The following is a 72,089-nucleotide window of genomic DNA, read 5'->3' on the forward strand; positions in this document are numbered from 1 at the left end:
ACATGTATATGTATATGTATATGTATTTATGTTGTGTGTGTATATATATGCATATGCATATATGTTGTGTTTGTGATATATATATGTATATGTATATGTATATATGTTGTGTGTGGGTATATATATGTATATGCAAAATGAATCCTAGAAACAACCCGAACCAAACGAACCACCCATTCCCTCCTTTCTGTCAACACCATGGTTCGCAAAACCAACCGAACGTGAACTTACAATGGAACCCGATGAACCTAAACCAACCGAGCGATCCGTCTCAATTTCCCGACCCGAACCTAAACATGTACGCCAACCGAGCTATATGTTTTTTTTATATTTTTAGTTATGTATTTTTTTTGTATTTCTTTTTAATTTTAATGCATTTTTATTTAATTATTCGAAGAAATTGGTTTTTATTTGATTAGTTTAATTATAACAAGAAAATAATAAAAAAAGATACTGTGGGACCTAATTTGTAGCCCCTACACCATTACACCTCAAAAACAAATTCTCACTCCTTACTGACTGTGCGCCACGTGTCACATTTCGCCCCCATTTGTAGCCCCTCCACTACATATAGCCTTACTAACAAATTTTATTATTCATAACAAAACAAAAAAATAAACCTTTCCATCAACACCCTTAATGAGGCTAAATGAACGTGTAATGGAGTGATAAAAGAAGAGATTGGTGTTTCATGTGACGCATGTTTGATTTCTACCTCATCGTTTAGTTTCAACGGATGACGGGAGACTATACGAGTATGTGACGTTCATTAGTTGGATTTTTGAATTGAACGAATTTTACCTTATTGAACTGTCGTGCATTCAGGCAAGTGTTCACGACGTTGGCCTCATGTAAGAATTTGCCCAGATCGAAAAACGAGCGTATCCCGATATCCTGATAAAATAAATTTAACCGGTAACTAATTTGAAAAGTTTGCTAGCAACTTAAAAAAACATTCGGTCAATAAGAAAAATAAGAAAGGGAAAGTAAAAAACGCAAAGTAACTCCAAGAAGAGAAATGTTAATGTTAAATGTGGTGTGTCATCTGTATTGTACTACGTGCTCCCTCACACCACACCACACCACACCACACCACACTCCCATCTTCTTCTTCTTCTTCTTCTTCTTCTTCTTCTTCTTCTTCTTCATCAGTTTCTTCTTGAAATCAATTCAATCCAATTGAATGGGTTCTTTAATTGACCTCAACCTCTGTCCTGATCCTCCCACCACCACCTTAATCACCCCCAAAATCGAACCCAAATTAGAACCCCTTGACGTCATACCACCACTCAACCCACCTCTTTCTAATTCACCAAACCCTAACCCTAATCAATTCATCTCACACCCGAACAACGACGACACCAATGTCTACTCTGAATTCAACCGGATATCCGAGATGTTCCGTACAGCATTCGCCCAACAAATGGATACGGATAATAAATTCCAAGACTTTCCAACCCTCACGGATCCTGACGCTCAGGCAATCGTACCCGTACCCGACCCGTATGAAACCCATCTTTCCAATTCCACCGCCGTTGCTTCCTTTCGCCGGAAAGACCCACCTCGCTCGTCTGAACTGGTTAGGGTTACGAATCTCGGTATCGAAGACGAGAGGTATTTTCGAGAGGTTATGCGGAAAACCCGGATGATTTACGATTCGCTTAGGGTGTTAGTTGTTGCCGAGGACGAAAAGCGAAGGACTTTCGAGTTTGTGAGGAGTCCGCGGTCTCGGGGCGATTTGAAAGCTGCTTCGGTTATGAAAGAACGCGGGCTTTGGTTGAATCGGGATAAACGGATTGTTGGGGCGATTCCTGGGGTTAATGTGGGTGATGTGTTCTTTTTTCGGATGGAGTTATGTGTTGTGGGAATGCATGGGCAGGCACAAGCGGGAATTGATTACTTGACATCGACGCAGAGTTCGAATGGGGAGCCGATTGCCACTAGTGTGATTGTTTCTGGTGGGTATGAAGATGATGAAGATGCGGGTGATGTGATTGTGTACACTGGGCATGGTGGGCAAGATAAGCATTCGAGGCAAGTGGTTCATCAGAAGCTCGAAGGCGGAAACCTTGCTATGGAAAGAAGTATGCATTATGGGATTGAGGTACGCGTGATAAGAGGTTTTAGGTATGAAGGGAGTGCGAGTGGGAAAGTGTATGTTTATGATGGGTTGTATAAAATAGTTGAAGCTTGGTTCGATGTTGGGAAATCTGGGTTTGGAGTGTTTAAGTTTAAGCTTGTTAGAATCGAGAATCAAGTTGAAATGGGCAGTTCGGTTCTTAAGTTTGCAGAGAATTTAAGAACCAAACCGTTAGAGGTGAGGCCCACGGGATACGCCTCGTTTGATATTTCGATGAAGAAGGAGAACGTGCCCGTGTTTCTGTTCAATGACATTGATAGTAATCACGAGCCGATGTATTATGATTATTTAGTGACAACTGTTTTCCCACCTTTTGTGTATCACGTAAAGGGTGGCGGGTGTAACTGTGTAGGTGGATGTTCACAAGATTGTTTTTGTGCTAAGAAAAACGGGGGCGGGTTTGCTTATGATTCGAATGGTCTTTTGGTGAGAGGAAAGCCGGTGATATTTGAATGTGGACCCCACTGTCGTTGTCCTCCCAGTTGTCAAAACCGTGTTAGCCAAAAGGGCGTGAGGAATAGGTTTGAGGTGTTTAGATCGAGGGAAACGGGTTGGGGAGTTAGATCATTGGACTTGATACAAGCGGGTTCTTTTATTTGTGAATATACTGGAGTTGTGCTCACGAGGGAGCAAGCACAACTGTTTGCAATGAATGGGGATACTTTAGTTTATCCGAATCGGTTTGGTGAGAGATGGGCCGAATGGGGTGATTTGTCTCAAATATTCTCTGACTATGTACGTCCGTCATACCCGAGTGTTCCGCCTTTGGATTTTGGGATGGATGTTTCCAGAATGAGGAATCTTGCGTGTTATATGAGCCATAGTTCTTGTCCAAATGTTTTAGTTCAGTTGGTGCTTTATGATCACTCAAATGTTGCGTTTCCTCACCTTATGCTTTTTGCTATGGAGAATATTCCTCCGTTGCGGGAACTTAGTCTTGATTATGGAGCTGCAGATGAGTGGATGGGGAAGCTATCCATTTGTAACTGAATCAATTCCTGAATGTTGGTTTGTTTGTTTTTTTTGTCTGTCAAATTGTCAATGCAGATTCCGGGATGCATGATGCACTGAGGTAACTACAGTTTCGTATATTCACAAATCATTTTAAAATTATATTGGCATATGTGTTTTATTTTCTTGTCTTACTATGTCTAACTAATTGCTTGAATACCATACAGTTTAATCATACTTGTTAGGCTATTTCCTGCTTCTCAAATTGAGACACTGCTCATCTTTTTATAATAAGAAATCTTGCTTCTAAACAGAACCTGTTAATTAGGAAAAAGTTGAATCTAATTGCTTGAATACCATACGGTATAATCATACTGGTTAGGCTATTTTCTGCTTTTCAAATTGAGATATTGCTCGTCTTTTAGGAATAAGAAATCTTGCATCTAAACTGAAACTATTAATTAGGAAAAAATTGATACAGTATTTGGATGCCTAAGTCCCATTAAGTGGCAGATATAAAGTTGTTACTTATTATATTTGTTAATCATTGTTAGACATTTCAACTATAAATCTTGTTATAGATGTTAAGTGTATATAGTCTATTAGTTATATGGTTTATTAGTTTATTGCTCGCGGGCGAACATAGGTTTTCTTAGGAGAAAATGTACTAGCTTGTCGCTCAATATGGTACAGACCCTAGCCGCCACTCAAACTTGAATCGACATCGCTGCCAGTTTCCTTGTTTAAGAAGTGGTTCTACATTCAAGCAAGGTGATTCCACATTCACCGATTACTTTACTCGATTCTTGAGACATGAGGAAGAATCACACGCCTTATTCCCACCGACCACTGATTTGAAGATCCAGGAGGAGCAACGCCAAAATGGACGTCATGATGATCTTTGTTGGTCAATAACTAGGTATTCTAGTGCTTAACCTGTTTTGTTGAGAAACTCTACCACTATCTTCTCTGGTGGCATCCACGCACATTTTAGACAAGACCACACAATCCTTATAGATATGACTGCTATGCATACATCTACTTCTAAGGGCATAGGCGGAGGGCCGGAGGCTCTCATTAGGGTTGTTCACAAGCCATGCCCAAGCCAGGGTCAACTCGAATTTCCTGACAACGACCTCTCCTGGCCCGCAATTCGACGTGGTTCACTCATGTACATCATATGACTGGGATCATGGATTTTTGTCTAGCCTACATAGCGTTTCTCACTCTCCCGCTCGACTTGTAATGGTTCCTCATGCCTTGTTTGCGACTTTGGATCACCAATACGGCAAACCAAAACCTGTCTTTTGTTCTACCAGCTCCTATATTTTCTTATTGCCTTTGTTAAGTCGGTCAATTATGTCGTTCTATATACTGTCTAAGCATTCTTTTGTTGATTTATTGGGTTATGGACTTATGGGAGAGTTTGAGATGGCTCGTAATGCTTATGCCCACTTTGTATTCTTCAGACACAGCTCAAGGGTTGTTGTGGTTGTTTATGTTGATGTTCACAATCACATTGGGATGAAGAGGTCAAGATTACTGAGCCCAAACAACTCCTTTAGTCTCAGTTCCATATTAGCGGCTTACGTCACCCTCGATACTTTCTTGGCGTACATTAATATGTTGCAAGCCAGTTGATAGCCCATGTTTCTTACATGGAAGCCCCTTCTAGTCCTAGGGGGGGGGGGGGGCAGGGCTCAAAGAAGGATCCAGAAAAATAGCAACGAGTTATTCGCAAACTTAGCTACTTGACAGCTACTCGACCATATACTTTTATTATAAGTGTTCCAAGTCAGTTTTTGGCCGCACGGTACACCGGACAGGCGGAGACTAGGATGCTGCTCTTTGTGTATTGCGGTATATCATGTCACAGCAGGTTGAGGGGTTTGTATGAGTGCATTTATTAAGGAGGGAGATGGAAGGACATCGGGATTCTTAGATGTAGAGAAGATATGATTTCTTGTTTTCTTGATAGTCTACGACTGGGTATTGTGTTTGTAGGAGGAAATTTTGTGTTCTGGAAGAGTAAGAAGAGTGTTGAGTGTTCAGTCAAGAGTATAGAGCCAGGCTGGTGTGACACTGTCACATTAGATATGATATGGGCTTGTCGCCTTCTTAGAGAACTCAGGGTTGCAGTTCCTAAGTACTTGCTGCGGTTGTATTTTGATAGCTGATATTCTATACGTAAGCCAAGAATGAAGTATATCTAGAGGACGAAACATATAGTGTTGATCGTCATCGAATTAGAGATCAGGCAGTAGGCACTGAAACAGACCCTCTACCTAATCCGCCGATTCATGCCAAGACAAGATTTCAACTTGTAAATAATCTCACCAAATCTCTCCGAAACACATAAATTTACAGATTTTATTTATGACAAATTGGACATGATTAACATATGTGCTATATATTGGAGGTTCCCCTTAGCTGGAATGTGTTTGGATAGCTCCATCAACTTTACGATATACCATGTTGAAATTTTTATCTTTTGGTTGGTCTGAGACTTTCTATGTTGTAGCATACAAACATGGCCCTCCTATTTGTTTTGTCCATGTTTCTTGCATAGATAGTTAATTAGCATCCATCATTTCTCTTTCATTTGCCATTATTTTCTTTGATACTATAATTTTTCTGTTTTCTTCTTATTTCATTTTAGAGTAAACTTGTAAATTTGAATCTGACAAGAATCATCTTTATTTAATATAAGCAATTTCAAACTGCTTACTAAAAACTTTTTTTCCTTAAAATAAGCAGGTAACGGTAAGCAATTGATTTTGGCTTCGTCTTCTAACTTTTGGTTGAATTTTGTTGGTTTTTGCAGACAGGTACTCAGTGATTGGTTGGCAACTCTTTGACAAGGTTTTCTGTTTTCTGGTTGTCAATTCGTGACTTTTTTCCCAGCGTCTGATGGGGAATGATAAATTAAGGGATTTTAGAGCGAAAGTAGGTTGTTATTTAGCTACAGCGGGTCATCGTTTTAGGATTAAAATGCAGGTGAATTTTGTTGTAGACTTTTATGTGCTAGGATCAGAAATGATACTTATTAACATGTATGTATATATAAAGTTCAAACTTCCTACAATGCTTGTTAGCAAACCAAATGTTTAAATAAGTTGATTCTGGTCTTAAGTCTTATGTACTTTCATTTTTAGGGATTTGCCCATTTGACATTATCAGTCCATTTCAAGTGCTAGGTCCTCTTTTCATTTATCAAAATATGACTAAAATGTTTGAAGTCTGTGTGGACTATCTAAGAAGAAGCTGGACTTATGAAATATCAAACCACCAAGTCCTAAAATGTGTCTATTTTCTACGCTGTAATTGTACATATTTCATCAATCAATCACACTTAATAATAGTTTACTTCCATGCACGTTTTTTCTTCTCGAGTTCATAAGACCTGGTGCACTTGACATGCCTATTTTGACACAAATTATGATCCTTCAAACCTGCCTCGTGTATCTTTGTATTCTTTTTGGTTTGGGTTCTGGTTCCAAGCATTGTATCATTCTCTGTTTACACAACACCCAAAACTTCATTGATTCATTCCCATTTAAGAGACGCAACATGTGATTATATGAAGTCTACTTTCATACCTGGACTTGATAAAACAGCTCTTGGTGGCAACACAGTACTTGACTTGCTATTTGTGTCGGCAACTTTCCTGTTGACCTTGCCTGATTTAACATACATATACATAAATAAACTTATTATCTTATCAAAGGCTAAGATTGGATTATGAAATTCAAATCTTAATATCATATCATATCATACCCATGACGGAGCACTTGATATAGGAACCCTCACGTATGGGGGTGTGTAACCATCTTTATGTTCTGTAACATTAATAGACACGCTTAAATGGTTAATCAAGAAAAAACGAGAAACACGGTTGAGGGGAAATTAAAAAAACCTGGAGAAGTAGAAAGATGGTCATATAAAGATGGAGGCTGGAAATCCTTCAAATAAACCCCTGGTGGATTATCATATTCTTCATCTTGTATTACCTTAACCTTTGGATACACTTTCATGTCACAAAATCAGTTCATTAATATTGCATAGCCTAAGATGAACAGAAGCAAGAAAATAAATATAGTCATACTTGATTTTCTTCAAGAAAGATAGTTGATATTCTAGAATTCTAGGTGACTTGAGATTAGGCCAAACTTGGTGGTCTATAACACTATAAAAAGAAGTTTCAAGAACGAGAAGATAAAAAAAAAAAAAGGAATGATATGATATCAATCAAACTGGGATTTCAATAATAAGAATCGTGTTAAAAATGTCAACATAGGTGGCAGTCAACGCAAAGATTTGTATATGTAAAATGTGCCTCTTAGCAAAAGTGGTCGGCCGATTAGATCCCCACTCAAAATTGAAAGTCAAAAGCTTTCGTGAAGCTGAATTAATTAAAAAGAAATAAAAGAGACTTATAAGGAGCACCGAAATACATCTCCACGGCTCCACCACATAATAATCGATTATTTAGTTAGCGTGTATAAATACATAAACACATCTTGAAACAACCTTTAAAAGGTCAGCATACAGATTTTATTTTTATAATTAATATGCTTTTGACCCTAAATCATTCTTAATAATTAAATCCCTATTTCAATTCCAGGCCTTGCCTCGCAAAGCAGGCTTTAGCCGTTTTTTAGGTCCCGTTATTACAGAGCCCTGAACCCGTCTTTTTACTAAACCGAATAAAAACAAACTAAAAGAGTAAAGAAAAAAGGCCCAATAGTAATAGTCTAAAACTCATTTTATTTAGCTCACGGTATCTTTTGTTTAACCGATATGTGTTAACTGTTAAGTACCTGGTTCAATACCAATATCCATTTTTTATAATCCGTATCAGTTTGAGAACGAACTGTGACATTCGAATGTCATGCTGGCAATCTTGAACCTTTGTGTTGTTTATTATTATCACATTTATCGTCAATCTAATAAAAAAAGCTATACAGTATACACAAAGGACAATTTTTTTTTACTAGCCGATTGGGGCATCGAAATCTCATGGATGGACCTGTTTAAATTAGTGCATAGTAATTTGATAAATAATTATAATTTTCTCGTTATTGGTCTCAAGAGCTAGACCCAAACCCCAGCTCAATAATGATCATAATAGCTTATATTTCTTTTTTTCTTTTTCCTTTGAACGGCAAATAGCTTTTATTTCCAATCTAAAGTATGTTAAAGCGCATAATACTAAAATTAAACAGCTAAGGTCATAAAATCATGGTTTCTAACTTTCCATTATGTAACATTTTTAAGTACAATATTAATGTTTTGTTGGAAGTGTTGTAAATTTAGGCATTTAGCAACGATTTCTCATATTTGCAAAGTTTAATCAATATTGATTCCCACTTGAGTATATATAAAAATACAAATGCACCATCACTAGGTATCTTATGTAATCATAACAAAAAAGACGATACATTTCCTAAATAAAGCGTCACCCACATATCTAAATTTTTGACATGAAAAAATAAAAATAAAGAAATAAAAGTATGTTTGAAAATCTTTTCCAGCTTTGAAATCGTACATAGACAAATTGATTGAAGAAATCAAAAGGGAGATATTCGAGGCCACTAAGAGACAATTCACCACATGCCCTGTGACTTAGAATCAAATTAATATAAAAAATAAAAAATAAAAAAAGAAAAAAAATGACACCACTACTCCTACCAATTATCTTTTTCACCATAGACAAACATTCATTCATTCATTCTTACAATTACAGGATCATATTCCTAGATATTCATATTCATATCTTCATTAACATCTAAATCTACCAAAAACAAATACCTTCACTTTCACTTCTTTTTATGCCCATGGATTTGAAAAAGGCAACCCATTTCCACCTCCAAAATAGAAAGATTTTAGATCCCCTTTTAATAATCTGTTCATGTTCACAAAATCAATTAAAGTCAAAACAACATAAAAATCTACACAATCTTATTATAGATTCAACTTTGCCTCAATAATAATCTAACTAACTTACCATCATCTTTCTTCATTGCCTTCCTAGCAATCAACAATATCACAATTATAAACCCAACCCCTGCTGCCCCTCCTAGCAATAGCAACCGTCCTACCCGGATTCGACCCTATTAGAAACAATGTAATTAGTAAACGTTATAAATTAATATTATGCATATATCATATTAATGTTACCTATACACACCTGATGTAGAGGATGAATATGATGGCGACGAAGACGAAGACGACGAGGGGTTATTCGTTTTCGGTGTCCCATTCGGATAATAGTTATAGCTAATGAAGCACCTATGAAGATAAATTTGACCCAAAACCGAACCCCCACATTCGACTTGCGCTCTTTGGACAGCGGTTTTAACACAATTTCCACAATCAGTAGTCCCTAAATCCCCTTGACACTGTCCCAACACAAACACAGACTCATAACTAGTAGCATAAAACCCCCCATTCCCATTCCCACTCCCTAAACCATTTACCAAAGCCGAAAAAGCCGAATCCCTCCTCGCCTCAAACCCGCTCCCACCCGCATTCGATTTCCCACAAGTCTTGTACAACATTTCCATTCCGGATATTTGAGCAAACCCTGACACCTCATAAAGCATATAACAACCTAGAAGCTGGATTCTGGCAGCAACTGTTTTACCACATAGTTTGTCCATTAATATTGGGAGTCTGCTAACACATGTGTAACAGTCAACATTGGTCAAATCTCCTCTACATTGAAACAACCCAGAAACTGTGCCACTAGTTGTCTTGTAGAATTTGGACTTTGAAGATTGTTGAATGAGTGTGCCAAAGATAGTGGAAAGAGCTGATGCATAGACACCATTGGGATCTTGAAGAGGTTGGTTTGCACATCCTTTGTAAACTAAGTTAGTGTTATCTACTGCAGATTTAGTAATTATAAGGAGTGTGAAGAGGAAGAAGAAAGAAAAAGTGGACAAGGGTTTCATGGATAAAGGTCTGATTTTTAAATGTTTCTATTTATGTGGGGTTTGATTTTTAGATAGATTTGATGAGGGTTGAGGTTGGTAAAGTGGTGAAAAAGATTAGGGTTTTGGGTCTGTGAAAGAGTGTGGCCTACCTGAAGGTTACTGTGGAGGGTGGGTGTCTTATCCCATAAAAGATTAAGAAAAAGAAAAGAGAAAGAGGTGTGTACAGTCTCATATTTATGAATACTGGAACAAGTCTAGTTGTACAAATAATCTATTATTATTTGTGTGTCACATTTTGTTTTCAGGGTAGGTTTAGTAATAATTGTTTAGTGGCATAAATAATTTTAGGCTAAGAATATCTTTATTAACAAAGTTCAATTTGATTAGTCCAAAATTGTCATACTTTAGTGAGTTGTGATTCATAAAAACGACATTGTTACCCGTTAACTCATACACATTTAGGTAGAAGGGAGGGGGAGAGACAACGAACATAACATATATGATGAGGTGAGATCAGGAAAATTCAGGACAAGAGACCGAAAAAATTACTGAATATTTGTGGGGAGGAGAGAGAACGTTAGGAAGATATACAATTTTAGAACTAGGAACATATGAGATAACGACTCATATAATTGTAAACCTTAGATTTTTTTAATCCTGGTTTAAAAGTACTTTTCAAACATAATTTTTAATTAGTTTCAAGAATTATTAAAACGTTGAAAGATTTCACCTGCGAACTACGGGCCATAATGCCACACCACCTTCTTTCTATAAAAATAAATCACTGAATGGAAATGGGCCCAAAGAGCTCCAACTCAAACAAGAAACACAGATGCTAAGAATTGGGCCAGACTTTCAACTTGGGCTTTTCTTTTCGATCTCGTTGATTGTGAAGTTGTATTTAAGTTCTTTTATTACATGGTATAAAATGAAAATTTATTTAACTATTTAACTATCTATGTTTTGAAAATTTATTTAACTATTTAACTATCTATGTTTTAAAGATATCTCCCATATCTAAAATAGGAATGGCACGATATCGGTATAGATACTGAAAATCTGATCTCAAATTCTTCTTTGATATTGGTATTGAAAATGACCGGTTCTCAAATACTTGATATTGGTACCGTTGGAAAAAATTCGGTAAATGCCAGAGTACTGACTGGTCACTTTTTTTTAATAACTTGGTACTGATACCAAAATATTCGTTTAGATACCAGTTTGGTACCAGTACCTAGAGGTGCATAAATCGGGTTTTTCAAATACCCGGGGTTCGGGTATGGAACCGGGCTCGGGTATGACCGGGTATTGGAAAATCGGGTATTGGTAAAAACCGGGTCGGGTTCGGGTCCGGGTATTGCCTCTAAAAACCATACCTTATGCATCGGGTTCAGGTCGGGTATAGAACCGGGTATTTGCATACCCTATTTTCAGGTATTGAAAAAACCCTATTTGCGGGTTTTTTCGGGTATAAAATGGATTTTTAAAAGGTTGAACTTTTTAAGGGTATTTTTCGGGTATACATCGGGTATTTAAAATAACCGGTTTCGGGTAGTAGAAAAACCCGGTTCCGGGTATGGAACCGGTTCGGGTTTTCGAGTATTACCGGGTACAAATCGGGTCCGGTTCGGGTTTTAGTACCGAAATGCATACCCTATCCGTACCCTAAGGGTTCGGGTATTAAAAACCCGGGTTTCATAAAAACCGGTTCCTGATTTTTATTTCGGGTCCGTTTCCGAATTCGGGTTTTTTGTGCACCTCTACCAGTACCTGATACCATTTGCCCATCCCTAATTAAAAACCTTTTCAATTACTACTACTTTAATGTCGGTTGAGTATCGGGCCTAGGCCCATACAATTGTAGAGCTCCATCGTTTTATATTTACGCTTCACAAGTTGTTTCTCTCTTCCTATTCCCACATACTCCCTGTGTGACAATATTAGGGCAACTAATCCACCATTTACTCAATGGATGGAGGTAGAGCCCTCCAACTCAACCCGGACTTGCTGCATGTAGTAGTCCCAAAGCTTCTTTCTGTTTAGGGTGCTGGGTGGAGTCTTAAGGTAAGTTCCACTCTCTAATTGTAAATTTGTGTTCCAACTTTGTACCAGGTTAGGTTATATGTTGTGGTAATATGAAATATGAACAAAAGGTGATGGCACGTAGGTACCACACGTATAGCAATTGGTTTCACAATTTACACCGAAGAACATATTTTGTAGTAGGGTGAGATACGAAATGTGGTGGTGGGTGAGATAGATATAAATGATTGGTTTACATTATTAATTAGGGAATATATTTTAAAGAAAAATTTAAACAAAAAGTGTCCCTCCTAGCCCGGTGTATTCTCTACACCCCCTCCCCTTTTCTCCATGGCGGTGTTCCACCCTCACATCGTCGACGTGGCGTGGTGCACGCCCACACACCCCTTCCATAAGGCTTAGCGTTATAGTGGTTTTTAAAAATTTACATATTGTTGCATTTATGTTTTGTGATTCTCATTCTATTCCATGACTCTTGTAAGTGCTTGTATTACAACCCAGTGTGCATGGAGGTGGTTATTATGCTTTTAAATTATGTATAAAAGTGATTACAACTATGCGTCTTTCTTCTAATCTCTTTACCCTTAATTCCAACAAATTTCTTTAAGAACATTTCATTTTGAAGGTTACTGTGGAGGGTGTCTTATCCCATAAACGATAAAGAGTGTGGCCTACTTGAAGGTTACTGTGGAGGGTGTCTTATCCCATAAACGATCAAGAAAAAGAAAGAGATTTTCTCACCACACCGTCGGTGTGGTTAGAAAACCGCTCTGGCCGTCATGTAGGGATCTATACGTGGCATATTGAAGCCGCCGTCTTAAAAGAAGTGTTTCTTTTGTCTTTTATATGTCTTTTATTTGGATTGTTGGGCTTTATTTTGATTAGTTAATTGTTTTTTTTGTTAAAAATAATTCTTTGAACTGATTTTCCGTTATCGGCTTTTGTTACTATTCATTAGTTAATTCATTTTGTTAAAACTAATTATTTGATCGTGTTTTTCTATATTTGTTAGTTGGATTTTAATCATTATAACCTTGCAATATTAGAAAACATAATACCATTTTCAAAAACTGACAATATAACAAAACATAATACCATCTCAAAGAGTTTCATACAAAATACCAAGATAATGTGCATAAATATCTACAATATTGTGTCGTCCCCCCCCCCCCGGGATGTGCTTGCCTAGTGGTAAAAACATGGCGGGGTAACGCGTAATCCTCACTACGCTGTCGGCTGGCCTCCCGATGCATCAACCAATCGATCTGACGCTGCATCCGTAGCAACACGTCCTCTACTCTCCGTAAGCGAGTATGTCACGTCCCATCCTAAGGCGGAATGCCGGGGCGCGAACTGAATGATCACAGCTCCCAAGGTACTATCATACAGTTTAAATATGACAATATTTAACTTATTTATTTATATTCAATCAAATACACATTGTCTCAACTTGTTACTCACCTTGACGATTAAGTGAGTAAATCCAAGAGATAAAATAAACGATCAAGGTTATCGCGACATTTATTCTGATCCAAACAGACCTGAGACTTATACAAAAATAAAAGTAGAGTAAAAATTGAGAACATATCCACTGGAATCAATCCAAACGGATGTATATAACTTCAGTTATGATATTTTTAATAAATAAGCGAGTTGGTACTGACCAGAATCTAAACTGCGATTCGGGAGCCGGGTTTTGGTCAGTACACTCAAAATATCAAAATAAACATAAAAGTTTTTTTAGCCCGAAAGCTAATTTTGACCGGAAGATAGAGAAATCTAATAGTAATTATTATGACTATTATGCCCTAAAACGGACCGGGATGAAATTGACCACCGAAAATCCCTCAATCCCATAAATTGGTTGAAGGATTTTGTTATTTGAATGAAAACATATGAAATCACAGAAGACAACTTACGTGGAAGATGAATGGAATAATGAGAAAACACGAGTTAAAGGTCTTGAAGCACAAAGTCATCTGTCTTGAAACGCTTGAAGAACTTGGAGAAATCAATGGCGGAGGCCAAGATGACGAAATTTAGGGATGGTGGCTGAGTTTTGCAGTAGGAATTAGGGTTTAGACAATGTTTAATTGTTGTGTGAGCTACACGTTCTAGTTATTATTATTATTAGCTTTTTTGTATTATAAAAAAATTAAAAAAATATTTTGATAATGATGAGTAATGAGTTAATTGAGAAGATATACACTCCAACATTATTCTATTGATGATAGATTATTTATGCGTATATTTTGTTATTTTGTTATATTGTTATCTAATGTAACTTATACGTGTATACTAGTAACTTAGACAAAAGGTTGTATATTTTGAACTAGTCAAACAAAACATGAATGCTAGCATTATTTATCTTTTTTCTTTTTAAAGGAAAGCTAGCATTAACTCATGTGCGAATTTTGAACTTATTTAAATGCAAGACAATTATTTCTGATAACAAATTTATTGCCCACATTATACAAGTATTTCAAATATTATTCGATAATCAAGAGCAATATATTCTTTAATTAATGTTCACAAACGCTACACAAAGAAAGTCGTCGTTTAAAAAATAATAATAATAATAATTAAATTTAGTGGCTAAATGAACACGAGCAAAGTTTTATTCATGTTTATGAACACTTAACGAACGAGATTTTATTTTTGTGCTTGTTTTTTAAGGAAATGAATGTGGTCACGAACGGTTTACGAATACTTACCGAATGAGATTTTATGTTCGTGTCCGTTCATTAAAGAAAAGAATGTGTTCACGAATACAAACGAACACAAGTAAAATCTACGTAACATAGACAACACCAACATAAAGCCCCTGACTGGCGTACGCCACGACAGTTTCGATGTAGGGTACGTTGGTTCCTGTACGGCACCGAAAAAAAATTGACCGTTAACTACATGGACATTTATTGTTTTGGTATTTTAAATATTGGAAAGTCACCCAATGTAATCAGCAATATAATCCACACGACCCAACCCATAAGGATTGTTAAAATAATTAATTAAAGAACATTCAATAAATCACTTAATTTATGCATGATAGATTAGTTTATGCTCATAATCGATCCAAGTTCATATTTATTTTCGGTTCTGCATTTTATGTATTTTAAAGAGAATAAAACAAAAACAAGTAAATTGTGTGGATGTAATTCCGTTCATTGTTGAAGATATAAAGTTTAGGGGTCATAATGCAATAACTAAAAACTATGTATAGTATTGTATTTATCAAGTGTGTAAAGTATATGGTCCAGAATGTCTATGAATAAACTTGACAACTACCATACATAATATGTATTGTGAATCGGTATCTTGAACAACATATATACTATGGTTCGGTATGTATAAGTAGTGTCGATCACATCCAAAAAGTACAACTCGATCAATGCCATAAAATCCCTGTGCAAATTTTTTGTTTTTTCATTTGTGTTAATTAATCAACCGTGTGCGTCATTTAACTTTCTAGCCAACAATTGGTATTCGAGGTTTGCATTCTCATATTAACTTTGGAATTTTGTATTGAACAATATAGTATAGTAGCTAGAAAATCTATCCGAATAGAATTAAATATGTCAAAGTGAAAGTCATATGGTTAGAATCCATTACTGAAGAAACATCGGGTGACACGAACAACACAATTGTAAGTTTGTAACACACAAGCAAGTAGGATCTTCTCCAATTACCAAGTCTTGAAATCAACTAACTAAATTGTGTGGGCCATTCAAATCAAGATTATTCTTAAGGCGAACGGTATTATCGAACCTATTATCGATATGCAACCAGATGTGATGTGAGGAGGACACAATGAAGCCGCAATATCGGTAGGGTGGATGGTGTTCCCACTGGTACCTAGATGTGATCTCACGTTGTCGCTCGCCATATATCGTGACAGTGAAATATTTAACCATTCAAATCACTTGGTGATGGTTGTACTAATAATCCTATTATCTCTTAAACCTTCCTCTCTATATTTACATAGTTCCCTCTCTTTGCACACTACACTACCAAAAATTACATCTTAAAAGTATATCTTACATATTAAATTTGCTTTAACCAATTTTAACTCCACGATTTTGTTGAATTTTTGGAAATTTGACATCTTGAAGTCTACAGAATTTGGTACAATATAAACTAGTTCCGGTTCATTGAACATAAATACCACGAATATTTGTTACAAAGAAAATAGAAAATTGTCACCCGGTCCTAGGCTACAAAATCTTATCACTATTAAAAATATATATTGTTAAAAATAGAAATAAAGTTGTTTGTCTTAAAAATATTGTAAGATCACCTTACTCATTCGTTTGAATGAGACAAACTTGTGGTTATGTTATATGGTGTGTTCTATAGCTAAAATATTACGGGTTCGTTGAAGGTGCATGGTATAGTTTATTTATGATGAAAAATCTAGGAGTTTGATGGTAAATAGGAAATCCATTTAAAAGTTTATGAAAGATTACCCTATTTCATACGTGATGAATTTACCACACTGATTTTTATTTTATTTTTTTATGCAATAAAGGAATTTGATGACGTGCAATATTGCACACCGATATGTTTGATGGTTCATAGAAAATCAGTTGTTTAAAATGAATTAAGTACGGTCATGTTTGTTTTGGTTAAAGGAAATATTTGGTTATTACATATTTGATATGGCCATCATATGTTGAGCTTAAAAGTTTTAACACGCTCCTGTGGTTTAACTAGCAAAGTCTAGTTAAAACGTCTCACCAACATCATGTCAGCATTTTAACTAACGTATTCTTTAACAAATGTGTCATGAATTATTTAGGTATAACTAGATATATTTTTATTTTTATGATTGATTGTTAGTGGAGATGGACCCAACTCTTGCGTCTTTTGGGCGCCTTCATGTTAACTGGAAGAGGGTGAAGATGGGTCTTTGAGGACTCATTAATTTGTATGGTGTGGGCTAACACGGTGAGTTGGCAATGGCGCCATCCTCATAACGACCACAACAAATAGCGTAACCGAATTAGTTATAGTAAGAAAAAAATTACAAGTTAACATTGTACTGTATATCTAATTTATGTCTATATATGACTATACGTGTCAAGAATTTTAGCATATTGTTATGAGGTTGAGTGTGTGGAATGTTTAATTGGTGTGTGAGCTACACGTTCTAGTTATTATTATCAGCCTTTTGTATTATAAAAAAGTTAAAAAATTATATTGATAATGATGAGTAATGAGTTAACTAAGATATATACTCGAATATTATTCTATTGATATATTATTTATGCGTGCACTTTGTTATATTGTTATCTAATATACCTTATACGTGTATAATAGTAATTTAGTTAAGAGTTTTGTTTTTTGGACTATTCGTACAAAATGAATGCTAGCATTAATTCCTTTTTTTTCTTTTTAAAGAAAAGCTAGCATCAACTCAGGTGCGAGTTTTAGGACTTATTTAAATGCAAGACAATTATTTTTTATAACAAATTTATTGATCACATTGTGTAACTATGTAAGTATTTCAAATATTATTCGTCGATTGAAAACAATTTGTTCACAAATACTACAAAAAGAAAGTTGTCATTTCAAAAAAAAATTAGTGGCAGATTAAATGAGCAAGGCCTTGTTCATGTTTATAAACACTTACCGAACGAGATTTTATGTTTGTGTTTGTTCATAAAGGAAGTGAATGTGGTCACGAACGGTTCACAAACATTTACTGAATGAGATTTTATATTCATGTCCGTTCATTAAAGAAAAGAACGTCTTCACGAAAATAAATGAACACAAGTAAAATCGACATAGCCTAGACAACACCAATATAAAGCCCCTGACCGGCGTACGCCACGACAGTTTCGATGTAGGGTACGTTGGTTCATGAATCGCACCCAAAAAAATTGACTGTTAACTTGGTTTCACTTATATCTACCTAATGTATGATTGCTTAGGCAACTCTATGAGCAACACAAGACAACATTTCTGAAATAATGACATGTAAGTAGCGACATATGTTTTATCCTTTCTATTATTTTTGTCATACAACTAGATGATAAGTGGTCCTCTAATTAATTGTGATTTTCAAATGTTCCACTAATAGAGTATGCATGAGAATTAAGATATAGTTTATTTTTAAGACTGAAACTCTTACTTGATTCCCTCAATATATGTAATAAAAGCTAGGATATACAGGTGCAAAAAAATGTGTGATTGGTGTGGCAACTTTATGAGCAACATGAGAAATAATAGTTCTATAATAATGACATCCAAATAGAGACATATGTTTCATCCTTTATATTATTTTTATCATACAAAATTAATTGATAAGTGGTCCTGAAATTAATTGTGAATTTCAAATATATAAGCGAAAAAGTCTAGAACTACTAATGATAAAAAATACATTAAGAAGGCAACAAACTGTACCATATTTTTAATGGAGTCGTATACACGTCAACGTTATTCTCATTATATACACTTTTCAATTTTCAAACGATTATTCGGTTATACCAAAAAAATCAAACTTCTAGTATTTTATATTTACTTTTTATCATATGCTAGAACCATGGTTGTAATGGCATGCCAACTAAGTTGGAAAGTGGCATATATTGAATGAAACAATTTTCCACATATATACATTTTTTTCTATGAAAATAGCATACTATGGCCTAAGAAAAATTTTCATGCTCATTTATTGTTTTGGTATTTTAAATATGGAAAATGTCACCCAATGAATAACAAATTTAATTATTTTCACACAAAATCTTTTTCATCACGTATTCAACTAACTTAATGCTTTTTATTATTTTTAATTTTTTATAAAAAATTAATAAAGCTAAATAGAATAGACATCACTCATAAATATTATTTAGTGAATGTTTTTCTTTCAATTTTATCGGCTATACTTACGAAGTGGGATATAATCATAAATTGATTAAATACAACAACCATCACACCTACCTACCTCACACTAAGTCATTTTAACAACAAAAACGTGTTTCATCGACATGCATCATTTTAAACGTCATTATGTTAAAATGGACAAATAAATTTGCATTGCCTCCAAAATAGAGTTTGCAAGAAAGACTATATTGTAAAGATAGCATGGGCCCACCCTAAAAAACATACTCTCATTTTAAAAAATCACCCTAAAAACATTGCTGATGGACAAATAAATTTTCATCGTGTCCAAAAAGAATTATTAAATACAGTTTACAAATTTTGTATAGACAACATGGCTCACTCTGATGTGAGCAACTGAAGTTTCTTGCTCTCCTATTGGACTACAAAAGTAGTTAAAAGAGAATTGAAAGATGATGATTTTATTGGTGAATAGCTGCCATTTGCCTTTTGTGTTTATATATTGTTAATTAGTGTAATTAGAATCAAACATAAACGGTATTATCTTATCAACAACTATATTGTTAGTGTTCATAAAAAACACTTCTCTTAATAATTTATGACACTCTTAATAGTTGCATGATTAAAATGATTCTCCTTAATTAATTGTGTTTAAATGTACAACATAAGTAGTCTAGAACTACTAGTGGTAAAAATGCTTTTAAAAGGTAACAAAATGTACCATATATTTATTAATGGAGTCGTATATACGCCATCGTTATTCTAATAACATACCATTTTCTAACGATTATTTGGTTATATCAAAAATCAAACTAAGTTTTTTATTTTTACCTTTTATCATATCCATGGTAATAATTACATGACAACTAAGTTGGAAAGTGACATATATCAAATGAATCAATTTCACATATAGGTACAAATTTTTTCTATGAAAAAGCATACTACCTATAAAAAATCTACCAGCTCATTTATTGTTTTGGCATTTTAATTATGTAAAATGTCACCCAGTGAATAACAAATAACAAATTTAATTATTTTGTCATAAAACCTTTTTTTCATCACGTCTTCAACTAACTTTATGAACTTTTTTTATTATAAAAAAATTAAGAGAGCTAAATAAAATATAAATGAGTCAAAACTATTATTTAGTGAATGTTTTTCTCTTTGTTTGATCAATTATACCCATGAAGTTGGATATAACAAACTTACACTATACTATTTTATTTGATGTAACCTTCAAATTCAAAGGGCTATGTAGTGGAAGACAAAATAAAATAACAGAATGACTTTTAAAAGAATTATTGAATAGAAAGCGAATGACAAAACTGTAAAGACAGCATGGGCCCACTGTGTTGTGACCAACTGGAGTTATAGCTCTCCTATCGGACTAGAAAAAGAAATTTGAAAAATGAATCACTCTTCATACATCCTTCTTAATAATTTATGACATTCTTAATAGTTTCAAGAGAAATGTAAAATAATTTAGATAATTCTCCTTAGTTAATCGTTATTTTTAAATGTAAACAAAAATAGTCTAGAACTGTTAGTGGCAAAAATGCTTTAAAAAGGTAACCAAATGTACCATATTTTTAATAATGAAGTTGTATACACGCCATCGTTATTCTAATTATATACCATTTTCATACGATTATTTTATTATATCAAAAAATCAAACCTTTTATAAGCATTTTTACTTTTTATCATATATGTTATTACCATGATAATAATTGCATGCCAACTAAGTTGGAAAGTGACATACATTGATTGAAGGAATTTCACATATATGTACATTTTGTTTCTATGAAAAAGCATACTAATTAATACCTATAAAAAATCTACATGCTCATTTATTGTTTTGGTATTTTCAAATACGGAAAATTTCACAGATGAATAACAAATTTAATTATTTTCTCACAAAACATTTTTTTCTAACACGGAAAATGTTGTAACCCCCTTGGCAAACACAACATCGTCCCACTCTTAGGCTATCCCACACCGGCCATGGACAAGAGAGATCACTGGTTCATAAGTAATGTCCTTCATCTTCAATCACCAACGCGTTTTGGGCAACCAAAAACAAATCCGTGAGCTCTTCGTGGGCAAAGCGGACAATATTGGTGGTGCGAGGCCGGGATGTTACAAATGTCAACTTTATGAACCTTTTTTTTATTCGAAAAAGAGCTTAATAAAATATAAATGAGTCAACTATTATTAGTGAATGCTTTTCTTTATGTTTATATCAGTTATATCCATGAAGTTGAATATAACAAACTAACAAAGTTGACACTATAGTATTTTATTTGTTGTAAGTCTTGTTGTGTATAATAAACCTAGTTTTGCAACCCGCGCTTCACGGCGGGGTTGTACAAGGGTGCTGACGATGATGTATTTTTAAAATACTGAAACGTAAACAACGTTGAAAAGAAGCAAGCAGATAGGTAATGTTTAGAGTTAAAAGTTTGGGGGTGTTTGAGATTTCTTATTTTCACCCCCTTATAACTTATAAGGAGAAGTCATAAGTTATAAATATGTAACTTATCAACATTTCCTCTCACATAATAAATCATAAGTCATAAGTTATAAGAAGGAAACAGAAAAAGAAATTCCAAACACCCCTTTAGTTTTAACTATAATAAGATAATTAAAAAAATAAAAATAAAGAAAAGATATTTAGAAAAGTAAAAAGAAAAAACATATTATACTTATTAATAAGCAGTGGCCACTAATGAATTGATATTTGATACTGTTGTTTGTAACTACCAGTGCACAAAGATACGTATTGGATGTTTGTACCATACATTAAAGAACATGTAGGGCTAGCACAGTAATTAATATCTTATGTCTTACACTCTTACCATAAACTTCACATTTAATATATATATATAATAACAATAACAGAATGAGTTCTAAAAGTGTTAATGAATGAATAGAGTTTGTGAAGCAAAGTAAAACACAAAATTGTAAAGACAAGGCATGGCCCACTGTGACGTGACTAAGTGAAGTGAAGTACTCTACTCGCTCTCCTATTGGACTAGAAGACAAGTTTTAAAAGGATCTGGGTCTATAAATATTCTTCTTCATCACACCAACCTACCTACCACACACTCCGGCCTCATTTTACCTTAAAACAACAACAATCTCTATTCTCAACCATTCTTCTTCATCACAAATTCACAATGGCCGCTCGACTCCGATCAAAGGTTGAGGAGGTAGGTCCCCGCAAAGCTCAGTTGGACCCGCAAGACACACTTTAAAGAGGTACGTCTGCGCAAAGATCAACTGGTTCCGCAGGACCCACCAGGCTCAGAGATGAAGACCATACACGCAGTAAGCCAGCTGTTCCCGCAGGAAATCCTCCCTTGGTATAGTACCCTGCCTGTTCCCGCAGCTGTGGGTACAAACCAAGGAAGGCTACCCGCACTAACAGTAAAGCTACACGCATAAGGTACTAACTCTTATACTTCAGCAATGTCACCTGAAGAAGGAATTCCCGCCCAAAATAGCCAATCCGTACGCTTCCAGAAGATCTTTTGTACTATACATACCAAGGTATGGACAAAAAGACAAGATCTGGTAAAAGCGACCCATGAACCAATCACAGTGTGACAGCTCACCGACAATAGTACGAGGAGGAGCACGCTCCAGTACAAAACGTCGCCATCAGCCGCTGCCTACCCACCAACTCCCATCGTGGCACGAACATAGCCCGTAGTTGGTGGAAAAGGAATATTATACAGCTGGCCGTACCTGCTTGGAAACCTACCTTCGGCTATAAATACTCCAACACCTTGGAACGGTATCATGATCTGATATTATCTTATCTTCTCTCTAGCTATTTCTCTCAATATACACTTATATTCAGAGCAATCTAGTCTGATTCTCACGCCGGAGGGTGGTCACAAGGAGGAACCCCCCCTTCTCAGTGACGAGCTCACGGTGTCTGTTTTGCAGGTCGAGAAGAATAACCATCTTTGCCGGACCTAACCCTCGTGGGAAACATCTACTTAACCCTAAGATTATTCGTAATCTGCCGGGGTCATTTAGTGTTTCTTCATTGACGCCATCCGTGCATTAAGCTAGAACTTAATCTTCCCTTTTTCTCAGTTTTTTCAAACTTCTGGAAAGATGGTTAAGGTTACTCCGATTCCAAGGCCACCGAGTGACCAAGAAACTCCGGTAACCACGACCCCAGCTACTGGGGGGAACACCGGTGAATACACGATTTTTACGAACACTACCCCGGTTACCCAAGCCGGGGCAAGTGTAGTAAGCAATCCTCCCCTGGGATTCATTGATACCCAGGTAGAGAAGCAGCAGACGAGGCTTCCCCGCCAAACACTAGATCAAGTTAAAGCTTGGGCGGAAGCACGTCAGAAAGAATTCCAAGCTGAGTTGGATGAACGTTTACGTTCACTCCAACAGGCCAATGACGAATTCGGAAGCACTCGACAACAGCTCAACATGAGCAATGATTACGAGTATTCGGATGATGATTGGGAAGAATCTGACAGTGACGCAAACCCTCGTCATAAGGCGAAAGGGAAGCGTAAAGAAGTAGACTTCCGCTCAAAAAGAAATTTTGGAGAAACTTTCAAGCCAAAGAGCGCGGGGGGAAACCCACGTGACTTCTCCAAAACTTTCAGACCGACTGTTGCAAATGCGGGAACGTCCAAGTTTGCAAGAGACATTGCGGAAGCAATCGCTCCAAAGAGTGCCAAACAGATGTCCAACATAGGCACTTACGATGGCGTATCCGACCCAGACGATCACTTGAACAGATTCATAGTGGGGGCAACTGTCAGTAATTGGACGGAACCCACGTGGTGTTACATGTTCCAAATGACGCTCGTCGGGGCAGCCAGAGCGTGGTTCGATCGTCTACCGGTCCACCACATCTATGATTGGGCAGACTTCCAGCACAAGTTCAGCCAGCACTTCAGTCAACAAAGAAAATATACTGAAGAGCAGTGGACGATCCTCAACTGCGTCCGAGAGGAAGACGAATCTTTGCTAGACTTCATCACTCGCTTCAACTCAAAGAAGCTAAGTCTAGGCACTATAAGCGAAGATCTTGTTCGCGCCGCTTTCATCCAGGGCGCCGAGTACCCAGAGCTTATCCGCACTTTGACGGGTAAAGATGGCATGCCATCCACGTGGGATGCCATCATGACGGCAGCTAAACGCTTTGCCGAGACGGAGAAGCAACTGGGTAGAAATCTTCCCCAGAGCACAAATCTCTACACGCAGAGGACCAGAGAAAATAATGTCCGTACCGCCCGACAAAACAAAAAGAGGAAGCTTGGTATTTGGCAGTCAAGGGTAAATTTTGACACCTCATCTAGCTCTCGCCCTCTATTAGGCGGAAGGGATAACACACACTCATCCCGGAATCCCAGATGGACGCCACTCACAAAAAGCGTCACCGAGATATTTGCCACCGAGAAACTCCCGTGGCCAAAGGCTCCAATAATCCGGCAGCGTCATAACGCTGATCAGAGCAAATCCTGTGACTTCCACGGGACAAAAGGCCACACCACAGAGGAGTGTACGTCTTTGAAGGATATTGTCGAAACATTCGTCAAAGATGGAATGCTTACACACCTCGTGGCGTCAATCAAGAACGGAGGGAGAAATGACAATCGGTACAAGGACAACAGACGAAAGCCCGTCGACATCAGCATCCACATGGTTCATGGCAACGTCAGAGGAAGAAAATGACGAACGACAGAGCCAAGTGCGTGGAAGGAAGCTGAAGTGCGCTTCCCGCGTGTGCCAAGAGGGCCCAACAAAGAAGGCCCCATAGTGATCAAAAGCCAGCTGGGGCACTACATCACTTCCCGCACTCTTGCTGATAACGGCGCTTCGTCAATGGTCATGTATAGGCAGTTCTTCGACAAGCTAGACGACGAAGACAAAGAACGCCTAGAAACGGTCTACGCCTCAATGGAAGGGTTCGATGGCAGCACAAACACCCCCTTGGGTTTCCTATCTTTCCCCGTCACTCTCACGGACGGGAAGCACTCCCGCACAGAAGACGTGGACTTCGTCGTAATGAGGAAGCCACACCACACATACGACATTCTCTTCGGGAGAGATGGGATGGCAAGATTTAATGCCGTGGTGTCTTCGGTCCATGGCATGATGGGATGGCCAACAGCTGAGGGTGTCGCGATGATCACGGGTATTTCCCAGGTATGTATCGCATCTGTCTCATCTAAACCCAAACCAAAGATGGCTAAACCAACCATTACCGAGCCAGAAGAATGGGCCTTCAATGGCAAATACCCTGACCAGGCCGTTACCATTAGCCCAACAATCACTGATCCCCCACGCACCTTACTCAAACGCTTATTGCAAAAAAATGCTGACATCTTTGCGTGGACACCAGCTGACATGACTGGTGTACCCCGAAGTAAGGCGGAGCATAAGCTCAAATGTGACCCGGCTTTTCCGCCAGTCATACAAAAGCGTCGCGTAATGGGTGCGGAACAGGCTAACGCGTGTAGAACCCAAGTCAAGGAACTCCTTGACGTAGGCATCGTACGCGTTAGTAAATATCAAACATGGGTTGCAAATCCCATCATGGTACCGAAATCCAACAAAAAATGGCGCATGTGCATAGACTTCAAAGACCTAAACAAAGCATGCCCCAAGGATTGTTACCCGTTACCCGAAATTGACCTTAAGGTAGATTCGTTGGCACCGTTTCGCCTTAAATGCTTCCTTGATGTGTATAAAGGATACCATCAAATCCACATGGCCGTTGACGATCAGAACAAAACCGCATTTCGGACGCTCGATGGCACATTTTGTTATCAAATGATGCCATTCGGACTTAAGAATGCCGGGTCCACATACCAACGCCTGATAGACAAAGAGTTCCATGCCCAAATCGGGAGGAACTTGGAAGTTTACATGGATGACTTGGTCATCAAAAGCCTTGAGCCAGAAGCGATGTTGAAAGACATCGAAGAAACTTTCAACACGCTCAGACGGATAAACATGAAGCTCAACCCGAGCAAGTGTTCTTTTGGGATGGAAGAAGGGAAGTTCTTAGGAGTCATCGTTACCAAAGATGGCTTCAGAGCGAACCCTGAAAAGGTCGAAGCCATTATCAAAATGGAATCACCTACTACCATCAAACAAGCTCAGACACTGAATGGACGACTAGTCGCACTTAACCGCTTTTTGGCAAACCATGCGGATAGATCGTTCCCATTCGTGTTAACATTGAGAAATTGCTTAAAGAAAACGCACTTCCGCTGGACACCAGAAGCGGAAGCAGCTTTTCAAGAGATTCGGTCACGCTTGATCGAACTCCCAACACTCACAGCACCAGAAGTGGGGGAGGAATTAATTCTTTACCTCTTCGCCACAGACAGAGCAACCGGGGCAGTCCTACTAGTAGAACGAAAAGGCATCCAGATGCCCATCTACTACGTTAGCCGCGTCTTAACAGATGTAGAAACCCGGTACTCTACCCTGGAAAAATTAGTCTTAGCGCTTGTACAGGCTTCACGCAGGCTAAGACGATATTTCCAAGGCCACCAAATCACCATTCTCACCAACTTCAAACTTGCAAACGTTCTAGGCAAACCCGAGATGTCAGGGCGCCTAGCCAAATGGGCAATTGAATTGGGAGAATACGCGATAAAGTACAAGCCAAGACTAGCCATAAAAGGTCAGGTCTTGGCCGACTTTATTGCAGAAGTCCCCGCTTCGCGGGAAAAAGAGTGCCAGGAAGAGGCTCAACCCTCTCCAGCACAGGACATTGATGATGTCTGGCGACTCTATACTGATGGAGCAGCCAACAACGAGGGTTCAGGCGCAGGGTTGAAACTAACCAACCCAGCAGGCCAAGAGTACACTTACGCTATTCGGCTGGATTTCCCAAGTACGAATAACGAAGCGGAGTATGAAGCATTATTGGCCGGATTAATAATTGCGCGTAAGATGGGGGTGAAAAACTTGGAAGCCCACGTGGATTCCATGTTAGTAGCCAATCAGATAAACGGGACGTACACGGCCGTGAACGACACAATGACCCTGTACCTCGCACAAGCAAAAACCCTTATGCGCGATTTTAACGATTGCAAAGTTATGCACATCAAGCGAAGCGAAAACAAATCTGCGGATGCGTTAAGCAAGCTTGCATCGTTAGCCTTCACCCACTTGGGAAAGGACATCCGCGTTGAACTTCTTGGAGCACCATCAGTCTCGCACAAGGAAATTTGTGTCATCCAAACCGGCACGGAAACATGGATGACACCAATCATAAATTACCTGGCAGCGGGTATACTACTAGAGTCGAAGACACATGCAAGAAAGATACGCTGTAAATCACTGAACTATCAACTTGTTGATGACATACTTTACAGGCGTAACTTTCTTGGCCCACTCCTCAGATGCGTGGACGACCAAGATGCCGACTACCTTCTAAGGGAAGTACACGAAGGCATCTGTGGAGTACACGCAGGTCCACGCGCAGTTGTAGCTAAGCTAAGCAACACGGGATACTTTTGGCCGGCGATGCACACGGATGCGCTGGCCTACATCAGAAAATGTAGATCCTGCCAGCTTTACGCACCCAACACGCATCGCCCGAAGAACGAACTTGTTCCAGTCACATCTTCATGGCCATTCCAGAAGTGGGCCATCGATGTGACAGGCCCATTTCCCATAGCAGCAGGGAACGTTCAATTCCTAGTGGTAGCCATCGACTACTTCACCAAGTGGATAGAAGCAAAACCCTTAGCCCAAACATCCGCAAAGCATATCAAAAAATTTATTTGGAAATTTATTATTTGTCGTTTTGGACTTCCACGGAATTTGGTGAGCGATAACGGCACCAACTTTGCTGACCAGAAGCTACAAAAGTGGCTGAAAGAGCTTCAAATCACCCACACCTTTACCTCAGTGGCACACCCGCAGGGTAATGGTGAGGTGGAAAGAGCAAACAAGAGCATCGTCGACGGTATAAAGAAAAGACTCTTGGAGCATATATCCGGCTGGGTGGACGAAGTTACACATGTCCTTTGGGCAAACAGAATGTTGAAAAAAGCAAGCACGGGCGAAACTCCGTTCAGCCTAACCTATGGCACTGAAGCCATGGTTCCAGTCAAGATTGGTCTACCCTCACCAAGAGTCATAATTCAACCAGAAGACAATGATGCGGAAAGACGGTTAGACCTTATGCTAACCGAAGAACGCAGAGACTTAGCCGCAGTGCGTGAAGAGAACTACAAGCGACAAATGCAAAAGTACTACAACACGCGGGTAAAACTCTGCAACTTCAATGTCGGAGACTACATACTGCGTAACAACGAGGCTTCGAACCAAGAGCGCCCAGGAAAGCTGGCCCCGGTCTGGGAAGAGCCATACATTATTAAAGAAGTTTTGGGAAAGGGCGCATACCGGCTCGAAAGGCTCGATGGCACCCCCATCCCAAGAACATGGAATGGAGCTCAATTACGCAAATGTTACATGTAGATCAATTCCAAACTTGTAAAGAAAAGGCCTAGAGCCACTTCTAATGGAAATGATTCTCCTTTATCACATTGTGTTGATAGCCTTACCTTTATACTTATGAACTGACCACACTGATATGCCGGTATTCACCGCATAAATAAGTGTGGAAGGAAGTAAGTCGTTGCGTGTGGAAAGCGGCACAACCGCATAAACACAAAAACAGTAAATATTTCTAAGGGGAAGATAAGGAAAACCTTCACGCAGGTCAGATATAGGTGAAGTTTGGTCATCCTAAGTGAAAGTGACGGTTCTACCCGCACAATCATGATAGAGGAAACAGAACATTAACCTATTATCCGACACGCGTCGAAAGATTAACTTATTCAAAACACTTAGAAAATTGCTAAGTTAAACTAAAATATGCATGCGCAAAACATATAATGTTTACAAGGCAAGGCGTTAACAAAATATTTACATTCACAATAAAAATTCAAACATTACAAGAATGGCTAGGTATCTACCCGCCTACAAAAATACAAATCTATCTTAACGGTTGGAAGGGATCTCAAGGTTCAAGCTTCGGGACCACTCCCTCCAAACCCACTTGAACCCGCACCATCAGTTAGCTGTGGCGGTTCAAGGAAAGCTTTGAGAACATCTAGCCCGTCATCAGCAGCCGCAATTTCGTTCACCTTCTCTACAACCGGATGCGGGATGGCAGCATACTGGTTCACAGCTTGGTTGTAGGCAGCTTCAGTGTCTACATCGTGTAAAGGAAAGTTGGAAGGCGGGATGCCCTTCTCAGCAAATCCTAGACCAAGCAGGAAACCAGCTTTCTCCCCATCCTCATGAGAAGCGTTGAGGGCTGCACTCATGGCATCGTCATAAGATGTGTTCGCAAAAATCCGATGCACAACCTACAAATATATATATATATATATATATATATATATCAAAAACTTTTATAAGTATAAAGAAAAGCGTAAAGCAAAGAAATTATGAAGTTATGCGTACCTGCGGCAACGCTTCTCGTAGAAGCCATTCCCTATTTGTCAGAGCTTCTTGAAAGGTATCTTGAGCTTGATCGCGGGCACGTTCGGCTTCATTTTTGTTGAGGTTGGCAAGCAACACATCCTTAGCAGCAGCCTCTTCAACGCCCTTAAGCTTGCGCTCAGTGCGATCAAGCATACCCTTCTGATCCAAGAGCTCTTGGAGCTTCTTGGCATCTTCTAAAGCCAAAGCATCATGAGCCTGCTGAAGCTTCTCTAGTTTGGCTTTAAGCTCTTCGTTCTCAGTGCGTAGAGGCTCAGCAATGGCTTCAGCTTTGGTGGCCCTCTCGGTCGCATTACGCACAGTTTTCTTAGCCAACCTAAGCTGTTCGTTAACAGCTTGGGTAGCCTTGGAACGGGCCTCATGCCTGGCCTGAAACTCGACCTCAAGGTCCTTGAAGGCCTTCTCCTTCTCCGCAGCGGTGGTAGCAAGCCTCTTGCTCTCCTCCCGCAATGCTCGCGCCTGAGCCACTTCCAGACTACGCGTAGTCTTTAACTTGTCGTTTTCACGACAAAGTAACTCGACGCGCGGCTGCATCCGGGCAAGGAGGATTCGGAGCTCGTTGGACAACCTATCCTCTTGGTAGCTAGCCATGCCTCCCCCAACGCACCGCTTGGGGCGGCATGGCTCGCCCAGTCGACGCAGTCCGCAGCCGTTCGGAGGGTCGTTCCCCTGCGGATATTCCACCGTGGAGCATTCACCTCATTAGAATCCGAAACTGCAAAAACAAAAAACAGTTAAGAAAAAAAATGACAAAAATGGATAATAGGCCAAAATGACCCCACGCACCTGTAGGGTCGGTAACAGGCCGGTAGCCGCCAAACCCATCACCCGAACCTAGAGGATATTCATCCAAGAGGTCAAAGAGATGGGAAGGAGGCAAAGATTGGACCCCCTCATCAACAGAGGTAAGTCCAGAGGTCCCAACCCCAGACATACCTGAAGAACCGGCCATGGACGAGGTAGTCGCTGACACCGGAGGGGGCATGGTAGAAGCCACCGTGGTAGAGACCATCGGAGGTGAACTCATTGGAGATGAACTCACAACCGTGGTCGCCGCTGTGGATGAACTCGCAGAAAAAGTCACTGCCGGCCCAGTGAAGGATGTGGTAAAGATGGCACTGACGGCCGGCGAGATGACGTCATAACCGGAACAGTTGACTCAACAGTATGAGCAACTGAACCAGCACCGGAAACAGGCGCAGGCGTCTGGGTCATTGCCTCTGATAGGTTGACCAAACCTATCGTCGTGGATCCGGAACTGCTTCCTCCCGCACCGCTCTGGAAAGCGGATACGTCAACTCCTGCATAAAGAACAAAACATTAAAAACAATGGCGGAAAGAAATGCGGAAAAGGTACACAAAATATACTTACGGGTTTTCTTAATCTTGAAAGACCTGACGGGCGGAGACGGGCCCGATGGAACTGGCCTCTTCACGCCAGTCACCGTCGTAACGCTTGGTTGCTCGGAGGTGACAGTCGTCTCAACCTCCGAGGCAATGGTCTCGCCACCACCAAGGTTCCCCGCCGCCTCCTCGCTATCAGTCTCGGAATCAGACTGATTTCCCAGGTCGACGACGGAGGTAACCTTCGCCTTGCCCTTCCCGCCAGCAGCCTTCTTCTTCCTCACAAAGAAAGGCCCATCTGCGGATTCCTCATCAGAAGATGACAAAATCAGAGGAATTCCAGCAGAAGTTTGAGCATGAAGAGGACGAGGATTAAAAAACTCCTTACCTGGCCGGGTGGCACTCAAAATTTCGTGGCCCGGTGGGTAGACTTCTACGAATCTATCCGCCGTTTGCTCCAGAATGGGCAACTCGTTTTCATCGAGATCACGAGTACCCAACCGTGCGGGACCACCAGAATCCCGCGGATGCAGGAGCGATTGTAAGTCGTTCCCCTCTGAAATAAAAAAGATAACAATGTTAGAAGAAAAACCCTAAACCAACACAAAAAATGGAGCATACCGTAAGGAATAGAGCTCAAACCGTATTCAAGGACGATGGGTATTTGCGGCGTCCCATACCCAGCATCCTTCCACACGCGGCTCATCCCGAGCATCACCATCCCAGACTCCGCGAAACGATAAACCGGAGTCTGGATCTGGGAGATCTTGGCGAACCATTCCGCCTCCTGGTAATTGGAGGCGTGAAGGTTAGGGAGCGCCCTCCCGTTCTTGAACGTCATCGCGATGGGGACGACGCGAGCGGAGATGTAGAAAAACTCCCGCTTCCAAGACCGAAGACTGCGCTCGGTAGCGCAGATCTTCAACCCCTTGATCCGAGTGACCAGGGTATACCAACCCTGGATGCACCTCCAGGAGTAGAAGGTCATCAGGCGGTCGACGCGGGGCTCGATGCCCAGAATACGGCGCACCCATTCGAAGTGGCGAACTTTAGCAATCTCCATCGGGTGCACCTCCGTCAAATGCACACCGTTTTTCTCCAAAACACGGTATACAAACTTCGTTAATGGGAATATGAGATTCCATATATGAAGAACGAGGTGTAGACCCCTATCTTGCCCTTAGGGGCATCGTACACCGTCTGGTGGGGCTCCGGAAACTCAGGCTCATAAGGCTCGAGCATGAACTTCTTGACGATATAGTGGTATAAATCGACAGAAAGAGTACACTGGCACTATCCAGCAGTACTCTTATCATCCTTATCAGACGTGGACGTCGGGTTCGCGAGGTATACATCGGACTCCTCGACGTTTACCTCGGGATCATGAGTAGAAGAAGACGTTGTGTAAGTGTTAAAGAAAGCGGTTTCAGAAGAATGCTCGCCGGAAAAGATGAGTATTCGCCGGAAATCGCTTAAAAAGGAAAGAAGAGTGAAGTGAAGGTATGGGATGAGATGCACCCTCTACCCCCTTATATACTCATCGCAATGAATGCGATGAATTTAATGCGGAGAGAGAGAGAGAGAGCGCAGGTGCAATGAAACGGCGACACGTGTGGATAAAGCAAGCTGGCAACAGGTGTCAGAATGGCGCGTGACATGAAACTCGCGCCCACGCGCCTGAAAAAGCGTCCTGATTGACCAGATGCTGTCACGTCGTCATAACTTCCTGCACGTCCTGAAACCGTCAGAAGACGCCAACGTCCCTTCAGCCGTTTGGACTGTCCTTATCCTTTCACCAACTCTTCGAATTTCAGAAAGATTCAAAAAGATTCAAAAATAAGAGGGAATATACCCCCTTACCTTGGAGAACAAGAAATCATAAGACAAGTGCGGGTACAGTGTCAAGGCGAAACCCTTCACATACTTAGCACTTGCAGGGAATTGAAGCCAAAATACCTTGGAAAACAAGGAACCGTAAGACAAGTGCGGGTACAGTGTCAAGGCGAAACCCTTCACATACTCAGCACTAGCAGGGAATTGAACCCAAGAATGATCTTATGGGCCATGCTTGCGGAAAGAGAAATAACACCTCCGCAGGGCGGGAACGTTGAGAACTAGATTGAAGCTTCAAGTTGGAATTGGTGGTTTAACATAACTGATCACTATGTCTAAACCTACCAAAACCTCGTGAAGAATCTATACAAGTGAAACTCAACGCTCCCGACTTGCGAAGAGGTTAAACACCTACCCGCATCATAACCAAAGATCAGGCAGAAAAGTCGGGAATTTCTGCAAGTGACATTAGGAAAACTGCGGGAAGAATCCCCACGGAAAACCTTAAAAAACAAAAACCCCTCTTTAAAACCCCTTGCTTAAAGTCCAAAAGTTCACCTCACTTATTAACAATTCATGAGAACAATGGACTGGGGGGACTTGAAGAGGTAGGTCCCCGCAAAGCCCAGTTAGACCCGCAAGACACACCTTAAAGAGGTACGTCTGCGCAAAGATCAACTGGTTCCGCAGGACCCACCAGGCTTAGAGATGAAGACCTTACACGCAGTAAGCCAGCTGTTCCCGCAGGAAAGCCTCCCTTGGTACAGTACCCTGCTTGTTCCCGCAGCTGTGGGTACAAACCAAGGAAGGCTACCCGCACTAACAGTAAAGCTACACGCATAAGGCACTAACTCTTATACTTCAGCAATGTCACCTGAAGAAGGAACGAGCAGGGCGGGAATATTCCCGCCCAAAAGAGCCAGTCCGTACGCTTCCAGAAGATCTTTTGTACTATACCTACCAAGGTATGGACAAAAAGACAAGATCTGGTAAAAGCGACCCATGAACCAATCATAGGGTGACAGCTCACCGACAATAGTACGAGGAGGAGCACGTTCCAGTACAAAACGTCGCCATCAGCCGCTGCCTACCCACCAACTCCCATCGTGGCACAAACATAGCCCGTAGTTGGTGGAAAAGGAATATTATACAGCTGGCCGTACCTGCTTGGAAACCTACCTTCGGCTATAAATACTCCAACACCTTGGAACGGTATCATGATCTGATATTATCTTATCTTCTCTCTAGCTATTTCTCTCAATATACACTTATATTCAGAGCAATCTAGTCTGATTCTCACGCCGGAGGGTGGTCACAAGGAGGAACCCCCCCTTCTTAGTGACGAGCTCACGGTGTCTGTTTTGCAGGTCGAGAATAATAACCATCTTTGCCGGACCTAACCCTCGTGGGAAACATCTACTTAACCCTAAGATTATTCGTAATCTGCCGGGGTCATTTAGTGTTTCTTCAAAGGTCATAGCACCATCTTGGTTGTCTTGGGAACCCTACTACTCTGGGTTGGGTGGTTCGGGTTTAACCCGGGATCATTCAACCGAATTTCCATTTCTTATGAAGCGGGTAGCTACTACGGACAGTGGACCGCAGTTGGTAGGACCGCGGTGACAACCACGCTAGTTGGTTGTACCGAGCCCTAACAACTTTGTTCGGGAGAAGGATTGTAGCCGGGCATTGGAACGTCGTAGACGTTTGCAATGGGCTGTTGGGTGGTTTTGCGGCGATCACCGCAGGGTGTGCGGTGGTGGACCCGTGGGCTTCGGTGGTTTGCGGCTTACGAAGCCTCGCTTGTCTTAATGGGGTGCAACAAGTTGGCCGAGAGGTTTAAACTTGATGACCCACTGGAAGCCGCTCAGCTCCATGGCGGGTGTGGGGCGTGGGGGATACTATTCACGGCATTGTTCGCGAAGGAACAATACGTGAATGAGGTGTATAGGGGGAACCCGGGCCGACCGTACGGGTTATTTATGGGAGGCGGGTGGGCATTGTTGGGTGCACACGTGATCCAGATCCTTGTGACATTTGAATTCGTGTGTGCCACAATGGGCCCTCTGTTCCCGCTACTTCGCAAGTTAAACCTGCTCCGCATCTCTCCCGAAGATGAAATCGAGTGTATGGACCTTACGACCCACGGCGGTTCTGCTTATGATACTTGATAGATTATTATTATTATTATTATTATTATTATTATTATTATTATTATTATTATTATTATTATTAAAACCTAGACTCGATTGAATATGAATATAACTTTGTAGTTGACTCAAAAGACATTAAAGCAATTATAAATAACATGATAACTGTTTCCTCTATGTTTGTGTTTTGTCTATAGGTCTGTTTAAACAGATTCAATGTTTAAACTGAATGAGAAATTGTCTTTTAAGTTTTGATCTTTTAAACAAAGAGATTAAACTAACCGTGGCTAGCATTATATATAAGAATTATTATAAACATTTACATCGAAAATTTAAGGCTACCAAAATGTTAAGGTTTTTAATAAATAAGATATAAAAAAACTATATGCGTTATACTTATTAAGTGAGTTCCTCCTCGACCTCGTAAACGACCAAACATCATGAAAAATCCAAATCAAACTCTACATAAATTGTTTTCATGCCTTTGTTGAAATTGCTAATGGCTTTTGTAGCCAAGATTTAACTCAGTGTATGTTATTTCAAAGCTTAGAACACCCAAAACCAAAGTCACAAACATAATTGAATTAATGAATTTACGGCCTCAAAACCACATATTGCCAAACTTTACATAAATAGGTTGCAAATAAACATGAACTAGTATTGAGACCCCTCGCGTTGCCGGGGGGGGGGGGGGGGCATGAAAATGTAATTCCATCAAAGAAAGTCCTAAGAGCATCTCCAATGAGAGATTTTCAAAGCATATCATGTCCTATTTGGAGAAAAGAGAAAATCTATGTGGAGGAGAGATGTGTCAAGTGGAGGAGAGATTGAAGGGTATCGGAATTCCGATACGGGTGTTTGAAGAAAAAGAGAGGAGAGGTATTTTTAGATTGTTTCAATGTCATCAATGTCCAACTTCAAGTGTCAAATCAACCAAGAGTGAAAATCATATTTGACACATATTTATGCTAAGAATTCACCTTCAACACCCATAAATGTCTTTAAAACATCCATGTCAAATCATGACGCATACCTTATACGCATCAGTGTAGTGTTGGTATTAGAGGTATAGTCGGACCTTATTTTCTTTGTTTCATACTACTAAATTATAATATCACCCGTATAATAACTATTTCCATTCACAGATCAATAATATATATTGCAATTTATTTGCCAAAGTGACATATTTTGTATTGAATAATTGTGTTGAACACCAATACACCATTCAAGGCTCGTTACAGTAGAGTAGACAAAGGTTATGAGACAAGTAGCAACGAACAACATAGACAAAGGTAACTTTATGTAGAATATTCAGTTGTAGCTGCTGTAACGAACTAAATAGTCTATTCTGACTTTCAATAAACCACGACCAACACCACGCCACCGTCGCCTACGGTTCCAACACGGAACCCGACAGCAACAAAAATCTAGGCCTATCTAGAAACAGTAAAAATCAAGGTCGTATCCGAAACCGTTGTAGCCTTGGCGTCGCAATTGATGACCGGAAATGGCCGCCGGCAACAGCAGATAACACCACAATATAGTCTATTCTCACTTTCTAAATGCCAGACCACTCTCAACACACACCATCAGGTCCATCACCTAGGGTCCCGATGCGGAACGCGACAACAAAAGAAATCGAGTTCGGTTCCCGGAGACGACCGTAACCGTTGTAGCCTGGCCGCCTCCACAGACGATCGGGATGGCCGCCGACAACAGCATGATAACACTACACCATAAACAACCACATGTCACCGGTGGTAGGATCTATAAACCCTCAACCAACGATGAACAACCGGCGGTTGTCAAACCAAGGAAAATAAACACATGCGGCAGTGACCATCGTCGCACCACCAAATCAATCAATCAATCAATCATACCCAGTAAAATCCCACCGACAGCAAAGCTATAAGTAGGGTCTGGGGAGGGTGGGATGTAGGCACACCGTACCTCTATCCAAAGGAATAAAGAGGTGGCTTCCAGAGAGACCCTCGGCTCTAAGTACATGTGTATGAAGCAAAATAAAGGAAATCAAAGTTTAACAGTTATATAAAAACTACTACTAATTATAATAATATTAATAATAAGATCACAGTTTAACAGCTATATAAAAGCTAATAATAATTATAATTATAATAATAATAATAATATATGTAAGGGAAATACTATTATGGTATGTGACCTAAATAAGTTAAGTCTAAGCCCTAAGGTATTCAATTCTCTCTAAAAATCCTTAACTTTAATTCTACTTCTCCACGAATTCCTATCCTCAACCATGTCCTCGGAGAGGTTTAGGTCTATCAAATCATGCCTAATCCTCTCATCCCAAGTCAATTTCGGTCGTCCTCTACCCCTCCTCCCCTCTATAGTAATGTTTTCTACGGATCTAACAGGATTCGTCGTCTGTCTTCTCTTTACATGTCCAAACCATCTCAATCTCCACTCTCTTATCTTGTCTGCTATGTTCGCCACCCCTAATCTCTCGCGAAACTCAACGTTTCTTATTCGGTCTAGCCTTGTGTGCCCATACATCCAACGTAGCATTCTCATTTCTGCTACCTCCATCTTCCGCACTTGTGCCTTCTTGATGGCCCAACAATCTGTTCCATATAGCATTGCAGGTCTAACTGCCACCCTATAGAATTTTCCCTTTAGTTTAGTCGGGAAACTCTTGTCGCACAATATACCTGTGGCTGCTTTCCATCTACACCATCCTACCTGAACTCGGTGGGTCACATCACTGTCTAATTCCCCACGCTCTGTACAAATGATCCTAAATACTTGAACTTTGTTACCTGCGGGACCACCTGACCTTCAATTGTGATCTGTGTGTCTTCATTGTCGTTTATCCCACCAAAATCACAGTGGAGGTACTCCGTCTTAGATCGGCTAATCTTTAAACCTTTTGTCTCTAAGGTTGTTCGCCACTCCTCAAGCCTCATGTTTAGATCTTGTTTTTTCTCAGCAAGTAACACAATATCGTCTGCGAACATCATGCACCATGGGAGAGTCCCCTGAATCGACTTTGACAACTCATCCAAGACTACTACAAAAAGAAACGGGCTCAACGCTGACCCCTGGTGAAGACCTACCTCTACAGGAAAGAAATCAGTATCCCCCACTGGCGCACGGACACTTGTTTCACTCCTGGTATACATATCCATAATTATCTCTATGTATTTCCTGGGCACTCTTCTACCCTCCAAGCACTCCCAGAGCACCTGTCGTGGCACACTGTCGTAGGCCTTTTCTAGGTCAATAAACACCATATGTAGATCACGCTTCTTCTCCCTATACTTCTCCATTAATCTTCTTATAAGGTGTATTGCCTCTGTGGTGGAACGGCCCGGCATGAAGCCAAATTGGTTGACCGTAACCTGAGTTTCTCGTCTAAGTCTACCCTCAATCACTCTTTCCCATAGCTTCATAGTATGACTTAGTAGTTTGATTCCTCGGTAGTTACCACAACATTGGGCGTCTCCTTTGTTCTTATAGATAGGAACTACAACGCTGCTCCTCCACTGGTCTGGCATCTTACCTGATTTGAGAATACTATTGAACAGAGTAGTTAACCACATGACTCCTTCCTCCCCCAGACACTTCCACACCTCGATGGGTATGTTGTCTGGGCCAACCGCCTTAGACCTTCCCATCCTCCTAAGTGCATCCTTCACCTCTTCTCGTGTGATCCGTCGGCAGTAGCAGTTCAATCCTTAAATCAACAATCAAAAGTAGTTCAATCGATTCACAACCACAGACACCTAACATTGATAAAACCCACCTGGAATGGATGATGGCGTCTAGGAAGGAAGACTGAGGGAGAGAGAAGCAAAGAAGAAAGAGAGAGTTGGTGGGTAGAATAAAAAGAAAAGATTACATGAGTTAAAGAAAAAGAACCAACTGTAAAGATATGAAAACACGTGTCATCCGCCAAAAACACGTGTGCTACAACCAAGTTGATGGAAACTGTACAACATTAAGAGCGCAAAGTACAAAACTTGGATGCAAAACTCTCCCGATATTGTATATATACTAGTATTTCGATCCCCGCGTTGCGGGGGCAGGTGCGGCCGATTTGAATGTAACGAATGTATACTGCCGGGCATGACATAATTGTCCTATTTCATGGGCGTTTGCACAACTATTATAACTTATAACACACAAAAACCATTACAACTACTGCAATTCTCATATTAACCCATTCAAATTTAACCTTACAACTACAATACTAAAGCCTACATCCACTTCACGTCCATACATATTTTGCTACTGCATCATGAGCTCCGTTAGTTGTTGTGACCACAGATGTAAATATTCTTATTAAGTATTTCGAGTTGATGAAAATTACCATGTTTGCAAAACTTATCTTAAACTTTTCTTACCTTTTTTTGGCTTTCTCCTTTGCATGAGGCTGCAATGTTCAGAATAGGGAAATGTCACAAATCAAATAATGAATTTAAAAAGTGATAAAAATTTAGTCAACCAAATTCGTGACAAAATTACCCGGGTGACATTCATTTTCAAACTGATATGACTATCATGAAAATGGATAGTTGAAATGAAGACTTTTACCTCAGTCAATCCAACCATACTTGTTTCAAGATGCGTGAAGCAAGCTGCGGGTACACACTCAAATGGTTGATGACATAATCTTTTCTACTGAGTTGTTCAAAAACTATTTAAAAAAAATACATTAAAGAATGATTTTAAATACTAAAAATGTGAAAGTAATAAAATAAATACAAAATAAAAATGGTATTATCATTTACCTGCTAGGCTAATATCCCATGTACACTTGCAGCATGAGCTGAGTTTGCCATTTGCATCACCAATGCAATATAAGTGGAGACCCTAATAAATAATAATTATAATTCATATTCAAATACTTATGGACAATAAGAAACTTGAAATTTCATATGCAGCAAATCTTATTTCCCTTTGCATCGATTACTCCCATACAATAATCAATAGGAACAAAATCATGTTCAGTCTTGACATTGATTTGGATAAATACATCATACCACTGGAATCAGAGGACTAAGTCACTAACGATATACAATTTTCATGTTAATTATTTTTAATATTCTGCCCAACAAATAAACAGTATTTCTTGTACATCAAGGAATAGTGTTACTACTTATAGGATCAGGTGAGACTGGGCAAAAGGTGAGAATGGATCATGCTATGGTGTTCAACAACCTAAACGGGTCAGATATAAATGAACTTTAGTTTATATAATCCTAAATAATGTGTTTCATAGAAGTTTGTATACCTTAATTTGTGGCTTTACTTTGCTCATTCCATGACAGAGAGAATTCGAAAACGTTATCTTCGTACACTTGTTTATACCTTAAAGGGCCAATTCAGGTTATCTTTACCTACAATGGGTCGAACTCGGGTTATCTTTTATTAATAGGTTGAATTCAGATATGGTTACGTTAATCTAACGGGTCGAAGTCGCGTTATGTTTTATTTCCAACGGGTTGATTTGGGTTATGTTTGACATCTTAACAGGTCGATTCATGTTACATTGTATCTCTTAACTGATCGATTCGCGTTACGTTCTATCTCTTGCGGGTCGATTCGGGTTATACTTATCTTTAATGGGTCAAAGTCGGGTCAATTATTTCTAATGTTTTAACTCTTAATGGGCCAATTTGGGTAGCATTAATCTCATTTATATTGCAAAACACCCCTACACCAGCTCAAATATACATAAATAAAACTTACATATAGACAAATCTTATAGAAACATCAAAACTTACATAATACTTACTCCCATGTTTCTCGATCAAAGTGAATTACTTTAGCAAAAATCAATCATCTTTGTCAGCATACTCTTTAAGATAACCTAGTAGCAACCTGACAAACTAATATTTACATGTTACATTCATCACACACTCGAGTATAAAAATTCTTATTAATAAACTGAAAAGATATGCAAAATTACCCCATCGTCCTTTAAGTTTATTAAGAGGAGAAGAAATCCTTGGTACATCTGGATCACCTATCGCCTTTCTTTTTTCTTTTTCTGTTCATTACATTCTGCAACATAAACCAAAGCCTCTTTCAACAATGTGTGAAGAGGTATGTACCCGCCTCAACACCAATCAAGGCGGGTCAACCCGCAAGATAAAGACATTATGAAGGCACAAAGCCAAAACCCAGGCGCATGGCGCATATAAAACATGCTCAGGCATCATATGCTCGCGCATCACATATGCGCGCGGCGCATATCGCATGCTCTTGCACATCACATATGCTCGCGCGTCACATATGCGCGTGGCGCACCAGCGCGCGGCGCATATCACACGCTCGTGCATATCACACCTGCGCATGAAATATCTGCGCGTGAGAATAAAAAGAAGACTTCGCGCATCCTCAGGATGGGCGCATATCACACGTGCACATAATCAACCTCGTCCTTATCCAAATCAGGGTTAGGGCAACCTTGATTGTGCACGTCAGACAATCTTCTAGAAGGCATCTTTTTAAGGAGTAAGAATATGCTGATGTTGACAGCTGCCAAATGAAAGGTCGACAACTCAGCATGACACATGTGCTACCACATGATTACAACCAACGAGAAAGCGCCAGGTGTCCCAGAGGACACATGGCGCAGTGCGGTTGGAGGAGGCCAACGAGGCTGAGCCCAACCAATGGAAACCCTAGCACTATAAATACAGCATCAACTCCACTTTGATGACATTCATTCACACTCAATCATTGACAGTTACAAGCAGTGATATCACATTCAATCATATTGAATCATATTCACTCACAGTCAGTTACAGAAAGACACACAGTCACATCATCAAGGGTATTCAGCGATTCAGCAATACTCTTGAGATTCACTTACATACAACATTATTATCTTCTCCAAAAGATACTGATTCTCACGCCGGAGGGTTACCCCAAAGAGGACCCCTCTGTCCCTTTCTGAGGGGTAAGTAACGGCGCTGTTCATTTTGTAGGTGGAAGAACTCGGATCCAGAAGAACCATCGGTGAAATAGTTTAATCACACCCGAGGAAAGTAGATCTGCTACCAGTGAGTAGATCCACGTTTCTTCGATGTGGTTTCAACAACCTTCTTCCCCTTTCCTTTTTGCTTCAATGTCGACATCACCACAGATTTCACACGGCGTCTTCGAGAGGCAACGGAGGTGATTGAAGGGCTAGACGAGTATGAACTATCAGACATACAACTGTAATAGCCGATAATCGAGGATTCCAATCGATGTAAACACTCAAATCAGAATTTGAAAGCAGAAATTTGAATTTTAGAAACAATGAAGATGAAGATAAAAATTTCCTAAGGGCCTGCTTTTATAGGACCAGGAGAGAGAAAAGTGGCAGCTGATCGGATTCCACGCGCCCCCACTCGCAGGGGCAACCCAAGGAAGGCGCGACACGTGTCCCTAACAGCTGTGTGAGGGGACAGAAAGATGTAACCGACCTGCCACGGCACAGTGACGCGCCCCCACTCGCAGGTACTAACCAATGCGAGTGCAACACGTGTTCAGGACAGCTGTGAGGGGACGTGAAAGCCAACTGTAGCACCTCGAGCACACGAAACCTCTGACACGTTTACGGCGCACGTCACCACCAACCAACCACGTGTTTGGACCTTTGGTTTTCAACAAAGTGGATAGAACTTCGCGCGATGATGGAAACAACCAGGAAAACGACAAAACCCCCTATAAAAGGACAATTCAGTGAGTCTAATATCTATCTCACCACGCTCGCGCGAGATAAGACACACATTAGACTGGGGGGGCTTGAAGAGGTATGTACCCGCCTCAACACCAATCAAGGCGGGTCAACCCGCAAGATAAAGACATTATGAAGGCACAAAGCCAAAACCCAGGCGCATGGCGCATATAAAACATGCTCAGGCATCATATGCTCGCGCATCACATATGCGCGCGGCGCATATCGCATGCTCTTGCACATCACATATGCTCGCGCGTCACATATGCGCGTGGCGCACCAGCGCGCGGCGCATATCACACGCTCGTGCATATCACACCTGCGCATGAAATATCTGCGCGTGAGAATAAAAAGAAGACTTCGCGCATCCTCAGGATGGGCGCATATCACACGTGCACATAATCAACCTCGTCCTTATCCAAATCAGGGTTAGGGCAACCTTGATTGTGCACGTCAGACAATCTTCTAGAAGGCATCTTTTTAAGGAGTAAGAATATGCTGATGTTGACAGCTGCCAAATGAAAGGTCGACAACTCAGCATGACACATGTGCTACCACATGATTACAACCAACGAGAAAGCGCCAGGTGTCCCAGAGGACACATGGCGCAGTGCGGTTGGAGGAGGCCAACGAGGCTGAGCCCAACCAATGGAAACCCTAGCACTATAAATACAGCATCAACTCCACTTTGATGACATTCATTCACACTCAATCATTGACAGTTACAAGCAGTGATATCACATTCAATCATATTGAATCATATTCACTCACAGTCAGTTACAGAAAGACACACAGTCACATCATCAAGGGTATTCAGCGATTCAGCAATACTCTTGAGATTCACTTACATACAACATTATTATCTTCTCCAAAAGATACTGATTCTCACGCCGGAGGGTTACCCCAAAGAGGACCCCTCTGTCCCTTTCTGAGGGGTAAGTAACGGCGCTGTTCATTTTGTAGGTGGAAGAACTCGGATCCAGAAGAACCATCGGTGAAATAGTTTAATCACACCCGAGGAAAGTAGATCTGCTACCAGTGAGTAGATCCACGTTTCTTCAATGTGCAATCACATAACGTCAAAGTAAAAATATACACTCAGTTATACTTATGAAATTTAGTTCTAATAAATTAACGGATTTAAGTGATGAATTACCGAATTATGTTTTTGAAGGAAACTGCATACCAAATCCCAGTTTAGACCTCAATTAACTTCAAGAACAAATTCAAACGTTGTTGTTAAATAATGTAATTTATTTGACCTAAAAACAATATACACATAAAAATTAAGAACAATGAGTAATTAGTGATTACCGAGGGAGGGTTTCAACAATCAAATTAACAGAGAACACACTGATTGTTAGACAGAACGGAAGAAAGTAACCCATTCACACAAACCATCGGCTGTCAATTGCCTCCAGAGACTGACGGCAACAATGAGACCAAACGGGTAAAAATGGATAAATATAATTATCTGGAAATCTAGTTTTTAAAATCTACTTTACGTGACTAAAAGTAAATAAGGTAGAAACTGGAAATGGAAAAAGATGTGCTATTAATTAGTTTATATTTCAAATAAACGTTGAAACAATGCTTCTATCTGTATCTGTACATGAGCCCGATTGTACCCATACAAAAAAATCAATAAAAACATGTACCGATACTCGTACCAAATTTTTTGGCATGGTACGGGTATTGGTACAGTTATTTCGGTACAGTACCCGTTTTTGTACCACTTTGCTTTATTATTTTCAAATCTTCGACGATCTTGAAACCGGTAGCAGTACGAGTAACAGACAACCTGAATTAGTCCGGGTACTAGTACTTGCACAAGTACGTGACATGTACCAAATTTGTACAAGTACCAAATTGGTCGTCGATTTAATGATATAATAGCATTGAATAACTCAAATTCGGTCGCCGACTTTAAGTGATTTGTTTCTTGGTTCAAGACTTGGATGCTATATTATTATTTAATATTGAAAAAACGCTTGGTAATTGTTCAATAATAACATGGTTAGAGAATTTATTTTATATGTCAAATATGAAGAATCCCAATCAAACTCCTATATATTCCAAACATGTACAAAATACCAAACGTACCCGTACCGTACGTCCCAGTACCTATACCCGATTGTACCTGCATCGAAATTCACCAAAAATGAGTACCAGTACCCGTACCGAATATGCTAAATCGGTACGGATGCATGTACAGGTACGGTACGGTACGGGTATTTGGAACAAAATGCTCATCTCTAAGCAGAAATAATGCCACCTGATGGTACCCCTCTGAATACGTAACACATGACTTATATTCTGCTAGAAAACCTACCAGCTACTTCGCAACAGTTTAGATATATGGATATCAAAAGCAACATTTGCAAGTCAAGGGTTTAATGTAGCTTACACAAGTTTGGAATAATACCATCTTCACCATATGTTACCACGGCGATTGATCTTCAAGCATTGCAATCGGTGGACCCCATACTATTCAACTTCTAGTTTGCAGAACATGAGCAACCATTGAAGATATTGCCATCAAATAATTTCATGTATTTTTTTTACCAAATAATGAGAAAACAAGTGGCACAACATGGCAAACACGATCAAATATCAAATTTCAATTACATCATGCCATGACACGTTTATGTTTTTTTTTGTGATAAAATAAAATGTTACCAAAATGTAACATCCCACATCAGTTAGGGAGGATAAGGGAACCTTCTTTATGATAAGGAGGATAAATTTTCCATCATAACGTATTTTGACTTCCATATGAAGAATGTGTTATGAAGGAAAATCAATGACCTAATCATTGTATACCTGTTGTAAATTTGACTTGTATCATGTCAAAACATGATTTCTTCATAAACCTAAGGTTGTAAATATGACTCGTATCATGTCAAAGCTTGATTTCTTCATAAACATATGGTAAACCAATAAGTAAGTTTGTCAACGTTCAATTAAAAAAATCAACATATTTTAAGAAAGAAAATCACACGTTGCATTAACAAAACTAAATAAAAAAAGTTTAATGACACCAAAATACAACAAATTTACATATTTAAATCAAAAGGATAAAAAAAACTACACGTTGCAGTGGTGAACGGTCACAAATTTGGTTTCTATCAACGGTATCGGCACTAAATAAAAAACATAAATTAGAAGGGAAAAAACATATATATATTTTTTAAATAATAGTAAGAATAAAATAAGACCAAAGAAAAGGATGACGTGACGCAACCACACGCTGTCACGCGGATTAGGCAAAAGTTTGCGACATTAAACCATACTTTTTTAAATCTGTAGTATAATGAAGACTCTTCATACAACACATTTACCTAAATTTCTAAAATACTCTTGTTAAAATTTTAAAATAATGTCATGAATGTCAAAATATTTAAAATTAAGAAATACCTAGATAACCTGTTATTCATCTAAATTATTTAAAATTGAAACACAAATAAAACTTTAATGACCCAATTGAACAAAATATTTTATATGTAATCTGATTAGAATAATTTTAAAATTAGCTTACTATTCTATAAAGTAATCATTCTGTTTCAAAATTTATATATTTAAATCACCAATTCATAATTTAGGAAATACGAAGTATTCTTTTTAATTCTACGATTCATTACTTAAATGAATATAATAATGAGCATTAAATATATAACCATGTTTGTAAAATATTATATTATAATTATGGGGAAAGTGAATACGGTGCTGTTACGCGTCTAAACTTACACGGAAAACCTATCAAAACTGCGTAGTTTTGATTAAAAACAATCTTGAATTAATTCTCACCCAAATACATATCATCTATCATGCTAGGTCTCCACCCACAGTCTTTCAAGGCATCGATTGAAAACAATAATCGATTCAATTCTTAATCCAAACTATCACAAGGTTTGTAAGAGATGTACTATTGTTCTTAAACAGAAGATATGTTTTTACTGAATTTTATTTTCACCCAATGTTTCAATGGTATTAGATTGGTATTTCTTTCTCAAACCGGCCAAAGCCGCTTCTATTCTTTGTCATTTGTTTTATTCGCTTCAACATTTGAACCATGTCAATTGAATTTGTTTCGGAACTTCCTTCTCTGATCGGAGTTCTACATCTATTGTGTATGCCATCAATGAATAAAAGCTAAAATATCAATATTCAATTATGTACAGTTCTTTATTATTACTATGAATAAAACAGAAAGAAAATATTGAAATAAGGGAATTATATAATAATTACCTCATCATTAGATAATCATAGGAGAGGAAAAAATATATTGAAAAATTGATTATTGCTAACCTCTAATTGTGATGCGAGAATAAAAATCGTTGAAAACTCTATGTAGATTGACACCTTGGGGACGGTGAGTGATGGTATGTATTTGGGAAAGAATTAATTATGGATTGTTTTTAATCAAAACTACTTAGTTTTGATAGGTTTTTCGTGTAAGCTTAGACGCGCAACAACACCGTATTCACTTTCCCCTATATAATTATTATGTGTAGGTTGTAAAATCAATCATTTATCACTATTACTCTTTTCAAAAAAATTTCTGTACTAGCAAAGTCCTATATATACCCTTCGGCCTTCGCAAAAGTTTCGAAGGAAGTATCAAAAATTGATTAAAGAATACTAGAAAATGGCATGTTCCAGATTTATTGTTGTTCTTCTTATACTGACAGTAGTATCATCAGTTTCAAATCATGCTACTGCCATTGGTATGCTACCATTTCAGATTTCATGTATTATAGAAAAAATTGTTTGATTATAATAACTTTTTTGTTTTTTTCTTAAGGCCCAAGGTTTAGTCATTGTTGGCATTGTTGCAACGTTGTTGACTGTCATGCATTTTGCAACCAGTATACAGGTTATGGAATTTGTAAAACACCAGATCCTGATCGTGTTTGTGGTGATGTAGGAGTGTGTTGTTGTGTTTCATGAAATGATCTGAACTTCTTAAACTTGTGCTTTTTAATATTATTATGTTTTGTTTCCTTATTAAATTATGAATAAATATTTCAAACTATTTGTTAAGCAACATTACTTTACTTTACAGTTTCTCATATAAAGTTTTATTAAACTACACAATCTACTTATATTATTAAACCAAGGTTTTTTTTTTACACATGTCCACTTTCTATTGATCAATTTGACTAGCTTTCATAAATAAGCATTCTCATTATTTCTTGATCATATAATAATTCAAAAATAAATTAATATTACATCCATGGATAGACCCGTTTTATGCTCCATTTAAACCACCCATTTTTTTTATAATTTTATAATAACAAATAATAAAACCATTCCTTTAGTAATACAAAACCCCTCTTCAAATTCACAAATATATTTCTGCATCCAATTTCGAAAACCCTTGGGGTCGACCGACCCCAAATTTCAAACGGTTCTTCAACAATTCGGCTTTGTAAGTTCTTATTCTGTGTCCTTTAAATCCGACCTTACATTCAGTTGTGTGATTTGATGTGTTTGATTGTTTAAAATTTTCAAAATTTTATTATGGTGTTTGATCGAAATTGTGTAAGAGGGGAATGGACACATGCAAGAGTAAGTTTTATGGGTTCCAAACCACAAAGCAAACCCACCCTCACTCATGTGGGCAGATTGTCAAATTGTAATTCATGGCAAGCCTTTTCCATGAAGAATATATGAATGTTGGAAAACATAAATGTATAATTAATTATTATTATTACATATAAACACTATGAACTCTTCACCATTTTATTAAGTTATATCTTCCATCATTTTTATTCACCCAAACCTCCATCGTTTTTGTTCACTCAAATCCTCAATGACTAATTTCTCAAATGATGATATCAGAATATTCAAATTGTCGAACGATTTTAATAACGATATTTTTTCAAACGATAGTAGCAATCATTTTTCGAAGATCTCATCGAGCAAGCTGAAGAGAAAGACACGACGACATCATCAAGCAATATAATTTGCCGAGTGATCATTTAGTTTAGATTTTTGTATTTTAATTTTTTGGTTTGAATTGTCATATTTTATTTTTCCGGTTTCAGTTATGTTTTTAATTTTAATGAAATTTTAATTTAAATTACGTCTAATTTTTTTTTATTAATTTTAGATTATAAAAAACAAAAACACATAATATTCTAGGGTACTTGTGGGTAGGTACCGCCGATGATTTTGTGGTTTGCAGGTACATGAGGGTAAAAATGAGATGACAATGCGAGATTGACCGGTGCATGAGTAATACACATGAGTGCTTGTAACATCGCGTAAAATACCCTCATTGAATTTAGCCAAATATACTAACTTTTAATAAGTTTAGGGACTAAAACATAAATTCTAAAAATCATGACACATCGCGATACACGGCGGGGGAAACAAAAGGCCCATCGTGTATAGTGATGGACTTGTACAATAACCCAGAAATGGGCGGCGTAGCGATATGCTACGACCTAACCACCAAGGTCATCGCGTATCGCGATGACCACGGCCACGTGTCATAATATGGTAAGGCGGCATCATATCACGGCGTCGCGATACGCGACGGGGTAAAGAGAAACCCAACGCGTATCACGATGGGTTACAAAAATCGCCTATAAGGGGGGGGGGGTGACGGGTATGATGCCTTCTCATCCCAAAAACACACTCCACTTCACATAGTTAACTTAGAGAGGCGTGCCCGATTGCCATGACGAGCCGACGTTCCCTTTAAAAATAGGTAACTACCAACTAAACATGAATAGGAGAAATCTACCAACTAAACCACTATCCTACTAATATTTTAATTTAAAATTAGAGTTGCCTAAAAGCCATAAAACAAACCTATGACTTTGACCCACTATAAATATTACTTGCACGATCAAAAACATAAAAAAAAACATGACAAAATAATCTAAATGTTACCGCTAACTTATTAGCCCACAACCCGTGAAGCTCCTGTCCCGTATCCGATAAACCAAGTTTATAAATTATAACCAACCAAGAAGAAATCTATACATTTAAAATAAGTAAAGTTGGCAAACAATATCTCAAACAAGTACAAAATACCAAACGTACCTGTACTGTACATACCAGTACTTATACCCGATTGTACCGGTATCGAAATTCATCAAAAATGAGTACCAATACCCGTACCGAATATGCTAAATCAGTACGGATACATGTACATGTACGGGTACGGTATGGTACGGGTATTTGGAACAAAATGCTCATCCCTAAGCAGAAATAATGCCACCTGATGGTACCCCTCTGAATATGAAGGTGCATATTCGTATCACATGACTTATATTTAGCTAGAAAACCTACCAACTACTTCACAACATATAAACAATCAGTTTAGATATATGGATATCAAAAACAACACTTGCAAGTCAAGGGTTTAATGTAGCAAAAAAGTGGGTATTAGTTTGAATTTTCCAAGTTTGGAATAATACCATCTTCGCCATATGTTACCACGGCTTGATTGTGATAAGTATTGGACTTTTGTGAATGTAATTCCTTGATTTCATATGCCAGACCAAGCAGGGCATACATAGCTAGCGGCATAGGAGCCGACTCGGCATCAGCGGCTTCGTGGCGCACTGGAGTGATCCAATATGTGGTTCTGCACGTTCCACCACTTCTCCGTTCATTTCCAATACTGATCGTGAAACAGGATGTTGAGGTCCGAAATTCGAAGTGAAATTTTTGATTTGCCCGTTCCTAGTCGTCATGGGAAAGAAAGGCAGGAAGAAGAAAGAAATTATTCCCTTTTTTCTTGTCCAATACCACCAGTACCAGAAATGCATCTCCTTCGCCCGCGCGAGATAATCTTTGAAGACATTCAGAAGGACGTTCGAGATTTGGAGGGGTGCTTTGGGTTTGATCTGAGATGGGTTCATGCCAGGCTGGGTGCAGTCGCCAAGGCAAGATTTGATACCCATCATCTCGAGGAGTACGCCCAGACTTCAGCAGCGGATGGAGGTCCACAATTATCTCCTATGATTGTGGATCACCATAAAGACAAAATCAAACTTGATTCCTAAATATATGTGACACCATAACAACCAAATCAATTATATTAAAGCTAAAAATAATATGACAATAGTTTCCTTCAATAGATTGCTCTTCAAGCATGTAAGTTTTTCCACTTCTAGTTTGCAGAACGTGAGCAACCATTGAAGATATTGCCATCAAATAATTTCATGTATTTTCTTTTACCAAATAATGGGAAAAGAACATGTTGCATTGTCAAAGAAAACTGCCCAGACCCAATAACCTTTATGGGTGTCATATGAGGTCTGATTAGCAATCATTTAAGTGAAATGTACAAGATCAACTTGACATGTTTAACCCGTTAATAACAACAACAACAACAACAAAAATTACCGATTGTCGGGATTAATTTTTACTCGTTAATAAAAACCTTTTCACCTTTTCTTGAAAAACATGGTTTCAACACAAAGCCCCTTAATAATAGGATTAATAAACAATAATTTTCTTGAAAAAGAATTATACATGTCTAATTGAGAGTACATTAAAATACACTTACCTTTGTGACATCATTCTCCTGATTCTTGTATGGTCAACTTTCATTGAAAATTATATATATATATATATATATATATATATATATTGGCAGATAAAATTCTTGATGTTATAACTGCAAAGATTAGTGGAATCATTGAAGGGACACAACCCGAAGAATTAATGAAATTGATGCTTTCCCGATCGCTAAGGATCGGGGAGATGTGTTTGATACATACAAGTTAAAATCTCTTCGTTTAAGTGCCGAGATGACTAATGTTGTTTATCGAGAGTTGGTAGAGGACCAAAAACTGTCAAATTAAACATCATGCCAGGTACGTTACGATGAGTTTTATGTTTATACGTATATAAAATATTTTAACTATATGGGCTTTATACTTTCCAGGAGTGATACAAATGAAGAATTTAGGGTGTCCAGAAGTGGTGGAGCAGATCCAGATAGCAACCAACCTGGTGATCCTTATGTTACTACTAAGGTGATTTGAAGCAACATTAAAACTAATTTAGACATTTGCTTATTTTGTGTATTTAAAGAAATGAGTTGTTGCAGGTGGCTACTTGGCAATGCTTTCAATGGAGTAGAAACATTGAAAGATACTTGTAACGGGAGTTGAAGAACGTGATCGAGCTAAAGCATCAGCAAAGAAGAAAGAAAGAAAGAAAGTGAGTTTGTTTGGTATTACTCAAGCTTAATGATATGAAACTGCTTCAATTGTTTGAATGCATACCAATCTCATGTTTTAGTAGCCAGTTTGAGTAATTTATTTGTTATACCTGATCTTCACCAGTATGTCTATCTTTTTAATACATGCACTAAACTGGTATCTAGAATGAAGAATAAGAAAACAAGAGTTATATTGCTATTTTAATTGAACTGTTTTGAGTCCTTCTACCCTTCTTTGGTCAAAAAAGAAAGGGTTAAAACTTGGTTGTTGAGTCTTGTGATCAGATTTTGTATTGCTAAAAGGGAAATAGTATAATGGGAATTACAAATAGTTAGCAGAGACTATGGTCACATTTTCTTTTTTTCTTTGTAACGGGTTTGACTTTTTGTCAACATTGAGCAAAAAGTCAATGTAAAACAAAAGTATTTAATCAGATAAATGGTTATCCTTAGTTGCATCCCCTCTAGATGGTTTAATAATTTTCATAAGTTAGTGTGTTAAAAATTTTAGATTTTAAGTTCAAAAGCTTGTTGGTTTATTTAGAGTATTTTATTCTAGGGAATGCATATGATTGTTCTATTATCTGTTTTGCTGTAGCATGATTGAAGCCTATGTTGATCAGCTCACTTGATCAGTTAACTTATATTGAATATTTTTAGTTTACTTTCTCATAATGCTTGTAGTAGCATGATTGATACCTGTGTTGATACCCGTTTGTGTGTTGTTTTTGGGTCAAGCAGGTGTATTGGGCTGAATCGGCTATAATCAAGGTCATTTGTACATTATAAGTTATAAATTTTCGCTCGGTAGAGAGGAACCTCAAGATCAAATTTCACTAAATGAAGTCTTTGTGGTGATAGAATGTGGACCGAGCCCGAAGCAGAAGGCATATCTAAATTAACCGGAAGCGTAGCCGAGAAGCTCAAGTTTAACAAATGTTTGTGACAAAGCATCCGTGAGTAATTATGCAAATAACAACAATGCATTCAAGATTCTATTAAAATCAAATTATTTTTGGATTTTTTTTTGTTAGGAGGATGCCAGGAGGGTTTCTAAAGATGCCATCCAGGAAGTTTAAAAAATGTGTGATATCATTGGTAAGCTTCATTGTTTACATTTTTGATATGCTTTGCTGTATAAAAGGGTCCATGTTAAAGTAGTGTTTGTTACAAAAATTAGACAAAACCGAACACGACCTGGATATTTGCGAGCTGACCAAGACATGACCTGCTTGAGTCTTGACCTGTTGAGCTTCTCTTTGAGGTGTTAATAGTTGGGGTGCTAAACGGGTCGCGCTCTCGGGTCCAACTCGACAACCTGAAATGAATTTGAACAAAACGTTGACCCGAACACGATTTGCAGTAATAATTAAATGGAGAAAAATGTCCAACCCTTTTAGAGATGCCCATTTCTTTTTAACTGGAATTTAACAATGCCACATTGTATTTTTTATGTGTTTTCTTTGTATACAAGTTTCTCATTCAATAGTTTCAGTTTCTTTTAATTAATTTAACACAAATGTTTGTTTAGAGTTTATTAATGAAAAACACGTTTTTTTTTTCAGTAACTAAAAAATCATTTTTTGGCCTAACATTTGTTGTTTTATGTCTTGCCTTTGATGTGGAATACTTTGTTTTTAGGGAGGTAACGAGGTTAGGTTTTTTTGTGGCTAGAAGCTAATGGTGTGGAATTTTGCATATTTACAAGCTTTGTATAGACAGTATAGTCACTTTCTTTTCAATGTAAATTGTGAAGTTAATTTTTTGTTTCATTCTTTTTTTTCCAAATTTTTGCATAGGATTTCATTCGTCTTTTAGTTTTTGTCAACAATCGTGTTTTATCAATTACAAGCATGTTATACTTTAGCAAGTATCTTTTAATTGAAAAAATGATATATTTTGGTGAGAGTGCATTGTTTTGAACATGCATGATGCTTATGTTGGATAAGTTGATCAGGTACAATAAATAAATGATGATAACTTAGCTTAAAGTTTGGCATGTGTGATCGTTGTCGTCCATTTTTTTTGGGCACCTTGCCAATTAACATAGAAGTGGTCTGATGTGATATATTGTGGTGAGGTTGTACAACGTTGTAAAGTTTTTATTTTTGTTTTGCATATGCAGGTGTTTGAAGAAGTTCTGGAAATATATTGTTTTTTTCTCACCACCAATATCTATGGATATGTGGAGTCTTTGGCCATTTCTAATGGAAGCTTTAGGTAAATGAGTTTTTGATTTATTTTGCAAGTATGTAAACATTCTTTCTTTACATTTTAATATCCTCATGTTGTTTCTTTTTTAGGTTTTATCTTAATAATTTTTCCCATGCAATTACTTTATACATTTACAACTTTTCTTATTTGTTTGTTTCTCACCTATGTGTAACATGTTATTCCACCCCACTACTTTGAAAAAAGCCACAAGTCAAGATTACAACTTTTGGTAAGCGAGCCAATGTAAACCAATTTTTAGTAAATGGGTTAGAATCACCATTTTCAGAATGCAAAAGATAAAAAGAGATGCTTATGTTGTTATGATATTAAACAACACGTCCATCGGATGAGTAATGTAGGCGTCACATTCCGATATTGATATTCCCGTCCACCGGACAGATAAATACTAGTTGCTTTAGGTTTTAAATATGCAAGATTACACTAATCAAACGTACAATTTACAACCATTAAATTTTGTTGACCTCTATCACTCTCATTCCCATGAATTTTGGTGTATATATATATATATATGCTCTAGCTGTAATTGAACAATACAAAATAAAACAGGGATGGTAGTATTAGATCGAAAGGAATTAAAATAAATAAAGTTGTTTACAAACATATTAGAGTACTTATCACTATTCTAACAACCATTGGATGGGAAGAAAGCTTAATCCCGATTAACCTCAATAACTGGGTTTAAAGATTCACGACGGTAACTGCTATGTTGTTGGAGGGAACAGTTTGAAGAAGGTTTTAGTTTTTTTTTTCCAAAAAAATATTGGTGGAAAAAGTATATATCAATATAGTGTTCATTCAAAAATGTTTACCAATGTAGTGTTTTTACCACTTTTTATGTTTTCTCACTCATCTTCTTATTGGATAAAATAAAGATGGACCCGTACCTCTTTTTTATGTTAAAACAATAATTATACTTATCCAAATTCAAATACTTTTTCACATAAAAGTTAAAATAACAAGAATTAGTTAATTCATTCTTTATTTTAAACTATAGATTTACTCATGGGAATTTTAAATATGTTTATGTATGTGTTATGTTATGGTGGTGCACTAATGTGGATCGGTTGATATGAGTTAAGTTCGTTAGGATACTGATTTAACAATAAAATAACATATAAAAAAGTTCGTAACGATAACGACACTGGTCTTTCGCGTGCATTGCGCAGTAAATTCGGTCGGTAAGACTTGGGCGTCGTAGTGATTGATGGTCGGGTATTTTGTATATATGTTAGTGTATTAATTATGTAGTTTTATTGAGTATATTGTTAGAACTTTTGTACTTCATACGTGTTTTTGTATTTCAGGTCATTGATCGTTAAAGATGCTAATGGGAGATGTTAGGGCACAGAAACTTGACACTGTAGATACGTTATTCTGGCGTATGTTCTTGGATCAGTTATCCTTAGTCAAGGATCCTCAGTACTTATTATTTACTAACGATTGTTTCCTTTGTATAAGTTAATATTTGATAGGTATAACGGCTAGACGACTTGGTCACCTTATATTCCACTACAGGCACCTTTATGCAGTGGTCAAAGAGTAGGAATGGCTAGTGGAAGAATGGCGAGAAAATAAGACATGTTGTTAGTTGATATTTTCTTTATATGTTGAGTTTATGATCAAATTAGGTCACACACACAACACATTACTCGTTCATCATTAACCTCAGAACTCTCTCTAAGCAGTTCACTTACGCCTAGATATCTTGTAATTATTGCTCATAAACTCCACCATTTGTAACCCGATTTCTTGATTAATAAAGTGGTGATAGACGATTTGTCATCACCCGGGGTTTTTGTTCCGAAGATCCGAACCAGATCAAGGGCTTTTCCTCGCAATAAATCCTTGTGTTCGTGTTTATAACTGATTCATTACTGTTCTTATTAAGTTAGCACTAATCCTCACCAAACGAATTTGGTTACATTATCCTTAGTAGTTTTTTGACCAAAACAATATGATTTCGTTTGTTAATAGTAATTGATTTCGTGTTAATAGTAATTGATTTCGTTTGTTCTTGATCTTGATTCTTGATCCAATTTCACAACAGAGAGTAAATAATAAACAAATATATTGAATGTTTCACTCGTCGGTCTCATGTTTAATAATAATACTCTGTTTTAGCTCGTAGTTTCTTGAAACAATTCAAATAAAAACATGAGACACTTGAGTAATATCCAATAAAAACCTAGCTCAAAGTATTTAAAAGTGTAAGAAATATTTATATAATAATTTATATATTTTATACCACATCAATTATGTCAATAAGTGCTTAACTTGCTTACAAGTCAAATCAGAATAGAAATAGGAACCCATCACCATGGATTTCATAAATAAGTTACCACATACAACTAAGCATCATGATATTATTTGGGAGATAGTAGACCATTTAACGAAAAGTGCCCACTTTCTGTCTATACTAGAGGTCTTCTCGTTAGAAACGTTAACGTGTTCATAAAAGAGGTTGTGGCTAAACATGGAGTGGCGTTATCGATCGTGTCTGATTAAGATACTCGCTTTACTTCGAGATTCTGGAAAAAGTTTCATGAAGCTATTGGAGCAAGATTGAACATCAGTACGGCGTATCATCTCAAACAGATGGGCAGTCTGAAAGGATTATCCAAACCTTGAGGATATGCTACAAGCTTGTGTTTTGGACTTTGGAGGAAGTTGGGATGATCATTTTCATCTGGAAAAATTCTCTTATAACAACATCTACCATTCGTGTATTGATATGCTGCCGTTTGAGATGCTATTTGGTAAACGTTGTAGAAATCCGGTATGTTGGAGAGATATTGGTCAAAAATAGGGACGACAGTGAAACCCGAACCCGATGGGAATACCCGATACCCGGCATAATTGGGACGGGTCTTACCCATCCCATTAGGGTATGGGACGGGTCTGGGACGGGTCTGGGATTTCTAATATACCCGATTACCCGATAATATGGACCCGTTTACCCGATCATATACCCTATATAATTATATATATATATATACACACACATAGTACAATAAAAAAATGGTATTTGTGTTTAATTGTCTTTTGTGTGTCCTTCATGAATATTAAAATTATATTTTATATATATATATTGATTGTATTACATCCCGCCACTCACTCATCCTCTATAACTACGCAGATCTTTTTTATATATTTTTTGGTATAATTTTTTCATTTTGTTGAATTAAGTGTATCATGAAACTAGTAAAATAATTTTTTTTGTGTTGTATTTTCAAAACCCGATGGGATTTGAGTTGGACATACCTGACGGGTATTTTTAATAGACTAACGGGTATACCCGATACCCGATGGGTATTTACTCGATAAATTCCCGACGGGTCTGGGACGGGGTTTTATAATCAGTCCGGGTCTAGGAATACCTAGACCCGTCCCAGACCCGACCCATTGCCATCCCTAGTCAAAAAGAGATTGGAAGTTTATAAGTTGCGCAAGAAACCTATTCAAAGTTTAATCAAATCAAAGCAAGAATGAAAATTGCTCAAGACCGTTGATGCTAGACTGTCGCTATCTAGTCAAAAACAATTAAAATCAGTTCCTAATCACCTAAGCAATCTAGGGTAAGTAGGGTGTCGATCACAAGGAGTATGTGATCAATGTAAATCGTGCAAACAAGTTTCAATAGTATGAAGTAATAAGTTTTAGTGCTGATCACACAAGCAATTGAGTTGGTTTCAATAATGATTAATCAAATTCACAAATTCAAGCAATTAACAAAGATGAATCATCCCCGGGGTTCAAGAATGTAATTTAACAGTTTCTCATGCAACCTAACCGATTAATTATCACAGACTGACTAAAGACTGATTAACAAGTTAAACCTTTGGAACCAACAATCGCTAACACACTGCACTGTTATCAAACGGTCCCTGCCCGTGTGACTCAACTAAGGGCAATTGTGTGCTTTGTTACATTCAATCTAGTTAAACAACCCTATGAGCAATTACTATAGCAACCGGCCAACTAATCGTTCTAATCAACGTAAACCTAAACCGATTGAATGCACAGCAATACTAAATATCAATACTCATAGATCAATCAACGATAATTACAAATTGTATGTTCTTGGTTACATTAAAAACTGAATAAAATACAAACTTTACATCCCAGGAATGAATCGGAGAGATTAGCCGAGCCTAGACATCATGAAATCCTCCATTATGATGATGTGGAACATAAACGTGGCCTCGGTATGATCCAGATTGGTGGAATCGTCTTTCTTTTGCTCTGGAAATCGCCTGGAATAAGAAATGGAATGATTGGGTCGTGCTTGAAAAAAATAACATAAAACCCTAACTTTCCCGTCTGCATCACCCATCACGATACGTGATGGGGTCTTCTGTGGTCCATCGCGTATCGCGATGGACCATGGTCAACATCTTCATTTAAATCCCATCGCGATACGCGATGGGTCTTCAGGCCTGCCCATCGCGTATCGCGATGGGTCTCCTCACCGGTAATTAATTATTGTTTTCTTTGTTTCGCGTGCTGGACGTCCCGGGTCTTCATCCTGTGCCTCAACAGGTCTAAATTAGTTGCTTTAACGTCTGTGACCTGAAATACAATAGACACGCATGAAGTATCGAAGTTCTCACAATAAACAATTAAAACTAGTAAATAAACGAACTAAAGTATATAGAAAATAACAAACCATCAACCGTCAGAAGTCGTATGCTTATAAGCGGCGACGACCAATCGAGTTTAATGTTGATGACAATGTGATGCTCAAGGTCTTGCCTTGGAAGGGAATTATTCGTTTCAGAAAGAGAGGCAAGTTGAGTCCAAGGTACATTGGACCGTTTAGAATCATAGACCGTGTGGGCAAAGTGGCTTAAAAACTAGATTTGCCTGAAGAGTTAGAAGGGATTCACTATACTTTTCATGGTTCTCACTTGAGAAAATGTCTCTATGACGACACATCTCATGTGTCATTAGTAGACATCGAGGTTGATGATCATTTGAACTACATTTAACAGCCTGTGGAGATATTCGACTGCAAGGAAAAACAGCTTCGTCATAAAGTTATTCCTTTGGTGAAAGTGATACGGAAGCATCGTAAAGGATCGGATGCCACCTGGGAAATTGAAAAAAAGATACGCAAGTTTTACCAAAGAAATGTTTAAGTAATAATTAGGTTTCGGGGACGAAACCTCTTTTAAGGAGGGTAAACTTGTAACATCCTACTTTTGATAATAATAAATAAAATAATTTTGTTTATTTAATAGTGTGTTAATATTTAGTTAAGTTAAATAAAAATAATAGAGTGTGAGCTTAGAGAACAAATGATGGAATAAGGGATGGTGATGGACCTTAGATCTATGGGCTTAGGAGTATATAAACACCCTAAACCCTCCCTAAAACCCTAGCCACTTTCTGTTTTTACCAACACACACACACACACACAAACACCCCTCTTCCATTTCGGACCAAGATCCGAAGAACAGCCGGAGCTTGTGTGTTCGAGCATCTTGAAGAGAAAGATATACGCCAAGATTTGATTGTGTTTGTGAAACCTATTCATCTAAGTTAGTCGTAAACAACTAAGGACAGAGATTACCGTTAGCTCCAAATGTAACAGGACCCAAGTGAGTTTCTAGCCCCATTTTCTTGATGATGTCGTCGTGTCTTCCTCGTCAGCTTGCTCGAGGAGATCTTCGAAAAATTGTATGCTACTATCATTTGAAAAAATATCGTTATTAAAATCGGTTGGCAATTTGAATATTCCGATATCATTGTTTGAGAAATTAGTCATTGAGGGTTTGAGTGAACAAAAATGGTGGAGGTTTGAGTGAACAAAAATGGTGGAGGTTTGAGTAAATAAAAATGATGGAAGATATAACTGAATAAAATGGTGAAGAGTTCATAATATTTATATGTAATAATAATAATTAATTTGTAACACCGCGTCTTAAACCCTATTAAATTTGAGCCTAATACACTAACTTAGAAAGTATAAGGATAAAAAATGAACATTTTGAAAACTTCACCCATCGCGATACGCGACGGAGCAAACATTAGCCCATCGCGTAGCGCGATGGCCTTGCACACAAACCCAGGTTTGGGCGGTGTAGCGATACGATACGGCCTAAGCATTTAGGGTCATCACGTATCGCGATGACCATGCTGAGTCATTGGACACGTGTCCAACCACGTGTCAACACGTGGCACGATATGACAGGCCATGTGTCACCATCTGGTAAGGCGACGTCTTTTTTCGGCGTCGCGATTCGCGACGGGGCACAAGGAACCCATCGCGTATCGCGATGGGGTCCAGAATCGCCTATAAAAGGGGAGGACAGGTATGAGGCCTTCTCATCCCAAACTCACCCTCATTTTCACACACTTAACATAGGAAGGCGTGCCCGATAGCTGTGACGAGTCGACGTGTCGTTTTCTCGTAGTTCGTGCAAGGAACGAAGTTATAATCGAGTAGCAATCACATAAGCGAGTAGATCAAGATCCTGCCTTTTTCTTATTATCATTCTAAGTATCCATTCTAAGGTAGGGGTTATGTTTAAGTTATTTTAATTATAGCTTAGACTATCAATCGAGGCTATGGCCTTTAACTTTGATCGTATTTTACAAACATTCACAATCAAGTTTTCATAAACGTTACTTCATGATGAAGTAATGTTAAACAAAAGATATATTTTGACGGGCGTGTAGTAACTGTAAGGGGGATATCACTAGTAGTAAGTTTCTTGTCTAAGGAAAGTAATTCGTACAAATCCCAATCAACCGAGGGGCCCGTTTACTTACCTGGACTTACCAACGTGTTAGAACCTAATAAGCCAAAGCATGCTATATCAAACGTCACATAAAAACCAAGTGTTTTCATTCACAATCAAAGATAAACGATTACAAGGTTAAGCTTACAATCATAGCTTAATCATCATTCAAAACATTCATACAAACCTATTCGTGTATATGTTAATTATCAATCTCAATCAACCAGTCAAGGTTTTTCAACACCGACGGTACAGGTGAATACGTTAACCTTTTCAATTAGTCAAAACATATTTATACTCAATAAGACGAACGGGTGTTTGTCTTAACGAGTCAATCAATGTCTACATGAGATCATGTGATCTCTAAAACGTTATAATTCAAAGTAGAAAATAAAATCAAGTCATACCAAATACGCATGTGTATAGATCCAAACATAACTGTTAAAGCTCAACCAATCAATCAAAGGCGAGGTAGCCACGAGCTTAAACGGTCATGACCAGTTCTCTGTTCAGGGCCGTGTGGCTCGGAGAATACCGTTGTGTGTGTAGGGCAGTGGTACATATACCGGAAGTAGAAATGCTTCCGCTGAGTTTGTCGAGAAAACTATGTTTGTATTGTAATCGTCATTCAAAATGTTTTATTGAGTCATACGTGTTCACCAGCACATAGCTGACGCATTTTTCCAACCCATTGCAGGTAATTAAGCATAAGTAGCAATAGCAAGGATTGAAGTCTATATGAAGATAGAAGCGCGTACAAGATGACTCCGTTTTTTGATAAACAAATCCTTGTATTATATATTTGTAAACTTATACTTGAGTATTTAATTCCCAAGAAATTTTCAATGTAAATTAATATTATATTCAACCTAAAATCTTCCGCTAAAATTAACCCATAAACTCTGATATATTTACAAAACAGGTACCAACTTGTGGTCATACGCCTAGGCCTTAAGTCGGGGCGTGACATAATTACACATTTATGTTTTCCTACATTCATATATTCTTCATGGAAAAAGCTTGCCATGAATTACAATTTGACAATCTACCCACATGAGTGAGGGTGGGTTTGCTTTGTGATTTGAAACCCATAAAGCTTACCATTGCTTGTGCCCCTTCCCCTCTTACATAATTTCAAACACCATAACAAAATTTTGAAAATTATAAACAATCATACACATCAAATCACACAACTGAATGTAAGATCGGATTTAGAGGACACGGAATAAGAACTTACAAAGCTGAATTGCTGGAGAACCGTTTGAAATTTGGGATCGGTCGAGCCCAAGGGTTTTCGTAATTGGATGCAGAAATATATTTGTGAATTCGAAGAGGGGTTTTGTATTATTAATGGAATGGTTAATTATTTGTTATTATAAAATTATAAAATATAAAAATGGGTAAACGGTTTAAAAGGAGCATAAAACGGGTCTATCCATGAATGTAATATTAATTTATTTTAAATTATAAGACCAAGAAATTATGAGAATGCTTTGTATGTATGAAAACTAGTCAAATTGACCAATAGAAAGTGAACATGAGTAAAAAAAAACTCGTTTTAATAATATAAGTAGATTAATTAAACTTCATATGAGAAACAACTGTAAATTAAAGTAACATTGCTTAACAAATAATGTTGAATATTTATTCATTATTTAATAAGGAAACAAAATATAATAATATTAAAAAGCATAATTTTAAGAGGTGCATATCATTTCATGAAAGACAACAACACACTCCTACATCACCACAAACACGATCAGGATCTGGTGTTAGACAAATCCCATCACCTGTATACTGGTTGCAAAATGCATGACAGTCAACAACGTTGCAACAATGAAAACAATAGCTATACCTTGGACCTGAAGAAAAAAACAATAAAGTTATTATAATCAAACAATATTTTCTATAATACATGGTAGCATACCAATGGCAGTAGCATGATTTGAAACTGATGATACTACTGTCGGTATAAGAAGAAAAACAATAAATCTGGAACATGCCATTTTCTAGTATTCTTTAATCAATTTTTGATACTTCCTTCGAAACTTTTGCGAAGGGTATATATTGGACTTTGCTAGTATAGAAAAAAATTTGAAATGGTTATTAGTAATAAATGATTGATTCTACGTATAATAATTATAATATAATATCTTACAAACATGGTTATATATTTAATTCTCATTATTTTATTCTTTTAAGTAATGAATCATGAAATTAAAAAAGAATACTTAGTATATTGTAAAATTATGAATTGGTGATTTAAAGATATAAAACATTGAATTGATATTATAAAATCAGTATAAATTTTATTCTTTCAACACTCACCCACAATTCAATGGTTAAATACATCAAGCAAACACAACTTATTACACAGTTCACAATTTGATATGGACGAGATGGATTTTAAATGGTATTTTGATTACAAAGAGCTAACGGGCTAAAGCGTGTTTTAGCTCTGGGGTTGTGACTTTGGTTTCAGATCTTTAGGGTCATGACTTTGGTGACGGATCAAAAGATTCATTTTGGACATCTAAAATTTGGTTTCGGATAAGATTCAAAGTCAATATTTTTCTCTCAATTATGAGATATTTTGAGTTTGATAGGATCAAATTCCTGAAAGGGCAAAGTGTGTTTTAACTTATGGGTCATGACTTTGATGATGGATCTTTAGGGTCAATACTTTTTTGATGGATCAAAAGATTGATTTTGAACATTTAATTTGGGAATTTGATTAAAAGTCAAAAATTATCTATCATTTATTTTAAATGCACGCGTGTTAAAGATAAATCTGTTTGTACAAAATTTTGAATAGGTAGATATGTTAGTTTGTTTAGGTATATATATGTTAGTCGACAACGGGTATGTTTAGCAAAACTAGCCGGTAACTGGTAGCTGTAAGCTGGAAGCTGAAAGCTAGAAGCTGTTAGCTGTTAGCTGTAGCTTTTAAATATTTAGGTGTTTGGCAGAGTAGCAGAAGCTTTTAATAAAACTAGCTGGTGCCCGCGTGGTGCGGCGGAATGGGCGCACAACCTAACATCAACCGCATAATCAGTGTCGGTACATGATTCACCTGATGACAATGCATACATAACCTAAATGTAGACATGTAATTCATGGAAAAGCAGTAAGCTTGTAAATGATGTCGAAAATCAAGAAATAAAGCTAAAATATATAGTAATTTTCAAATAGATAATTTTTTTAAACCAACATATTTTGATATGAATCCCTTTCTGAACATGCATTGTTTTAATCTGAAATATGTTCTGACATGACCCCTTTCGAATCAAAAGCGTACTGATACGAATCGAACTAATTTAACCATTTTTGTATCGACTCGTTCTGACCCTAATTTGGTCTTACACATGACTCAAGTTCATCTGACTCGACTCCTAATTTGGTCTTACACATGACTCGAGCTCATCTGACTCGACTTTTTACCGATCCTAACCGATAATCACGTAGTATGTTAATTTTTTAAAGTTAAAGAAGTATAGCAATATCATACTCAAATTAAAGAGAATAAAATGCTCGTTTTTATATGATGTAATTTGTTTAAAAAATTACTAACGTCTGAAAAAATTATGGCTTCTAAAAAAGTCATGAGGGTAGTTAGTTTTGAATAAAGGTTGAATGTGTAACTATTATATAAATTAACAAAAATTGATATAAGTTCAAGTACCAAACTTGTAAATTCAAATGTAAAAGCTTGTAGAGTTTTTTCTCAAGGTAACGTTTCAATTTAGAGCTTTTTCTCATCCTCTAAAAGCATTAAGCTACTCTTACCAAACAATATTTTTTATTAGATATGAGTTTTTTCTAAAAGCTTTTAGCTTAAAGCCCCTAAAAGGCTCCTAAAAGCCCTTTGCCAAACACACCCAACATATCTTATTGTATGTATAATTTGTTTGAAATGTGAATTTTTGTGCCATTGCAAGGTATTACAGATTATTAGGAAAAAATTGTAATAAAGTTAGTCAATTTACATAACTTTAAAATGATTTATGGTTCAAATACAATTTGGGGATATGTATGTTTATTTAACATTACATATATTCAGAATTGTTTTATTACTTACATAATTTAAATTGTTTAACCCGTACCTAATATATAATATGTGTAGTTTCAGAAAAAGAAATATGTCATTGATTTTTAAAAGTAAATATATAATAAGAAAACTTAAGAAAGAGATATACCTAAATGTCCCATTTTTCTATGCAATATAGGAATTTGATGACGTAACATATTGTACATTGATGACATATGTTTGATTTTTCACATAAAATTTATTTGAAACAATGTTTTGAAACTTGAACCGGTTCGACCTGTCTGACCGGAACCCTGTGGGCAAGACGGTCCAGTTCACATATATAACCCGTTTTCTAACAGCCCGGTCGACTTTGACGGTTTGTGGTTCGGAACAAGTAAACACTCGATTGAACTGGTAAAACCTTGTTTTTATTAAATAAAAAGGTTTTGCTCACGCCAGGACTTGAACCCATGTGTCATCGGAGATGAAATGCTTAAGAATCATCCACCAACCTATCTTAACTTATTCATATTTACTTAAAATATAAATCTTATATAGTGAAAATAAACATTATAAATGGATATGAGAGTTGCTTAATATTATTTTTTCTATATATATAAATTGTATATGTATATGTAAATAGGGTGTGTGTATATATAAATACATTTAAATTATTTATAACTTCATCCGGGTCAAACACCGGTCTGTCCGAACTTTGACCTAGTAAGGTGTCTGAGTCGATGTCCTGGTCGGGTTTGAAAACAATGGTTTGAAATGAATGAGAATTAAATACGGTCAAGTTTATCTTGGTTAAAGCTTTGATCAATATATATTTGATATGACCATCATATGTTGAGCTTAAAAGTTTTAACACGTGTTGTGGTTTTACTAACAGAGGCTGGTTAAAGTGCCACAAAAGCGACATGTCACTACCACATAGGTTGTGGATTTTAACTAACACATCATTTAACAAGCGTGTTGTGTGTAAATTAGGTATAACTAGATTAAAAAAAAGAATAAAAAGTGATTGTTGTTAGTGGAGGTGGACCAAAGGGTGTTCAAAGTCGGATATCCGAAGTTCGAATATCCGAAAATTTATGATATCCGTTAGGATAGTGAAACGGATATTCGCAAATATGAAAAAAAAAATGTATATGTAGTTACCATTTACCAATCTAACAAATCTTTGAAACAAATGTGTAATTAACAATCTAACAATTTATAGTTAACAAGCTAACAAACTAACAACTAAAAAAGCTAAAATGCCTTATCGAGAATGGAGATACGATGGTGGAGGGCTAGAGCGTGGAGGTGGTCAACGTGAGACGAGGACCGGAGGTGGTGACGAGCTGGAGATTGAGAAGACCCGTGGAGAGCGGAGGTTGTAGACGGTGGAGATGGTCGACGCCGACGGTGAAGACTGAGCGTTTGGAGATAGAGATGTGAGCAGTAAGCGGCGTTTGACTTTAGATCTAGGTTTTTATCTTTGTTATTTTATTAGTTTTTGGTACATAATATAAAATTAAAAATAGTAAATCAAATATATCGGATAGTTCAGATATTCGAACTATCCGAAAAATCTCAGAATTACTATCCGAATTCAAATTTTCGGATATCCGAAATTTCAAATAGTTCGGATATGAAATTTGCGATAATTCGGATACAGATTTGTATTCTTTTGAACACCCCTAGGTAGACCCCACCTTTTAAGTCCTTTGGGCACCATCATTTTAACGAGAAGTGGGCGAAGATGAGTCTATGACGCCTCTTTGATTAGCCCGGCATGGGCTAATATGGTGAGTGTGCAATGGCGTCATCCCCATAACCCACCACAACGACTAGCCTAACCCATGGACATATCTTATAAAGGTCTAGGTAGGGCCTCTACCCATCCATTTTTATTTTTTAATTCTTTTTTTACAAAATAGGGTAAATTTTTCTAAAAAATTAAATATATTATATATATTGATTAGCGCGGCCCATCCATATAACTTGTGCCCATACCATCGATTTTTTTTCATATTATAGATTGACTTTAAAATCCATTTTGTAAAGCGTGTCTTGACTTTACTTCCCTTCATACTCTGATTTGGTGATATTTTGAATTGAGCTGCATTCCATGTTAATTATGCTGACTTAAACCTATAGCTCTTGATCAATAAATCCTAATTGTATTGGTATATAGCTCATTTCTCTTTTTCTTATTTCTCTTTTTCAACTTTTACTCATTGTTTTTTCTTGTAACCGCTCTGCACCTAAAAAAAATCCGATTCAAAATAGACTCTACTACACCAAAACAAGCTTTTTGAAAAATTATGAAATGTGAATTCGCTTATAACGTCCTGATATCTTAATAATATAATTTGAGAAATTATTATTATGTTTAAGGAAAGTTATTATTTTTGAAATGATAAATAATGTTAATGAGTATGAAGTTGAAATTAATGTGCTTGAAGAATGGGCGTGTGTTTAAGGATATATAAATCCCTAAACCATTTTCTTAAACTCTAGCCCCCATTTCCATTTCACCTACACCTTAAAAACACACACTTCTTCAAAATATCCAATACAAGTTCAAGAACAAGATCCAACCATTGAATATTCGTTTGTATCAAAGTAACGAGGAGGGTCTAGACTTAGGGTATGCTTGGCAAAACTAGATGCTAGCTGTAGCTGGTGGCTTGAAGTTGGTAGCTGTAGCTTTTTAAATACATTTAGATGTTTGACAGAATATCTAGAGCTTTTAATAAAATGTATAAAATTACTAAAATTGGCATAACTAAAAACAATAAGATGTATTTATTTGGAAGGTTATTTAAGTAAATTAAAATAACAAAATCTTGTAGCTCTTTCTAAACACTAATGGTAGAAGCTTTAAGCTTTAAGTTTTTTTTTCCTGACCCAAAAGCTTCAAGCTCTTTGAACCAAACAGAGCTTTTAATTAAGTATGAACTTTTTCTTAAAAGGTTAAAACTAGAAGTTCCTAAAAGCTTTCTGCCAAACATACCCTTAGTAGTATACAAGATCCAAGATGTAAACCATGCTCAAAAACGTATGTTTTATGCATAAAAGCTTGATTCGTTATGTTCGGTTCATTAAGAAATTTAAGATCTAGCTAAGTCGGGATATGCAAATCGGGAAAGGTTCTAACTTTATCCTAAACGAGCTAGATCTTAGATGACGATGATGATGATCAAAAGAAAGAAGAAAAGGAAAAGGGAAAAAAAGTATGGTTGTAAGAATCTACATCTACATCTACGCTCTCTAATAAAAGAATCCATAATGGGACAGCTGTTCCCTTCTCAATCACCCAAAATTTTGTTTTCCGACCCATAGCAATATAGCATTATTATTTTCTACTGGTTATATATTAGAGTATTTATTATTTATTAGAGTTTATTATCTTCACCATTAAATGTCTCTATGTAGTTAGGTTCTTAATCACACGTATCATTAAATGTCTCTATGTAGTTATTATTGGTGATATTTTCATCTTTTGTAGTTGAGGGATTGCTTTAGTTTTGAATTTTTGTCTAATTTTCTTTTAGAACATAACAAGTTTTCCTAATGTTGTTCTAGATCCCTATTCTTCAAATGGGCATGACGGTGTTGTCAAAGAAGACGCTAATTAGCATACCCTTGCTTTCATGTCTTCTAAAAGATGTTACGTAAATAATTATTTATAATAAACGTTTTAATTATGAGTTGCAAATTTATCAGCATTCAGTAATAATTTTGATTTTGATTTTCAACACATATATTATGCACTGATTGTGTTGAATTTATGCATGTTTATAAACGTTCCAGGAAAAGATATGTTACAGACTGAATATAGGTGAACCAATCTCATGTTTGAAGAACGAAGACAATATGCTTTGAAAATGTATAAACATCATATTAACCATTATTGGTGGCAAGAATAGAGAACCAAATTAAACATGCACGACTCGTATATTATAAATATTTGGTTTTAAAAGACGAGTATTACTGCTTCTGTACTTTTGTTGTCTAATATTTTATTTTTTTGAATTTCTATCGACCCATCAATGTTGAACTTGAAAATCTATATGTTTGACTTTAAAAGTCAATAGAGTCTCAATCACTTATAAAATCAGTTGCGATTTGGCTTGAGAAGGTCAAACTTAACACCTTAAATCTTCAGTTTGCTTTAATAGTTACATATTGCGTTTATAATGTATTCGTCATATTGTGTCACCAGTTGCATAATTAACCAAAAGAATCAAAGTACTATTTTTTGGATTATATACGAATGGATAAATCATTGTCCATGATTCAGTACCAATTTTTGGTTTATAATAGTTTACAATTTTTTCAAATATGTATAATTAGTGATCATGTAGCATTTGATGGTTTGACATATATTCATAAAACAATCCTATAAGTAAAAAATCAAATTAAGAAGCTAATTAATAAATTGATAGTTCAAATTATAAAATAAAAAACCAATCAAACTGCTAAAGTAAAAAAAGAAAAAAAAACTATAAAAACAAAATAAAACCAAATCCCCTAACTTTTAAAAAAAGTGTCGTCTTTTTCATCAATCGATAGGTGTACTCTTTTGTTTATGTAAATCATACTTTATTAATATTTTATTTCTATTTAGAATATTAGAATATTACTAAGTGTTGTTTATGTTTTTTTATTTGTGTTGTTTATGTTGTATAATAATTATTAATTTATCTAATTCTATTTAATTATTATTCATATTTGTTATCTTCTATATGTGTATCACACGAGTCAATAATCTATTATAAATATAAAGGAAACCAAATCTCTTGTAGTAGCGTAGCTGGTTGAGTCAGGAGGGAAGTAAACCAAGCACTGTACAAGCCCAATTAAGAAGTTGTTAAGGAAGATTTGGGCCTGAACTTTAATCCTTGGGCTTGAATCAACAATCTTAGTACGTGTGGGCCTAATCCAATTTAAATAAGTTGACCCAATATAAAATAAACCAAACTAACTAACATCATCAACCTCGTTAAATCTCATTACCTAAACCTTAAACTTTTATAAACTATAAGACAATGTTAGCCCCGTTAGCTTTAAATTAAATAAAGCTAAAGGTTAGACGAGTTTAAGTAACATGGTCCGTTAACTAAGTTAATCCGGTTAACCTTGTTGACACGATTTAACTAAGTTAACTAAGATGGCTTCGTTAGTCCGGTTAATAGACACCCATGTGTTTAAACGGTTAGTTGTACACGGTTAAATAAAGGAGTTACTATTAATTCAGAACACAAAAAGAATCAAGGTGAGTTCTAGCCTCCCTTTAACCTTTAAACGTTTTTGGGGTTATATGCTTACTCGTAAGTTAAAGAATTGGTATACGTAATTTTAATTAATAATGTATATCTAATGTGTTTATATATTAAGTTATTAAATATATATTTGAATGTTAGTTAATATAACAAAAGAGTTAGGGAGAAAGCCCTACTAATACTTGTTTAGAATGTTCATATGAATGTAAATGTGTATAAATGTTACTTATAGTAAAATGGGTACGTGTTTATGTGTAGAGACTCCAGGCCTCATGCATGTACACCAAGTTAGGATGGCAAATCCCTCTAACTTTATATGGCTCAGTTATGAGCAAGGAAAGATGGCTCGGTCATGAGCAAGAACAAACAGCTAGGTAATGAGCTAGAATAAACGGTTCAAGTATGGGCAAGAATAGTAGGCTTGGTTATATGCAGGCAAGTATGAACATAGTTATGGATAAGTAATGTTAAGTTATGTTTGAATGTTCGAAAGATGTGATTCATTTACAAATCGTATGATATGAAAATAAATAAATGTTATAATTCACTAAGCGTGTAGTTGACTTTTAGTATGCATGCAGGTATGGTTGATGACTTAGCGAGTTTTAGGTGCGTACGAGGCTATCCATATTGAAGATTATTTAGTAAAGGAAATTATGTAAAAAAAGTTTTAGTTTCATGCAGAGTTGTATATGCTTCTATAGTAACAAACTGAGTTTATAAGTAAATCCAACGCTTAAGTAAGGCTACTGGATCCGGAGCCTTACATCGCTAGATGCATGATATTTGATAAAAAAAAATAGCATTCTAAGGGGGTGTTTGGCCTAGCTTTTTTTAAGCAAGCTTATAGCATTTTTAGCTTTTTTTTATAAAATAAGCTAAACTTAGTGTTTGGTTTAGTTTTTTAAGCTTGTGCTTATGAGCTTATATAAGCTCATTTGAAGAAGCTTATGTAAAGATGGTTTTTAGCTTATTTAAAAAAGCTTATTTGTATAAGGTTGTATGTTACTCATTTGCCCTAAAATGGTGATGGATTAGTCTTTTTGAAGCAACTTATTACTCTAACAAATTAAAGAATGATGGATTTAATAACTTATTAAGACACATAATTAACTTGTATGATATAAGCTATTCCAAACACTTAAAAATAGCTTATCAAATAATTGAAAATAAGCTATAAACTACTTTAAAATATAAGTATAAACCAAAATAAAAAAGCTAGACCAAACACCCCCTAAGTGTGATAAACCCTTCTCATCCAAACCATAACAAAAAGATACCCAAAACCACCAATGAGACGTTATGTCCTCTAAGCGTGACCGGACAACCGATCTGCGGGCCTTCAATTAACGCCCCATGCAACTTAGGGTCGTCCAAACTCGTTCACCGCTCGCTAGGTAATTGCTCGGAAAATGCTCGCTCGTTTTTTCGCTCGATTGTAAACGAGCAACTATGCTCGGTTCGGCTTGAATATGTTCAATTTATTTCAGATATAATTTATATGTGAGCAAATATATAAATATATATAGACAAAACACATAAATAAGCTTACAATTTTTTAAACCCCTTAAAACTTCTCATATTACGTCACTTTTATAGTTTTATTTTTTCGCTTTAAATTTTTAAAATACTAAAATTTTGTTTACATGATCATTATATCTCACATCAAACTTATTTTTAATAAACATTAACAATCTAATACACGTTTGTCTAAAAACTACTAACTTATTTATAAAATATATTATTTACAACCTTCAAATTTGTTTCTTATTGAAAGTTTTAAAGTGGGAAAAAAAATAACAATGCTCAAAACCGCTCGATGTTTGATCGAAAAATGCTCGATTCGATTTTGGCTAGTTTTAATTTTCGCTCAATTCAAATATCAGCTGTTCGATTCAGTTGTAAAGAAGCCAAGCAACGCCCTAAGCCTTTGCTCGGTTCGGCTCGTGTACAACCACTAATGCAACCCCACCCACCATATATAACAAACCAGTTACTGCAAAACCAATAACACCATCAAAATGCAACTAACACTGAGTTAAACCCTTCCCATCCAAACCATAACAAAAAGGTACCCAAAACCACCAATGACGCGTTATGTACTTAAAGCGCAACCGAACGACCGATATGCGGGCCACCAT

General features: G+C 37.4%; 1 long non-coding RNA gene and 3 pseudogenes across 3 annotated transcripts; 2 read left to right on the forward strand and 2 right to left on the reverse strand.

Annotated features, from left to right (window-relative positions):
* Positions 1 to 1,142: 1,142 nt before the first annotated feature.
* Positions 1,143 to 6,239, forward strand: LOC143620377 (histone-lysine N-methyltransferase family member SUVH9 pseudogene; annotated as a pseudogene). 2 transcript variants are annotated; one of them, XR_013151329.1, is made up of 2 exons: positions 1,143 to 3,212; positions 5,916 to 6,239. The product of XR_013151329.1 is annotated as a histone-lysine N-methyltransferase family member SUVH9 pseudogene, transcript variant X1 (transcript). The 2 variants fall into 2 exon arrangements; XR_013151330.1 differs by lacking the exon at positions 5,916 to 6,239 and adding an exon at positions 3,427 to 3,680 and having other exon boundaries at positions 1,143 to 3,289.
* Positions 6,240 to 6,345: 106 nt separating this feature from the next.
* LOC143620379 (uncharacterized) lies at positions 6,346 to 6,776 on the reverse strand. Its single transcript, XR_013151332.1, has 2 exons — positions 6,691 to 6,776; positions 6,346 to 6,606 (listed from the first exon to the last, which is right to left on the reverse strand). It is a non-coding gene; the product is annotated as an uncharacterized LOC143620379 (long non-coding RNA).
* A 2,491-nt stretch (positions 6,777 to 9,267) lies between these two features.
* On the reverse strand, positions 9,268 to 10,052 carry LOC143620285 (plasmodesmata-located protein 3 pseudogene; annotated as a pseudogene).
* A 20,331-nt stretch (positions 10,053 to 30,383) lies between these two features.
* LOC143620286 (ammonium transporter 1 member 1-like) lies at positions 30,384 to 34,781 on the forward strand (annotated as a pseudogene).
* Positions 34,782 to 72,089: the final 37,308 nt, after the last annotated feature.

This window comes from Bidens hawaiensis, unplaced genomic scaffold (genome assembly GCF_021521415.1).
Source record: "Bidens hawaiensis isolate Kalapana, Puna unplaced genomic scaffold, B.hawaiensis_p1.1 tig00002553_1, whole genome shotgun sequence".
NCBI classification, from domain to species: domain Eukaryota; kingdom Viridiplantae; phylum Streptophyta; class Magnoliopsida; order Asterales; family Asteraceae; genus Bidens; species Bidens hawaiensis.